The sequence below is a fragment of the Podarcis vaucheri genome, assembly GCF_965113315.1.
Source record: "Podarcis vaucheri genome assembly, chromosome: 12".
Taxonomy (NCBI): Eukaryota; Metazoa; Chordata; class Lepidosauria; order Squamata; family Lacertidae; genus Podarcis; species Podarcis vaucheri.
In genome coordinates, this window is record NC_138750.1 from 56,481,791 (window position 1) to 56,553,611 (window position 71,821).

The following is a 71,821-nucleotide window of genomic DNA, read 5'->3' on the forward strand; positions in this document are numbered from 1 at the left end:
CTAAGCCGCTTATCAGCTGATCCGATCAGCAGAAAAGCCGCTAAAAGCGCTAATCCGCTAATCCGTCAATGGGCTTGCTTCGCAAGACGAAAAAACTGCTAGACGAAGAGAATCACAGAACGGATTCTTTTCGTCTTGCGAGGCACCACTGTACTTCATATTAGAATAGCAGCTCCTAGCACGCTTAGCAAACTACAGTTCCCAGAATCCTTCAGGGGGTGGGGGGTGGGGAAAGCCATGACTGTTTAAAGTGGTATCATAGTGCTTTTAAATGTATGGTGTTAGTGTGATCCCAATGCTATGTGTGCAAAACCACATGAATTCCCCACCCTTCCAAAAACGAAGAAGTGGAAATAGGGGGCGACGAGGCATCCGAAGTACTTTCCAAGAACTGCTGCAATCCATTTTGGATGCATTTGGGGTGTTTTCTGTTGCAAGGCCCACTCCTCCTGTGAGGCACCCTAGCGCGGAAACTTTGGTATGTGCTGTAGATTCTGTGCAAAGTGGGCTGGGGAGCAAAACCAAGCCAGATGAAATTTCAAAACCCAAAGAGGCCTCATTAAAGGGGGAGCGGAGTTTGTGTGTATGGTTTATGTGTGGGGAAAAGGGAGAGCAGGAAGAATACATCTGAAAAAAGAAAGAAGGAAGGAGAAGGTCTGCCATCTAGCGGCCTCGACTAGCCGCTTCACATCAACAGTTACATAACCCCTCTTCGGTAAGGGATTATTTTTAATGCAAATGAAGCGAGGGAGTTGAAACACAAAGGAATTTTCCTACATTGTGCGGAACGACAAGTTCTTTCCATTTTTAATTTCCCCCCCTCCCAGCTGTTTTAACGGTTAGGAAGCTGCACTCGCACAAGCTCTTCAAAGCAGGACAAGCTGTGGTCTCGAAACCCTTAGAACCCTTAGAAAACAAACAAACTTCAGAGTTGCGCAGTACGGGAGAGTTATTTGGGCAGGACGGTGGGGGGCAGGTACTGGTCCACAGGAAATTCAGGACTTCAGCATTGTTTTGGGATTCTCCTGATGGCGACAGTTTGTTGCGGACTGGGGACTCTGCCCATTGTGGAATGTGGCCCTGTTATTGTCTACCATGTGGTTGTTGTTTAGTTGTTTAGTCGTGTCCGACTCTGGACCAGAGCACGCCAGGCACTTCTGTCTTCCGCTGCCTCCCGCAGTTTGGTCAAACTCATGCTGGTAGCTTCAAGAACACTGTCCCACCATCTCATCCTCTGTCGTCCCCTTCTCCTTGTGATCTTTCCCAACATCAGGGTCTTTTCCTGGGAGTCTTCTCTTCTCATGAGGTGGCCAAAGTATTGGAGCCCCAGCTTCAGGATCTGTCCTTCCAGGGAGCACTCAGGGCTGATTTCCTTCACAATGGATAGGTTTGATCTTCTGGCAGTCCATGGGACTCTCAAGAGTCTCCTCCAGCACCAGAATTCAAAAGCATCAATTCTTCGGCAATCAGCCTTCTTTATGGGCCAGCTTTCACTTCCATACATATTGTCTACCATAGCAGTCAGCAACTAGGGGCCATGTGGCCAAATCTGTCCCGCCAGAAGAGTACCAGTTGGCCAACCAGTATCTCATGATCCGGTTCTCATGAACCTGAACATCGGAGAGGGAGATATTGGAGACCTCTGGAGGGTCCCAGTATGGAGAAAGACCCCATAAGTAGACCTCCTGGAGACTACAGTTCCCACCATCCCTGACCATTGGGCCATGCTGGCTGGGGATGATGGGAGATCAATGAGTTCTGGAGGTCTGCAGGTCACCCATTCCTGAGCTAGGATTTGTTGTGTGGGCCCTCGACCAGGCTTCCTCAACCTCGGCCCTCCAGATGTTTTGAGACTACAATAACCCACCATTCCTGACCACTGGTCCTGCTAGCTAGGGATCATGGGAGTTGTAGGCCAAAACATCTGGAGGGCCGAGATTGAGGAAGCCTGCCCTAGACCTTCGCAAACCAGAAACCCTTGAGGAACTAACTGTGCGGTTCAGGCACACTTCATAAAACGGGGGCAACATTCACACCTCTGGGAAGAGCATTGCTGCTTTGCTGTGTAATAGTTGGCATGTCTGATCTAAACAGTGGGCCAGGTAACTCGTGGGGTAGCCCTAAAAGAACATCATTTCACAGGTGAAACACAGATCTTGTTGTATACAGAAACGGGGGGCCATCACAAAAAAGTCCCTGCCATGGCTCAACACCAGCTGGGCAGCCCCCAGTGGCAGCGTTACCATTTATTTATTTATTTAAATTGTAAATCTCAGATTGTAAATTACAATATAAAAAACACAAAATACAAAATTTTTATATTTTTATTTTTTTAAATCCCCTATCCCACAACACGTTTAAAAGGGCAACCCAAAGCCTGGTTGAAGATGAATGTTTTTGTCTGGTGCCTTAAGTTGTATAATGAAGGTTCCAGCAAGCCTCCCTGGGGAGAGCATTCCATAGAGCGGGAGCCACTGCAGAAAAGGCCCCGTTCTCATGTTGCCATCCTCCAGACCTCTCATGGAGGAGTCATGTGAAGAAGGACCTCAGAGGATGATTTCAGGGTCTAGGTAGGTTCATATGTAGAGAGGCAGTCCTTGAGGCTTCACCTACCAATCACAGTTTCCAAGATGGTTGATTTTAGGAAAGGCTCTTTTAGGAGAAAAGAACCTCTTCAAATTACAAAACAGTGATTTATCAGGGCCAGGAGCCAAAAACCAAACAGTGCCAAGTAAAATATAGAATGCAGCAAAAAGCAACAGCAAGTGTGATGGAAATTCTTGCTTTGCAACTAGCCGTGGGACCAAAGGCCACCATTTCCTGGAACAGTCTCCCCCACCCTGGTGCACTCAGTTTTTGGACTTCAAATCCCATCAGCCCCAGCCAGCATAGCCAATGATCGGGGATGATGGGGGGTTTGGATTCCAGCACCATCTAGAATGCAGAAGATTGGAGGTTGCTGTCCTGGAAAGACATGTAACCTTCTTACCAAGATCATAATATCTGCTTGTTTCCTCTGCCACTTCAGGTTTGTAACGTACAGTGGGGATGATTTATGGCTTCACAGCAAGGTGCCCTCAGGTCTTGCTGTGATGGATATGACAGATTGATCCTGCACCAAAAAGTGGCATTTGCAATTGGGGATGCTGGAGAATATGCCAGGATTGCTGCTTGCATTAAGACTGCTGGTTTGTTTAACGCCACATCTCTCTCCTGAACATCCCCCTTACAGCATGTGTCGATCAGCCGTATGTTTCCAGTCTGCAATGAGCAGATGGAGACAACAGTGTTCGCTTACAATGCAACACACCCTCTTCTTGTGTGTTTGTGCAGGATTCAAAAAACACCTGGTGGTGATGATGTATGTTCTTCTTCCTCACAATTCGTAGGGACACTTTCCAGTAGTTGTTGTTTAGTCATGTCCGACTCTTTGTGACCCCATGGACCAGAGCACGCCAGGCACTCCTGTCTTCCACTGCCTCCTGCAGTTTGGTCAAACTCATGCTGGCAGCTTCAAGAACACTGTCCAACCATCTCGTCCTCTGTCGTCTCCTTCTCCTTGTGCCCTCCATCTTTCCCAACATCAGGGTCTTTTGCAGGGCGTCTTCTCTTCTCGTGAGGTGGCCAAAGTATTGGAGCCTCAGCTTCAGGATCCGTCCTTCCAGTGAGCACTCAGGGCTGATTTCCTTCAGAATGGAGAGGTTTGATCTTCTTGCAGTCCATGGGACTCTCAAGAGTCTCCTCCAGCACCATAATTCAAAAGCATCAATTCCTCGACGATCAGCCTTCTTTATGGTCCAGCTCTCACTTCCATACATCACTACTGGGAAAACCATAGCTTTAACTTTATGGACACTTTCCAGTATTTTCCTTCAAATACATCGGCGGTTAAATATTGTACTCTTCAATTTTGCAGAACAAATGTTGCCGCTGCCTTAAATTTTGCATTTCCCAAAGAGCACTTATCTCTACTTTTGTACAAGCCAAGTAATCCATACCCAGTGGTTGCATATCCCAGGAAAACTCTAGCTTTGGCAAATTCCCCCTCCACAATAAATGAGATTTTTCTCTACTGACTTTCTCAAACTGTTCTTACTTTTTATTTTGGTCACTTATCCGTACATTGTCAGGGAATCTTAAACTAAATACTCTGATAAAGTAGGTCCCTGTGTTGAATTGCTTGAGGTACCGTAGCAATATGCCAAAAGAGGAAAGTTACTTTTGAACCTCAGGAAGAGGCAGGATAGAAGCTTATAAAACTCTTTGTGATGAGAGTGAAATTTATCTCCATCACTTATAATTCAAGAACCCATTGGCAGCACAGTCAGGGGAGACAAAAGGCAAGTACTTCTTTGTACAATGCATAATTTACTTATGTAATTTGCTGCAAGGCACAGCAAATTTTGACAGCTTCTTGCTTAGATCCCTTCAAAAGATTAGAGAAATTCAAGGATAGTAAGTCCACCAGCTGGATTTGATTGTCACCAGGAAATCAGCACTGAACTGTATTCGGGTCACATGGAGATACCACATGGATGACTCCCTGGTGGCAAGCAAGGTCCATCTCAGGTTAAGAAGGGCCCATAGCACAAAGGAGAAAGAGAGGCCTCAAATCAACAGTGCCATCAACTCTCAGGCATGTGGGAAAGACCCAGGACAGGCCAAAATCCCAACAGAAGTGCAGAAATTCCTTCAATTCCTCCCTCATGCCACACCTCCATGGCCTCCTCTTACGGCGTTGAGAACAAAGATCTGTGCCACAACGCGATTTTTTGATTGACTTGCCTAAGATCCAGGAGAAAGCACCGCCTTTCAGAAATCCCCCGATGTCAATTCTGCCTTTGAAATCCTGCTAATGTCCGGGAAAATCCAGACATATGACAGCCCTAGTACATCACTTTCATAGACCTGTCAAAGGCCTTTGACCTTGTCAGCCGAAAAGGACTCTTCACACTGCTCAACAAGATAGGATGCCCACCTAAACTTCACAAGATGATTGTGTTCCTCCACAAGAACGTGCTCGGCACTCTCCAGTATGATGGCTCATCTTCAGACACCTTTCCTACAAAGAGCCGTGTGAAACAGGGCTGTTTTCTTGCCCCAACTCTCTTTGGCACATTCTTCTTGATGGTGCTTTCAGATGCCTTCAGCTTGACTGAAGGTGTCAGGAGTGCGTGCAGGAGCCAGGCCCTGTGTCTGGTAGGGATTTGCAGGACTGGGGCTTTCCTAAGTTTGTTCTCAAGAGGCAAGGTGCGATCGCACAGGTAAGGCTGATTGGTAACTCACAGCACCTGGTGGCAAGAGCCCAGAAGGGATATAAGGGCAGCATTTCCCTTTGGCTCTTTGCCACAGCAACATGCTTCCTGCTTTGGGCTTCTTGACACCTTACTTCCTGATCCTTGGACCCTTGGCTTCTTCACTCCTTGCTTCCTGATCCTCAGACCCTTGGCTTCTTCACTCCTTGCTTCCTGATCCTCGGACCCTTGGCTTCCTGACTCCTGGTTTCCGGACTCTCGTTCCTGCTCCCACCCTGCCATCTTGCCCCAGGTCCCGCCATCCTCCGCCAGGACTTTGACCGCCCGCAAACCGGACCATTGCAGAAGGTGGTCCATACTTCCATTCAAGGAGTGATGGGGGTCTGTTCAACCTGGCAAGTCTCCACACCAACACAAAAGTGTGGTGGGTCCTTACCTGAGAGATGTTGTTTGCAGATGACGCTGTCTTGACTGTACACTCTGAGGAAGCTCTCCAGAGACTCATCAGCTGTTTTGCTCAAGCCTGCAGGGAGCTCAGCCATACCATCAGCTTCATGAAGACCAACAAATTGGGTCAGGACGTCGCTGGCACTCCACACATCAGCATTGACGACCATATGCTTGAGGTGGAAGGCCATTCTGTCTACCTGGGTTCCATCATAACCAGAAACCTCTCCATCAACGCTGAGCTGGACAAGCCTCTCCAAAAGGGTGTGAGAGAATGACATGCCTAACAACAAGATGGTCTGCCAGTCTTGTGTGATGAGCACGCTGCTTTATGGAAGTGAGTTGTGGGCAACTTAAAACTGCCAGGATTTGTGCCACCGCATAGAACGGATGGTGGTTAACAATGAGGGGAAACTGAACCATGATTGCACGCACCTGTTGAGTACACACATTTGATCGCCTTTGCCCTGCAACATGGACTTTGTAGTATTTAAGGAGACTAGGGGTGTTGGTAGCAGCCAGTGGGAAGGACTGGTGTCATGTGCCTGTGTGGACTCCAGAAGTGGAGTCTCTGCAGTTTTCAGAGAGGGAGATGGGGAGTGACGAAGCACCAAAGACTTCGGCATTGTGCAGCTGCCAGTTTTGCATGCTCCATTATTGACAAAGAATATTTGAGCGAGGCTGCACTGCAGCATGGGATCTGTAGTCTTCGAAATGTGCTTGATGAATTCTTAAATCTGGGACTCATTCAGACTAGGGTTTCTTGCATTGGGTGAACATATGTGGTACAAGGTCATGTATCTCCTCTGTGGTGTTTACTCCTGTCCTCTTGCAGTGTTTTTTTCACCGGTCATCAGTGTCTCTCAAACTTGGCTTCCCTGCTGTTCTGAAGACTACAACTCCCATCATCCCTAGCTACCAGGGCCCGTGATCACTGATGCTGGGAGTTGTAGTCCAACAAACCTCTGGGCAGCCCAAGTTTGAGAAAGGCTGAACCGAGGCCTGGCTTAAAAAAAAAACACACGCCCCACCCCATAATATTTCCCCCTCCTCCCCAACATTTCCAGGTAGCAAGTGCTCCTGCTTCCCCGCCAACCCTCCGTTTATTTTTATTTTATTTTGTTCGCTCGGCCTCGCAGCGCCCCGACGCGGCCTCTGAGGCGGCGGGAGGCCTGGCCGTTGCCTTAGCAACCGGCGCGGCCTACTCCGTCCCAGGGGAAAGGCGAGGCCTGCGTGGATTAGATCCCGCCCGCTGGCCCGTGTCGAATCTGCGGCTGCCACTCCGCGGCCGGGGCGGGGCAGAGAAGGAGCGAAAGTGCGGCGGCGGAGCGGGCGCCGCGTCCGCCTGCTTCGAGGCGGGGCGAGCGCAGAGGGCGGCCTCGCCGGCCGGGGATTTCATCATGCTGGGGGCCGGGCCTCGCCGCCTCCGCCGCCGCCCTCCTGCGCTCCATGCCGTGGCCCCTTAGCGTCCTCCGCGCCGCCTCGCTCGGCCGCCTCAGAAGCAGCAGCAGCAGCATCCGCAGCCTCCTGCTCAGCCCCCTCGCCTCCCTCGGCCTTCAGCCCAGCCCCGCCGGCCGGACCCTGGTCACCAGGCGCCCCGGGTCCCCCTCCGCCGTCCCTGCCGCCGCCTCCTCTTTCTCGCCCTCCCAGTGGACCAGCAACCCCGGCGCCGGCATGGACGGGCCCGCCGCCGAGGCGCTGCTCGCCCCGCTCAGGCAGGCGGTGCGGCAGCAGGTGAGGCTGGACGGGGGGCTTGTTTGGAGGGGGGGTCCTTTGTCCATCATTGGGGGGGGGCATGGCTGCCTGTGTTAGAAAGAGGAGGGGGGACTCCGCATACTTTGGGTCGGGGGCTTCTCTCCTTTTCATCCTAGGATCTTGCCCCCCACTCCGCCCCCCCAATCTGGATGAGGGTCTCTAGAATCTGCATTTCTCTCTCTCTCTCTCTCTCTCTCTCTCCCTCTCCCTCTCTCCCCGTGTGTGTGTGTGTGTATATATTATATATATATACACACACACCGTGTATATATATATGTGTGTGTGTGTATACACACACACACACACACACACAGTGGTACCTCGGGGTTACAGACACTTCAGGTTACAGACTTGGCTAACCCAGAAATAGAACCTCGGGTTAAGAACTTTGCCCCAGGATGAGAACAGAAATTGTGCGGCGGTGGTGCAGCAGCAGCAGGAGACCCCATTAGCTAAAGTGGTGCTTCAGGTTAAGAACAGTTTCAGGTTAAGAACAGACCTCCGGAACGAATTAAGTACTTAATTTGAGGTACCACTGTACACACACATAATACACAGATATACACACATACTTATATACCCATACATACGCACACACATATATATCTATATATATATATATATATATGCGCATAACACATAGGGATAAATAGATGCACATATATCTGGAGATACACAGAGAGAGAGAGAGAGAGAGACATATATAGTTACAAACACACAGGGATATGTCTATAGAGGACTTCTCTTCCCCCCCTTTCAATAGGCTTCCCCTTGCAGTCTGGAGCTGTGTAGTGGGAAAGAGGTGAATAATCGCACCTGACAGCAATACTGTCAGGCTGCAAAGGCACTTTACACAGGTGTAAGGCCCCGCTGGGTGCAGTGGGGCTCGATTCTGAACAACCACACGTATAGGATTGTCCTGGGAGCCTTCTGATCTGAGGATACCCAGTGACAAGATGCAGCTGCCCCTGGTTGTCCTTTACACTTGGAACTCTGGGTGGGATTTGCTTGGGATTCTGGATCCTGGGTGTTTTCGGGGGATCCTAACCAACCCTTGATTTGCGTGCCGTGATGTGGCGTCCTTTCAAAACTTGATTTAGGACAGGTGCTTCCTCTGGATCCTTCCTTTGTTTGAAGCTTTCTCATCCTAGTCATCTTTCTCTGTTCCGACTTGCATGTCACTCTGCCCCCCATTCACGGTGTAGCTGTAGAATTAAGAGATACATACAAATGCTTAATTCCTGGTTATTCTCCAAGGCTTTCCACTGTAGCTTTGAGGTGTGTAGGAAGTCACCATTGCTTTAGAATAACCCCCCTTTAGTTACTGATCTGTATCTACCTAAAGTTGGATTCATACAGACATTCCTTAATTCTGTTTGAGGAAAGTCCTCGTGTACATTTGAATTAAAGTGCTGTGTCTTTTTGCAGCATTCCTGTTCTCATAGAGAGCCAGTTGTGTGTATGGCAGTGGGTCCTTTCCCCAGGTTCCTGAGATTTGTCTTGTGTTTCAGCTAATTTCTCTGCTGCATTTTCTTTCATATAACTAGGTTCCTATATTCCGTTTGGGTGGGTGAGATTTACCTGAACATAGATCTGGGTCTTCTGTGAGATTCCTGCCTTCCTCTTTATAAACTCATATGCTTCTCTGCAGTTCCTCTCCCACTGTGATAAGCTGAGCTGAGAACAAGATAGATATGAACTCTTTCCCCCTGATGTCCCATATACTGTGGATGGTCTTTCCTCTCATTTTCTTCAGCTGGATTGCTCCAGCTGTTTACTCTCTAGAGGGATGTGTTTAAGGTCCCCTTTCCCCCCTACAGTGTGAAATGATGATTCAAACCCATTTTTAGCAGAGTGGAGTCCACACGAGAGCATCGTTTTCTTCTCCTGCATGCCTTGCACAGCACAATGCTCTATACCTGTCTATTAAGAAGTAAGCTAAGTCTATTAAGAAGGGTTCAGTGGTCCTAGGTTAGTCGGGGATTGCACTTTCTACAGAGTTGTTTCACTTGGGATGCATTATTCCTAATGAACCTTTACCCTGCACCTTATGACACTCCTTTTGTAGACAGATGTGATACCTTGCAGTAAAGAATCGAATCTGCGCTTTCTGATTCTGATCTGTAGCCATTTTTGTTCATTTGAAAAGAACAAATGACCTTTCGGGTAAGATCAAGCATAATATATGTTCTTATTAGTTTAATAGTGGTTAAGAGCGGTAGTCTCGTAATCTGGTGAACCGGGTTCGCGTCTCCGCTCCTCCACATGCAGCTGCTGGGTGACCTTGGGCCAGTCACACTTCTGTGAAGTCTCTCAGCCCCACTCACCTCACAGAGTGTTTGTTGTGGGGGAGGAAGGGAAAGGAGAATGTTAGCCACTTTGAGACTCCTGAAGGGGAGTGAAAGGCGGGATATCAAATCCAAACTCCTCTTCTTCTTCTTCTTCTTCTTCTTCTTCTTCTTCTTAGTTTAATATGCTGCTCACGGCTTTGGGGGCCTTTGGGCTGAAAAGCAGATTATATAAATAAATTGTAGTTGTAATAATACAATGGGTGTAAGGATTTGGGGATATATTTAGACTCCCACTAGGGATGAATGCCTATTGATAGATAGTGCTGCTTTAAAGCATTGTACTGTTAAATTTCCTTAACTTTTTGTGTGGGGGATTTCACATGGTGGAGATGAGCTGTGCTTCCCCACATACCATCTGACTTTCAGATCTGCTTGGTTCTTGCAATACTCTTTTATATCTTTGCATCCTGGATGGTGTATGTCTATATATTCCAGTCTAATGCAAAATTGGATCTGTTTGGTTGTTTCACAACTGAGCAGAAGGCCCTGCATACTCAGATTATTTATATACCTGATCTTTAGATACATGGTTATTTCTGTGTAAATTCCCCATTATGCCACTAAGTTCACAGTCTATTCTTGCTTAGCTAGTCATGTAAAATGGACTCAGATGGGTGTCTTTACATAACTGGATGGGTAGCATCATAATTAGTGTATGCTTCAGCTTTGTTTTTCTTGTGAATCATCATACACCATCCCAAATTACCTGGTTATAAGGAGATCTTGCTGAATCAGGTTCGGGTGGCTTGATACAAGAGTCGGAGGTTATCCTTTTAAAAGGAATCTCAGTAGCTGACACACAAACACAGAACGTTTTCTTAAACAGGAATCTTCCTGCTTTCTCATATTTGCAATAAGGAAATGCTGAAAGTAAATCTTGGTGTGAGAAGGGACTTTTGCGAGGCACAGAGAGTGTGCTGTGTGATGTGAAATTAGCCTGGCAGAGATTAAGATCTGGTGAATGAAGAGGAGGTTGTATGGACTGTTGGCTTGTCCCGGTCATTAGGGAAGGAAGAAACACTTTAATTACACCTCTGGACAGATCTCCTTGAGTGAGAAATCAGTCCTGGGCTGGGTTAATGTTTTCCTCCTGCAGCAGTGCCTGATGCAATAGGCTTCAGTGTTAGAGGGGTGGATCCCTTTCCCTGCCATAAGGGACAAAGCTGCAGTGAAATCTGCCACATCAGTCTAGCTCCGTTGCACTTTCTTTGGGTTGGGCAGGTCTCTCAAATAAATGAATCCTGTCGGCATTTCCTTCCTCCCCTCCCCCCGCCTCCCCCCCGCCTCAATTTCTGCCTTTTTCCTGTGTGCTCCGGACTTTCTCTTTCTTGACATGCGAAACTGCAAATGCTGCTGGCTTTTTAAAAATGCATGCTTCCCCCCCCCCCTTTCATTACTGGTGACTGCAGATTTCAAATGTCTTTTTAATATTGCTTTCCTGAGATTTTATCTCTCAGCCGACCCCCTCTTCCTCCCTTCTTCTCGCTCCCTTCTTTTCTAGCTTAAAAAACAACCTTCAGTTCCCTCCCTTCTGCCACGTTAGCCTGCAACTGCAGTGACTTCGAGTCAAACTTTTACATTCAGAATCAAGCTCGTTGTTAGTCTGGCTGCAGCAATGGACGCTGTCGGGTTTCTCTTTCGCTTCCTCCCTGATGAGTTTGTGGTCTGTCATGCTTGGCGTGCCTGCCTCTTCTTTGATTAATCTCATAAGGATGGAGATTTCTTTCCACATCTGAAGCTCTTTCCCTCCTGCTCATATTTTCCTTTGCCCTCGACTTCTGCTCTTCCTCCCAGCTGCTTGTCGGTGGAGCGAACGGTTTACCAGTGTAGAAAGAACTTACTATAAAAAATGCACTCCCATTTGAGACCTTCAATAAGGGAAATCTATTTAGGGGGAAAATTGATGCTAAACTGTGATGTGTGAAACTAGGAAGGTGATGGAGTTTTTAGTCTTTTTTTAAAAAAAATGAATCTAATCCTTAAGGCATTCTGCTAGTCCGATGCCCTCCAGATGTTTTGGACAACAACTGGCTGGGGCTGATGGGAGATATAGTCCAAAACTTCTGGAGACCACTAGGTTGGCAAAGGCTGTCATGGGATATATCCAGCTAAGCCCTTGCATTGGTTTCTTCAGCTCCATACAATCTTCCCTGCTGGGAGTCTCTCTCCATGGAGTCAAGACAGTGCACTTACTGAGTGTGGACTTTTGTGTATGCCCCTCCCCATATATGCACTTACCCACACCCCAAATCTGGGGAACTGTGATTGTGACTCACCAGGGTTTATACCCTTTGTGTATATATTCACTGCAAGACTCCATATGCATAATTTGTGACAAACTACTTGGGAATTCTGAGTAGGCGTTCCAAGGTTCTACGCAGACTCTGTGGATTGAACCTGGGACTTTTGGAGTTGTATCCACCTAAGTTTCACAGTAATGTTGCCCTGCCCTGTTTTCCATGTAACGAAAAACTAGTATTGAATTTTGTGTGGAAATTGAAGTGTGGGATATAAGACCTATGGTGGTTCTTAGCTATGGGACCCAGTAGATACCATGTGGAAGGGACATTTGTCATAGCCTATCCTCGCAGGACTGTTGTGAATGTGAGATAAGAAATCCCGGTAAAAATGACTTTTCTAACCTACATTCTTATCAACCCACGGTGAACCATCCTTAAGCCTTTATCAAGATGTCTGCAGTCAGTTGCATTGCAGTCTTTCAAAATCGTACGGCTTTTATTGAAATGCCGTAATAACTTGCTTCTGTCAATTTTTTGTTTTAGCTTTACTGTCACATCTTTCAGAAAATCAATGATACCGAAATGCTGGACACACTTCCTAGAAAGTAAATTGCGTTCACACAGTGGGACTTGACTTCTTGGTAAATGTACATAGACTGTGACACACCACACGCTGTGCATTTCTTTGTGAGAGCTCACCTCCCCACCGCCTTCAAAAGGCAGTTGTACTGGTTTAAACATCATTGTGGGTCAGGTATCGCTTGTCCCTCAAATCCATGTGTATGTTGTGAGTTTAAGTGGCAGAAAAGTGCTGTTTCTGCTGGCAATTCCTCCCCCACCCCCGCTGTGTTCATGGGATTTCTTCCAGAACTGAACCCGTATTGACTGTTTGCAATTCTTTTTCTAGGGCGAACTTGTTCGAAAATTGAAGGAAGAGAAGGCTCCCCAGGTGGATGTAGACAAAGCAGTAGCTGAACTCAAGGCTCGCAAGAGAATCCTCGAAGCAAAGGTGAGTGTTGGGAGTCAATTTTTTGGTTGACTTTTGGTTCCCACTCCCCTTTATGCCAGCGTAAATGACCAAGGTTTAGGGTTGCACTGACGAGTTACAATGAACTTCAGACTTTTGTGCTTCCCCTCCCCTTTTCTTTCTCCATTGTGTCTTCAAGGAGGTGGCTGGAAGTTTCAGTGTCTATTTCCAGATTAACCATAGTTCAGCATTTCCTTCAAATGCCAAACTGTGGTTCTTCTTGATTATGGCTAGTGATGGCATGCCAGATTCTAAGTGCTGGTACTCATGGGCAGAGACTGTCATGTCTTGGGGGCCGTATAAACACCATTTGCATTTTTCTTCTTTCTTTTAAACATCATTTTAAGTTTTTGGAATTTGGCATCCCAGCTATGTTAGGCTTATTAAAATTTTGCATCGCTTCCCAATGTGTAAGTCACACAGTGATCTGCAACCACAGTATAGTACGGAAATACAGTGGTGCCCCGCAAGACGAATGCCTCGCAAGACGGAAAACTCACTAGACGAAAGAGTTTTCCGTTTTGGAGGTGCTTCGCAAAACAAATCTATGGGCTTGCTTCGCAAGACGAAAATGTCTTGCGAGTTCCTGCGGGTTTTTTCCACTCCCCCCCCCTTTTCTAAGCCGCTAAGCCGCTTATCAGCTAAGCCGATAAGCCGCTAATAGCCGCTAATAGCGCTAATCTGCTAATCCGTCAATGGGCTTGCTTCGCAAGACGAAAAAACCGCCAGACGAAGAGAATCACAGAACGGATTCTTTTCGTCTTGCGAGGCACCACTGTATAATCAACGGACATTATTAAAAACATATTTAGCAATGTTGTTGGTGCTATATTATCTTTGAGGAGAGCTGGTCAGTTTCCTTCTGGTGCTAAATAAAAGCATGTTAGTAATAGGACTAACACTGAGATCCCTTTTTTTCAGTAGCACCTGTGTTATCAGGGAATTTCTTGAAGGGTGTCTATTGATTGCACCATGCCTATAGGCTGCTTTCTAAGCCATCTGTTTTTGTAAGCTATCCTCCCCCAAGCTGGTGCCCTCCAGATGTTTTGATCTGTAATTCTCATCGGCCCTGGGTGCAAGTGCACCTGTGTTGGGTGGGACTGATGGTCTTGTAGTCCAAAACATCTGGCAAGATGTGAGAAGCTCCCCATAACACTTAACTGAGGACTTCAGCTACTTTTCTGGAGGTTTTTCTGTCACTGGCTCCTTGTCATGTGCGCTTCAGAGTCCTGGCTCCGATGCAGCTGAAAGCAGCATGCCCTATGACAGTGTTTAAAAATAGCTTTTACAGATGTTGGGCAGCTTCAGATACAAGCAGAAGACGTCCAGCACTATTCTGCTTTATGCAGGGCAATGTATCTCTAAAGAGGGAGGTGTGTGTGCTACTGAGAGAAAGAGAGAGAATAATCGGATCAGGGAAGAACTATTTTAGTTGAAATCTATCATTCGTTTTTTTACAGGAGCTGGCTTTGCAGCCAAAGGATGATATCGTGGACAGAGCTAAAATGGAAGATACTCTGAAGCGAAGGTTTTTCTACGACCAGGCTTTTTCTATTTATGGAGGTACACAATTTATAATTGTAATTGTGGGCTCTTTAGAGCATGATTTCCTGTGTTCTTCACCATTTATTTATTTTTGCAGTCTTAAGCCATGATAAAATGCAAAATACAGGATGTAATGGTCAGTTTTAAACATAAGGCAAGCAGTAACATAGAAATCAGATTTAACAGTAAAAATATTGAAAAATGTCAGAGATCTAGCTTACCATCTGCATTAAGCTGAATGGTGCTAAAAATTCTAGGTGGGTACATGATACTGTCAGGGGATGCTGGTGGCGCTGTGGTCTAAACTGCTGAGCCTCTTGGGCTTGCCAATCAGAAGGTCGGCGGTTCAAATCCCCATGACGGGGTGAGCTCCCGTTGCTCGGTCCCAGCACCTGCCAACCTAGCAGTTCGAAAGCACACCAAAAAGTGCAAGTAGGCAAATAGGTACCGCTCCGGCGGGAAGGTAAACGGCGTTTCTCTGCGCTGCTCTGGTTTAGGTGTTCCGTTGAGGCAGAAGCGGCTTAGTCATGCTGGCCACATGACCTGGAAAAACTGTCTGCGGACAAACGCCGGCTCCCTCGGCCTGTAAAGCGAGATGAGCACCGCAAACCCAGCGTCGTCTGCGACTGGACTTAACTGTCAGGGGTCCTTTACCTTTTTCCTTTTATGACACTGTCATTTAGTGCAATTTGTTGCTTGGGTCTAATTCTAACACAGCTCCATAGTACATCATGAGCAAATTCTTTTTATGGGTTTAAACCAGTGTTTTTCAACCTTTTTTGGGCAAAGGCACACTTGTTTCATGAAAAAAATCACGAGGCACACCACCACTGTGTGCGGAGAGGGAGATGTCAGAGCCCCGCTGCTCTCTATGGGGAATCGGATGAGAGCGGACCTCCGATCCCATCTGATCTGATCCCCACCCAGGATGGATGGAAAATAGGGTGGACACAGTCCGGCGCCCGCCTAGTGGGCAAAAATTTGACTTTTTTAAAAATCTTTTTTAATTTTTCAATTTTCCCCACGGCACACCAGACAACATCTCGCGGCACACTAGTGTGCCGCGGAACAGTGGTTGAAAAACACTGGTTTAAACTTTATAGGAATTTTATAGGAATTTGTAAATTCCCTTTGAGGAGAGCCTTTGCTTTACTTAAATCTATACAAATATTATATCTGGTTTTTGTAGGTTATTTTAGACAGGTATTACTGTAACAGACCTTTTAATCTCCACTGGTGGAGCAAAATACTTGCGATGTAATCCTATCTACACTTACCTGGAGTGTGTCTCACTGATCTTGAGCTCAGTGGTGCTTGCATCCTAGTAAAAATTGCCAGGAGATGCTTCTCTCAGTGTCAAAAGGAAGTTTCTCATGGTTATTGGTAGGATGAGTTAATTGCCTTAATCTGCAAAAATTGAACTGTGTAATAGCCAGCAGTAGTAAGGAGATAACAATTAATTATGTTCTATATTATGGCAATGATAAAATGTTGCAAATTTTTTTATAATTCTCATGTTGTAGATTGCAGACCAGAATTCTGTTTTTTTACTTATTTATTTGGAATGGTGTGTGTGTGTGTGTGTGTGTGTGTGTGTGTGTGTTCACAGCTTGTCTCTCTTGCAGGTGTGAGTGGCCTGTATGATTTTGGTCCTGTGGGTTGTGCTTTGAAGAACAATGTAGTTCATGCCTGGAGGCAGCACTTCATCCAGGAAGAGCAAATTCTTGAGATAGACTGCACCATGCTCACACCAGAGCCTGTTCTGAAGTAAGTAGCATGTCACCCTACTGTTTTATTATTAATATTTTATTAGAAGTTTTCTCAGTTCTACAAAAGAAAGTGAAAAAAAAGTGTTATATATGGTATCTCGGTTTACGAACTTAATCCGTTCTGGAAGTCCGTTCTTAAACCAAATCTGTTCTTAAACCAAGGCGCGCTTTCCCTAATGAGGCCTCCCGCCGCCAGTGCTATTCCACCATTCGGTTTCCGTTTGTAGACCGAGGTAAAGTTTGCAAACCGGAACACTACTTCTGGTTTTGTAGGGTTCATCAACTGAATCGTTCGTAAACAGGACTGTTCTTAAACTGAGGTATCTCTTTCTCTGTGTGTGTATATGCATGCGCTTGCTCTTATATAGGTATCGCTGCAGCGAGAAGGTAGATGGCTGCTCAGGATGTTTCCTGAAGTATAACCCTGCCATTTTGCGGAATGTGAATTCTACCACAGTAGTATTGCTTTTGGTTTACTGAAAGCAATCCATTAAGTCTGTGATATATATCTTTTTAATCACACACTGTTTGGGTAGCATTGCATTGTGAATCGGTTTATAAATCCACCAATGAATAAAATAAATCTTGATGCCTTCCGCGTTGACGCTACTCTTGACCATTGCAGGACCTCGGGCCACGTAGACAAATTTGCAGACTTCATGGTGAAGGATGTGAAAAACGGGGAGTGTTTTCGAGCTGATCACCTCCTGAAAGGTATGCTGTGCTTGGAGAGCAGGACTGGTTTCGCATGTTTCCCCCCTTGCCTCAGCATTGGTCTAACAAATGTTTTTAGATTGAAAGTTATAATCTCTCTCCTCTCCCAAGCGAAAGCCAAGTTAGCATAAGCCATGTATTATGCTGGGCTGGCATATCTTCAGCACCATATTTTCAATATCCTCCCTCCTTTCTCTGCAGCTGTCAGGGCTAGAAATTTGCCTGGAAACGGAATGCCGTCTTAAGAGTGACTTAGACAGTTTCTAATCCCTTTTTTAAGCCTTCCAGGTTGGTTGCCATCCCTGCCTCTTGTGGGAGTGAATGCCACAGTTTAACTACGTGCTGTGAAAAGACGGTGCTTCTTTACACAGCACATAAACTCTAGAATTCGCTCCCACAAGAAATAGTGACAGTCACCATCCAGATACAGATACAGGTCACACTCCTACCCAACAAGCCAAGAATATGAATGAGCTGTATGTGGGATGCTGGGAGACTCTTCCTGGCCACTTCATTTATTTTTTTTATAATAATATTTATTGCAAATTTTAAACAAAGGAAAAACAAACCAATAAACATACAAAGTACCATCACCATACACCATAACAAAGACAACAAAAAAAGTTTAAAAGATAAACATAAAATAAGAAGAAAAAATACAACAAAATCAATTTCTCCTCAAATCTTATTTTCATAATCTTTGGACTTCCTCGCATCACCCTTTCCTGCGTTCTCAGCCATATAGTTATAGGGAGCAAGTTGTTACCTTATTTCAATTCTTGTTTTATCATTCTCAGATATTATGTCCCAAATTTTCAATATTATATCAATGTATTTAACTGCTTAACTTAAACATAATATTACTTCAGATTTTATCCTTATCTTAATCATCACTTATTCATACATCATATAACTAAATGTCTGATGCCATGTTGTTTTCTATCATGCATTCTCTTAGCATTCATATAGCTTATAGTGTTTTTGTAAATAGTCCTTAAACTTTTTCCAGTCCTCTTCCACCGTCTCTTCTCCCAGATCCCGGATTCTGCCAGTCATTTCTGCCAATTCCATGTAGTCTATCAGTTGCGTCTGCCATTCTTCCAGCGTGGGCAAATCTTGTGTCTTCCAGTGCTTTGTGATGAGTATTCTTGCTGCTGCTGTTGCGTACATAAAAAAGGTTCTATCCTTCTTTAACACCCCTTGGCCTACAATGCCCAGAAGGAAGGCCTCTGGTTTCTTCAGGAAGGTATACTTAAATACCTTTTTTAGTTCATTATAAATCATTTCCCAGAAAGCCTTAACCCTTGGGCATGTCCACCAGAGGTGAAAGAATGTTCCTTCAGTTCCTTTGCATTTCCAACATTTATTGTCGGGCAGATGATATATTTTTGCAAGCTTGACTGGGGTCATGTACCACCTGTATATCATTTTCATAATATTTTCTTTCAAGGCATTACATGCCGTAAACCTCACTCCGGTGGTCCATAACTTTTCCCAGTCAGCAATCTTCCTGGCCACTTCAATTCCCCCTTTGCATAAGCGGCTGAACCCAGGCATAGGCAAACTCTGGCCCTCCAGGTGTTTGGGACTACAATTCCCATCATTGCTAGCCAACAGGACCCAGTGGTCAAGGATGATGGGAATTGTAGTCCCAAGCATCTGGAGGGCCAGAATTTGCCTATGCCTGGAACAAACCAGGACCCAGCACTTAACCAGCAACTTCCTCTTATGGACAAACCCAGAAACTATGGCTTATAGCTTCAAAACAAGGCATGATGGTCACCAACTTGGGTGGCCTTCAAAGAGGATTAGACAAATTCATGACGAATAAGGCAGTCAGTGGCTACAAGCCACGACAGCTACGCTCTTATGTTCACTGTATGCCTCACAATACCATCTGCTGGGAACTGCAGGTTTGGTGAATTTGTTGCATCTGGTTGGCTCCTGTGAAAACAGGATGCTGGACTACATGGGTCTTTGGCCCAAACCCAGCAGCTTCTACTTTTTGTTCTTATTCTGTGAAAATGATCCTAGAAACATTAAATTGTGCCAGCTCTGGGAGGGCTGAGGATGTTCTCTCCCTGAACATGTTGGGTTGGGAGAAAGGGCAGAGCCAAATTGGTTTCCCTGATTCAGTTGCTTTCAGACATTTATCTTGAAAAACTCTTTCTACATTGACACTTGAGTCGAGGAACCCTCTATGCACTATAGTAGGGACGCGGGTGGCGCTGTGGGTAAAACCTCAGCGCCTAGGACTTGCCGATCATATGGTCGGCGGTTCGAATCCCCGCGGCGGGGTGAGCTCCCGTTGCTAGGTCCCAGCGCCTGCCAACCTAGCAGTTCGAAAGCACCCCTGGGTGCAAGTAGATAAATAGGGACCGCTTACCAGCAGGAAGGTAAACGCGTTTCCATGTGCTGCGCTGGCTCGCCAGATGCAGCTTGTCACGCTGGCCACGTAACCCGGAAGTGTCTGCGGACAGCGCTGGCTCCCGGCCTATAGAGTGAGATGAGCGCACAACCCTAGAGTCTGGCAAGACTGGCCCGAATGGGCAGGGGTACCTTTACCTTTACCTATGCACTATAGAGAAGCCTGGAGGGCTTTTGAGCACAAGTCAGACCGGTTGGGCCTCAGGCTCACCTTGAACTGGGAGCATGGGACTCTCTCCTATAGCTGTGCTATGCAGAAGGAAGTCACTAATGATGGATATGATAGACATGTTTCTCTGAGAAACCTATCATTACTGATCTCCACTTTGGGGATCCTTGGAGACCTATATTTGGAAACTGCCCATCTAGTTCTTAGAATCTGCATTCTGGTGGGCTTTGTGGTAGGCCACGAACGCTTCTTTCTGCCTTCTCTTGCAGCTCACTTACAGAAGCTGATGTCTGACAAGAAATGTACAGCTGAGAAGAAGGCTGAAATGGAGAATGTTCTGACACAGGTCAGTATGTGGCTGTGCAAACGGAAATGGAGGCACAAGCTTTCAATTATTTACTTTGGGTTCCCTGGGAAGAATTAAGACACTGGACGAACTTGGAAGTTGACATCTCACAAATGAGTTTTCTACAGGGCGAATTCATTTGGTGGAGTGGCTGTGTGCTTTGCGTTGCGGTGTGTAGATTGTAAAGGTTTGTTCCGCATACCTGCTGGGAATCTATTACAATTGCACAGTGGTGGGCAATTGGTTCCGTGGTTCCGTTACAGGCAAATTCAGAGCTCCACATGTAGCGTGAAGCCTATCAAGTAAGAAACTTCCCCCTCCTCCCCTGTTTCTGGCCTTTGAATAATTTCTAGTCCTGCTTGTCCAAATCTGTGCAGCTGACATTTGTGAAACTTGCTTTTCCGTAGATTGAGCAAAGCTGAAAGGGAGCTCTTGGCTGATCTGTGCCTATATGTTTTCTTTTGCTTTGGATAAAGCAAGGTGGATGCTGGGATAATAACAACAACCTGGTGGGGGAACTGAGATTTGGCAATCTGTAGCTTGCCTGTGCTGAGGCTGGCCCAAGATGCAGTCGGCTTGTGGCACTTGGCCCTGGCTCACTTGGCGGGAGTTGACCCATTCATTTTTTCATTGACCCAATGTGAGTAAGAAGGGGAAGGAATGGAAATAAGCAGCTGGATCCCCTGCAGCCATGTATGCTTCCCCGAAGAGAACTCCCCATTTGTCAAAGCAGGTGCAAGAGGGGTGTGTGGCGGAAACACACAGCGGGACTTGATAGCTTCAGTGTAGGCAGTCGGCACTTGCACTGCTGTCGCCCATCCTCTCCTGACTGGGTCCTCCTGTCGAAGTAGCTGTTGGCCAGAGAGAGGGAAAGACGGACCACCCCTCCTTCCTAGGAGGCCTTTGCAGCAGTTCATAACCTCGCAAGAGAAGCAAAAGGGGTTGTTCCTCCTCGTATCCATTGTGAACTTATCTCAACGTCCTTCAACTTGCAGATTTGGTTTCCTGATCCTCACAAACAGCTGCCATTGGGTTGGGGCATGAAAATATAGGAGGATTGTGGGCTTTTTAATTTACTTTCTGAAGTAGGGAGAGGGGGAATCTGTGGCCCTCAAGATCTGGTTGGCCTTCACTCCCATTAGGCAACATGGTCAGCAGTGAAGGATGATGGGAGTTGTAGTCTGGCAGCATCCGAAGGGCCACAGCTTCCCCAGCCTGGCTCTTCCCCTGCCAGCCCTCTTCATAGCACGCTTTGGGGAACACGTGACAGTGTTTCTGTTTGTCTGTGTTGCTCTGGCCCCTTATCCCATCACCAAAATGCCCTTGTAAGAGGCTGCGCTGGCAAATCCATGTTTGTTGCTTCCCCCAATAAAATGCCAGGATTAATCCGTTGCAGTTTCTCATAAGGGGCTGGTGTCTTTTAAAGAGGAGACAGGGTGGATAGAGTTAAGTATTTGCTGCAGTTTCCTGTTAAATGGATGTGCCTTTCATGTTTTGCTCCTAGTTGGACAACTATGGCCAGGAAGAGCTTGCGGATCTGTTTGTGAACTACAACGTGAAGTCTCCCATTACTGGAAATGACCTCAGTCCTCCGGTGTCCTTCAATCTTATGTTCAAGACCTCTATCGGGCCTGGAGGAAACATGCCAGGGTATATTAAGCATGGATGTTGACATATTTCTTGTGACCTACTGGGCTTGGCGAGGGTGACTGACTTGTGCTACAGTTGAATACATTCCATTGTGGTGTTCTTATAGTCAACTAACCCTCCCCGGGAGGAGGTCTTGGGGATCTTTGTTTGGGGTGGTGTGTGTGTGTTGCTGAACCTACCAAAGATGGAGGAGGGACTGCTTCCCGCACCCCAAACCTGCAAATGCTCAAGCGTAGTGATGTTTTCCCACATGTGATTTGGGAATTTTGGGGTGGGAAGATTTAGCAAGGGCTAGGAGTCATGGAGCTAGGAATGAGCTAAATTCCAGAAGCGGCTTGGGAATCGATCCTGAGCCTTTGACAGGAAATATTTACACGAGGCTATGGTAGTCAACTCAGCTCCATGTGGGGTGTTTTTGTTCTTATCCTAATATAACATAAAGGTGACCAAATTTACTGCTGTGTGGGTTATTTGCAGCAGATTATCTCTTTGACTAGACCAGCCTTGCAATCTTTAATTTTATAAGCTTAGAAAAGTATCAGAGTTGGAAGGGGTTCTGAGGGTCATCTAGTCCAACCCCTTCAGTGCAGGAATTTCAGCTAAAGCATCCATGAGAGATGACACCCAACCTTTGCTTAAAAACCTCCAGGGAAGGAGAGTCCACCACCTCCCGAGGGAATCCGTTCCACTGTTGAACAGCTGTTGCTGTTAGAAAGGTCTTCCCGGTGTTTAATTATGTGGCCCTAAGACGGATAAGCAGCAGTGATGCCTCAGGCTGTCAGCTACTTGTATCATAGGGTGCAGTAAAGCAATAAAGTGAAAATTGGTTTAAAATCGAACAGTATTTAGTGTTCCTGTTCCTAGAAAAACAAGCACATGAGCAGGAAGACACTGAGAATATGGAACCAGATGCAAGCCTTAATAATAAATTTGGGATTGGGTCAGGGGGAATTATTTTTTTTTTTTTATAATCATATTTATTAAAATTTCCAATAATAACAGAATAGGAAAATAAGAAAGATAAAGGAAAGAAAGAAAAAGAGAAACTAACTTAGACCCTTCTTTTCATAACCTTCTTTCTGGGACTTCCTCCTTCCCCTCCCGATTGTATTCCCCTTTATCTAAGTTGGTTCCACAGGTTCTCATCCCCAATTAAACCTAATATATTATACTCATAAACCAATTTAAATTTACACCATCTTAGCATCACTCCTCGTCTTATAATAGAACAAAATTTTCCCCAAGATCCGCTCTCATTTCTTCCACGAGTTCCCCCTTTCTAAAAAAAAAGAAAAAACAGAAACGTAAAATATCAAAGTTATAAAGAATATAAGATAGAAAGTATAGAGAAATTCAAAAAGTTGGTTACAAAGCCTTTGGATTCTAAGGTTCCCCCTCCCTTCCCCGGTTTTGATTCCCCATGTCCATTTGTCTGTATGTTGTCGGCCTGGAAATCTTAAGTCCACAGCCAAATTTATCTCAGTCCATCATGCTGTTTTCTTCGGATTTGATTGTCTTAATGATGTTTAACGTCGAAAATCCAATCTAATAGAGGCCTTTAATTTTCTTTAATCTTTTGTTGCTCCTCCCATTATTCTTTCCGTGTCGTATTCAGTCATCTACTCTTTTATTTCTTGGTTTCTCAGGTTTCTGTCTTGTTCAGCTGTCAAAACATTCTTGTTCCAAAATTTAACGTCTCTACAGAGGTTTGTTATTCAGGGACACAGACTTACGTCCAGTTCCTTTCTTGCTTCAATAGAAGATTCTATTGTGTTATAGTCACCTCTGTAGACAAAATAATATTTCAGTTCTGCAGCTTTCCCAGGAGATAAGACCTTTACACATCCCAGAGTAGTTTTCCACACACGACACTTGTAATGTCCCGAATCCCCTCTAGAGGGATTACAATAACTTTGTATCCTCTAATCCAAAAGTCAATTTGTTGTTTCTTTTTCCCAACAGTTTATATCCATATTTATATCAAATTGTAACAAAATTAACCAGCAAAGAACTTGTAGCAAAGTCCTCTTTATAATTTCCAGTTTTGACAGCTCCTTTGACAGCTGTCAAAATCTCCATCTCTCTTCGCCAGGCTGTCCGAATCGCCCCGGTTCCCAGGGGGGGGGGGTTGCTTTTTCCTCACCCTCGACTCCTCTCCTCCAGCACAGTTCTTATAATTCACATCGTGGAGTTGGTAATTTTTATCATCAATAAGCTTCTGAATAGATCTTGGTTTCTCAGTCCTTGTTTTAGCATGTTTACAATCAGGGAGGGGACTGACTTCCTTTTTTGGATCCCCTCCCGCTCGTGCCAAATCCGGAAAAAATTTTCTTTTTTCCTCCTTTTAAACCCGGTTGCCCAATTACTCACGGGTTGTTGATCAATTGTCCGAATTTCCTTTGGAAGAAGCCAGCGCTCTCCGCCGAATGGCATGCGGCTGCGCCCGGCAGGGGAAGCGGAGGACTCAAAGCACCACGCTACTCCCCGGCGCCCGATCCGTAGCCTTTAAAAAGGCTCTTTCACAAGCCGGGAGAGCGATAACGGTGCCAGCCGAGTCACCATGTCCACGGGATCCGTTCCCGTGGTTTCTAAGGGTCCCCGCGTCGCCGGCGCGGTAGGACCCAGCCCCTGCCGAGCAGACTCCCTCCGGAGCTCGGAGGGAGTCCGCCATTCGGCGATGGCGCCAACCCGGAAGTCCGGTCAGGGGGAATTATTGAGGCTCAGAACCTTTTCCCCTCACCCCAGCCAAGCAAGACAGCAAAGGGAGTCTGAGCAGTCGGGGGAGAGATGCTGGTTGTACTTTTTGATTGCAAGACAGTTTGCCCCAAATAAAAAGTTGGGGAACTAGGCCCGTCTGCTCTCAGAGTTATTTTCCTGCTTCTCAGTTGCTTTCATTGTTGGATTTCATTTGTGTGTTTTTTTTAAAGTTACCTGAGGCCGGAAACTGCGCAGGGGATCTTCCTGAACTTTAAACGCCTCTTGGAATTTAACCAAGGCAAACTTCCTTTTGCTGCTGCTCAGATTGGGAATTCCTTCAGGAATGAGATCTCTCCTCGCTCAGGCCTCATTAGAGTCAGGTACTGTAAGCATTCTTCTATGACAGAGTTTGTTAAAACTATGGACTTTCTCTCTCTCTCTCAACTTGTAAGGGAATGGAACCATGGGCGTGTCTTCCTAAAATGTTCCCCATGCAGTCACCTCTCTACATGTTGGTTTCTAAGAAGACCCTGTTGCATAATCATTGGAAATATCAACAGCACTGTCTGTGGCATATCATAAATTTGTGAATATTTGTCATTTTTACTTTGCTTTCCCACATTGACTTTAACTGGATCCCCAGAAGTAGAACATTCCACAGTGCAGATATTTGGTGTGGGTTTTTTGAGAGAAAGGGGAAATGGTTTTAGGTAGATGGGTTACTGTTGCAACTGTCTTGAGATTTTCACTGCACTTATTTGTTCTTTGGGTGGCTAAAAAGTGGTGGACCTTTTATATATTCTCTGTTCGTTCTCTTTACAGTTGAATAAATAATTGTATAATTTATAATTGTATAATTTATAATTGAATATATGGTGCCAAATGCTCGCAGCTTTAGCATGAACTTTGCCCTTGGGTTCCCTATCCCAGTGTCCACTGGGTGACTCCAGCTCTCTGAGTCTGGGAGGCCACGAGACATTGAGATGGATTGACCTTTGTACGTGGTGTTGTGCAGAGCTTGTGGGCTATCTCACCTTTATGGGAGATGCTATAGTGGCTCTCAAGCAGAATAGCTACTAAACTGAGGGCATGCCTTTGTCTTTTAGAGAATTCACAATGGCAGAAATTGAGCATTTTGTGGATCCCAGTGAGAAGCATCACCCTAAGTTCCAGAATGTAGCAGACCTTCACATCCTCTTGTACTCTTCCAAAGCCCAGACCAGTGGGCAGTCGGCTCATTCCATGCGTCTGGGGGATGCTGTTGAGCAGGTACTGAAAGTGTGTTTTGCAATAGAAGCGTGTGAAGAAAATGTGGAAGAGAACACCATGAATTCTGCTAGATACTCACCTTTGTGGAGAACTAGATGAGGTCTGCTTATTGCAATTTCTGAATAAGAAGCAACACAGATTAATTCTGTATTCACTCTACAAGTTTAGCCTTAATTATGATGGAAAGCATCTGGTATCTGAAGAAGTGTGCATGCACACAAAAGCTCATACCAATAACAAAGGTAAAGGGACATCTGACCATTATATACAGTTGTGGCTGACTCGGGTTGCGGCGCTCATCTCGCTTTATTGGCTGAGGGAGCCGGCATACAGCTTCCGGGTCATGTGGCCAGCATGACTAAGCCGCTTCTGGCGAACCAGAGCAGCGCACGGAAACGCCGTTTACCTTCCCGCTGGAGCTGTACCTATTTATCTACTTGCACTTTGACGTGCTTTCAAACTGCTAGGTTGGCAGGGGCAGGGACCGAGCAATGGGAGCTCACCCCGTCACGGGGATTCGAACCGCCAACCTTCTGATTGGCAAGTCCTAGGCTCTAGGCTTTTAGAGACAAACCTAGTTGGTCTCTATGGTGCTACTGGAAGGAATTTATTTTATTTTGTTTCGACTATGGCAGACCAACACAGCTACCTACCTGCAACTATGATGGAAAGTCTCAGCACCTTTCCAGAACTAAAATCCTCTGATTTTCCAAGGCAGAGCCATGTTTGGTTTGCCGTTACTACACGTAGGAATCTTCACGTTGACAAAAAAATGTGCTTCTGATAACCATTGTTGAGATTTGGTTGTGGGCCTGCTGCCCAGCTGTGAACAAGCCCTTAAACACCTCAGCATCAAAATCCTGTGGAACTGATAGATTGGTCCTAACTTAACTTTCCTTATTCAATACATGGAGGATGCTGTTGATATTTCATGGAAAAGGGCCCCCTTATTTTGTACCACAACTCAAGCAGTGTTCGAAACTCCCTAGGCACCAGGCACGATTTGCGACTGGCACTGGTCCAGTTGCGACCATGTGGAGATCTCTGGTTGGTGACCGGAGAAAGCAAAATGCCACTCGGGAGGTTCTGAAATATGTCCTTGAAGCTTGAATTTGTTTAATTCTGGATCATTCAATTTGAAGTTTGAATGTGTTATATACCGCTTTGAGATTTATAAATATAAAATATAAAGCGGTATAGAAATGAACAACAGCCACAATAACAACTGCAATAGAAAAAACTGTTGAAAAAAAAGAGGCACCTAGACATTCCATTGTGGCAACCGCAACCTAGGTTTAAGGTGCCATTTGGCGATTAGCTTATACAGTACATCTGAGCTTCTAACACTGAACACAAGGTGTGCAGCACTGTTGTTGTTGTTGTTAGTCATTTAGCCGTGTCTGACTCTTTGTGACCCCCTGGACCAGAGCACCCCAGGCACTTCTGTCCTCCACTGCCTCCCACAGTTTGGTCAAACTCATGCTGGTAGCTTCGAGAACACTGCCCAACCATCTTGTCCTCTGTCGTCCCCTTCTCCTTGTGCCCTCCATCTTTCCCAACATCAGGGTCTTTTCCAGGGAGTCTTCTCTTCTCATGAGGTGGCCAAAGTATTGGAGCCTCAGCTTCAGGATCTGTCCTTCCAGCGAGCACTCAGGGCTGGTTTCCTTCAGAATGGATAGGTTTGATCTTCTTGCAGTCCATGGGACTCTCAAGAGTCTCCTCCAGCACCAGAATTCAAAAACATCAATTCTTCAGTGCACATTTACTTGAGGAAGCAGTTTTTGGCTTTGGGCATCCCATCTCTCTCTCTCCTTTCAGGGTGTAATCAATAACTCGGTGCTCGGTTACTTCATTGGCCGCATCTACCTCTACCTTGTCAAAGTCGGCATCTCTCCAAACAAGCTGCGCTTCCGACAACACATGGAGAACGAAATGGCCCACTACGCCTGCGACTGCTGGGATGCAGAGTCCAAAACATCCTATGTAAGTGATATGATAGCTGCAGAGGCTTCTGTATTAATCGAGGGGAGAGGAGAGAGTTTGGCTAACTCACGCGGTGGTGTGCTGAACGGAGGCGAATCCTTTTTTCTTCTTTCAGGGGTGGATTGAAATTGTTGGCTGTGCTGACCGCTCTTGCTACGACCTCTCTTGCCACGCCAGAGCCACCAAAGTTCCTCTTGTAGCTGAAAAGCCTCTGAAGGAACCCATATCCTTTCAGAAATAAAACAGTTCTAACTGACGGGGAATCGAGCTGGGAGGATGTGTGGGTTCAACTAATGGTTTTCCGTTTGTGAGGCTGCTGGGAGTAAATTCAGGAAGCTCTCTTGAAGCTTCCTGAAAAATCAATGATATTTTACATACACACACACAACACACACAGATATGATTCTTTTTATTTAAAACAGATTTTTAAAATTTAAATCGGATTTTAAAATAAAATGCTTTTGCGGGAAACATCTTTCTAAAGATAGTTTTCTATTTCAGTTACATTAGAGTCCAAGGCCTATTCATCTGGAAATAAGGATTTGTTTTAAGTTTTTCATGTTCCTCCTGTTCCCTTGGGATTCCTTAACGTAACCTGCACAAAACAGCCAACGTCGTCCAGTTCGAAGCAAATAAGGGAGCCATTGGCAAGGCTTACAAAAAGGACGCCAAACTGGTGCTGGAATACCTTTCCATCTGTGATGAGTGCTACATCAATGAGATGGAGAAATTGTTGAACGAAAAAGGGTAAGTGTTTGAGCCTGAGGGAGGTGAATCAGGCACTTTCCACCCACCAATTTGTGCCGCGATGCTCAGATTGGAGCACAAATAACTTGCGACTGAATTGTCACCCAGAGAGTGCTTTGGTTCTGGGGCTTGGCTTTCTGATCTCACACTATCTCGGGTTTTGTTGACGATGCGGCTGGCAAACTGTCATTTGTGTCAACTCTGTGGTATGTCTGCAGAAATCTTTGTTTTTCGTAGATGAAATTTGCTCTTGGATCACAAGAACCAGTTGTACATAGATCCTCTTCCAGCACACTCAAGAGCTTAGAGCTTTGGCAAGGGTGAAAGAGCTTGTGAAAGATCTGAAAAAGCCTGAGCAATTTTTACTTAAAAATTGGGATTAGAAGATGAAAGGAGACTGAATCGGCCGCCAATCAGCAAAGGCTCCCAATTGACACCCCTTTTCCTTCATTAAAAATAAATCCCCAAATCCATAGAAGTATCCATAGGAAATGCTCATTTGCCAAGGGGTCAGCAAACTTTTTCAGCAGGGGGCTGCTCCACTGATCCTCAGACCTTGGGGGGGGGCAGACTATATTTTGAAAAAATAAAAATGATTCAAGAGCAGCAGGAGCCCTGGTGGCTGCTTACCTGTGTCCTGTGAGCGGCAGGGGCTGGCGGTGCTGGTGGAGGGATGATGAGCAGCATGTGAAAGGGCTCTGGAGAGGGGCTGCTTAAGATGGCAGTCACTTGAGCGCTGCTGCTGCTGGCTCCAACAAAGCCCAGCCCCCTTCCTTCTCTGGGCAGGGCAGGGAGAAGCCGGGAGGGAGGGAGGAGGCGCCACCGCCGCCATCATCGTGTGAGGGAGAGGGAAAGAATGTGCGCACTGGTGATCCACGCGGTGATTCCTGGACCATTCACGGGCCGGATCCAGAAGGCAATTGGGTCTGATCCGGCCCGCGGTCCTTAGTTTGCCTACCTATGGCATACATCCAGAATAGAGCAATACCTTTATTAGGCTAATCAGTATGTTGCAAAATTGATTTGACTGAGTCTTTCCCCCTCTATGTTCTCCATCTGCAATACTTTCCTCCAATTTCCATAATCCCCTTCATTTCATGGATTGCATTTCCCTACTAGTGCCTCTTAAAAAAGGAGCAAATTTCTCCCCAAACACTCTCAGAACAAAAGGGAGAAATAATTTGATTTGGCCTTGGCTCTGTATTTTATGAGACGTTAATGATTTTATCGTACACCACCCTAATATTTTGAGTTGGAGGTTTATAGTAATTCCTATAGATAAATACGTAACCACCATTTTTGTTAGCATTTGCAATATTTACTTAATTTCTATAATCCCTAGTCTCAAGATGCAGTATTCTAAACTTCCTGAGCATAGTGATCGTAGAGGTTAGGGGTTTGCACCCAAGCACCAAGCCTGTGGAGATGATGTTGGACGGTCTAAATCCATTGAATGAAGCTTGCAGAGAAGGATTACCTGCTCGTCCTCAGCTGTTTACTTTCAGGAAGTATAAACCTAGTCAGGATGCTGTTAGGAATACTTGAGCTGACCTGGTTGTTCATTCATAACTATTTTTTGGAATTTTGGAATACCTTTGATGACCTTCAACTTCTCCTGGCATCTGCTGGACCTGCTTTTTGGACTGGAAGGTCACTGCTGCTGCTGTTTTCCTTTAACTCCACAGCGTCCTCTGGAAGGAAAAGAGCCTGATACTGATTCTGAGTCTCCTTTTCTTTTCAGGGAATTTACCTTTGAAACGGAAGGGAAAACTTTTCAACTAACAAAGGACATGGTCGGCGTGAAGAGGTTTCAGAAAACCTTGCATGGTAGGTCTCCCCATACCTGCTGCTATAAAATAGTAAAGATCACAACCAGAAGACTGTCCCCTGCCCCAAATTAGTGGGAGACTTCCTTCCCATTCACTGTAGCACATCTAATTGCAGCCCAATGCAGTGTTCCTCAAACTTGGGTCCCCAGCTGTAGTTGGACTACAAATCCCATCTTCCCTAGCTACCAGGACCCCAGAGGTCAGGGATGATGGGAGTTGTAGTCCATTAACAGCTGGGGACCCAAGTTTGAGAAACGCTGGAATGGCTGTTTTTCATTGGCAGTGTGACAAGCACTGAAATTGCTTTTTTTTGGGTCAGGGGGCGCAAACCACCATTATAAATGTGATCAGACGCCATTCACTTGGTTTGACTGGGATGCACAGTTCCCATGGCAGTGCCTTACCTCCGCCGAGGCCACTAGCATTCCTAGTTATCTCCCGCTTGGATTACTGCAACGCACTCTATGTGGGGCTACCTTTGAAGGTGACCCGGAAACTACAACTAATCCAGAATGCAGCAGCTAGACTGCTGACCGGGGGCGGACGCCAAGACCACATAACACCGGTCTTGAAAGACCTACATTGGCTCCCAGTACGTTTCGGAGCACAATTCAAAGTGTTGGTGTTGACGTTTAAAGCCCTAAACGCCCTCGGCCCGGTATACCTGAAGGAGCCTCTCCACCCCCATCATTCTGCCCGGACACTGAGGTCCAGTGCTGAGGGCCTTCTGGCTGTTCCCTTCCTGCGAGAAGCAAAGCTACAGGGAACCAGGCAGAGGGCCTTCTTGGTAGTGGCACCCACCCTGTGGAACGCCCTTCCATCAGATGTCAAAGAGATAAACAACTACCTGACATTTAGAAAACATCTGAAGGCAGCCCTGTTCAGGGAAGTTTTTAATGTGTGACATTTTGATGTATTTTTAATTGTTGGAAGCCGCCCAGAGTAGCTGGGGAAACCCAGCCAGATGGGCGGGGTACAAGTAATAAATTACAATTAGTATTACTATTACTATAATTCAGGCTTCCTCTACCTCAGCCCTCCAGATGTTTTGAGACGACAATGCCCATCATCCCTGGCTACTGGTCTTGCTAGCAAGGGATCATGGGAGTTGTAGGCCAAAAACACCTTGAGGGCCAAGGTTGAGGAAGCCTGATATAATTGCTCCGTACAGTCAAATTGAGAGAGTAACCGGCAACCTTTGAGCCCTGTTGCTTTTGGGCAGAATTGTTATGAATGTGAAAAGCTTCTACGCCTTTCAACCTGAGCTGGCCTAGCAAAACATACCCTTTTTTTTGCCTATCTGTTTTCTAGTGGAAGAGATTGTCCCCAATGTGATTGAGCCTTCGTTTGGTATCGGAAGAATCATGTACACGATATTTGAGCACACGTTCCGCATCCGGGAGGGAGATGAGCAACGGACGGTAGGATTTCCCCCCTGTGACTTTGGTTTGGTTTCAGTTGATGTATGTCGATGGCTTCCTATGGGAGGCTCTGCGGATTTTGTAGCCCCGGCATTGTGGGCCGGATTTGGGCATTGCAGACTTGGTTTAGAGCCCTGCTGAGCCCCCAGCCGCCTTGAGTCATAGCTCTTTCTCTCCGCTCCGTTTCTCCCGTCTGTAAAATGGGAGTAATAGTAACCTCATAGACAAGCAGCAATTGTGTCAGGCTACCTGACACAATTATGACTTCCTGCACGCAACTCATTTCCAGGTATGCAATTCATGTGTGTGGAGTGTGCAAACAAGTGTGACAGCTACAAGCGCAAGACCAGCTGATGTATCCACTGACCACCTGATCAGTTTGCTTGGGGCACGTGAAACACTTGCACCCCCACTCCACACTCCACATGTCATGATAAGCATTTTCCTACTCAGAATATTTCTTTGTAGGAAATCTGAAATGTATGAAATACCGTATTTTTCCAGACCATAAGACGCACCTAGTTTTGGGAGGAGGAAAACAAGAAAAAAAATATTCTGAATCTCAGAAGCCAGAAGAGCAAGAGGGGTCGCTGCGCAGTGAAAGCAGTGATCGCGCTTGCTGTTCTGGCTTTTGGGATAGTGGCGCAGCCTGCATTCGCTCCATAAGACGCACACGCATTTCCCCTTCCTTTTTAGGAGGGAAAAAGTGAGTCTTATAGAGCAAAAAAGATGGTAGCTCTCTAACTCAGGTGTGTGTGTGTTGTAAAAAAAGTTAGGCTTCCAGCCTTATTTTTGAATGGTCATATGTTAAATGGTCCTATGTTTCTATGCACATATTCAATATTTGTATATATGCAAAGCCTTTTCCTGTTAGGCAAAGATCATAAGACGACCCGGATGGCCACCAGATTCTGTGTGCAGATCTGTAGGCGCAGACCATCCCCCGACTCAAATTGTTCGTGAACAAAATCCCCAAACTCTGTTCCATGGGTGACTCTGGGTCATATCTATGCGGTAGCTTATCTTAAAGTTTTAAGTGTCTATATGCTTATTGCACTTATAAATTTTAAATTCATTGTTGTACATTGTTTTAACTGTTTGTTTTCTTTCTGGCAATGTACCCCCAAGTGTGTTTTATAAGCTGCTCTCCAACCGTAATAAATTATCTCTATATATGGAAAGAACAATTTGGTCACCTGGAGTAGATTGTATGAACACAAACCTAGGTTCTAGCTTTCTGTATTTAATTCCCCCCGATCCTCAGTAGCTTCCATTCTGCCTATTTTTCTGTGCCCTTTGCCCCTCTTAAGATTGAGGTTCAGCTTTTCCTTTCCCATTAATTTGGGTGGGTGGAGGAATCTAGACTTGGCAAAAAAAGAAAGATAAGATAAGCATCTGCAGCCGAAGGTCCAAATTGCAAGATCAAAATGAATGTTCTTTTCACTACTTAATCAGAGCACAAAATCAGTCTTCTGGTCACATAATTCATAGCATATGTAGAGCAGAGTTGGTGGTGGTGGGGAACCTTCCAATTTCCCCCCTAATTCCCATCAAATTCAGATGAAGACTCTTCCACTCTGGATCTGTCGGTTTCCCCTGCCTGATCACCTGTCTCGCTTTTCTCTCTCCCCAGTACTTCAGTTTCCCTGCTGTGGTGGCGCCGTTCAAGTGCTCTGTCCTTCCTCTGAGCCAAAACCAGGAATTCATTCCGTTCGTGAAGGAACTATGTGAGTAGCTCCCGATGCTTCTGGGCTGCCCTGTGTTAATAAAGATGCGACTGCATCGATGAATTGGGGGTGTTCAGTAAGAAAGGGGATTGACCAGGTTTTTTTACACTATTTGTTTCACTGATGCGACTTCATTGTGCTAGAGCAGAGGTGGGGAACCTCAGGGGCAGGATCTGAATGCAACCCTTTGGGACTCGTTTATCTCTCAGGACTCTTCATCCCAGACATTGCCCATCACTGGCCTTGCCTTGCCCTATCCTGGAGTGCTTTCAGCCAGCGTAGTGGTGTGGTTAAGAGCGGTGGACTCGTAATCTGGTGAACTGGGTTTGCTTCCCCGCTCCTCCACCTGCAGCTGCTGGGTGACCTTGGGCCAGTCACGCTTCTCTGAAGTTTCTCAGCCTCACTCACCTCACAGAGTGTTTGTTGTGGGGGAGGGAGGGAAAGGAGAATGTTAGCTGCTTTGAGACTCATTAGGGTAGTGATAAGGCGGGGTATCAAATCCAAACTCCTCTTCTTCTTCAGCTAACCAGCATGCATGCTTGAACTGTGATCGTGCCTCTTGCTTGCTGGATGGAGAGATGTGTGGATGCAGAAACCACTGGCACAAGTGTGGAATGTAGCCTGCAGTTGCACCTGTTGCTCTGCTTGCTTTTGCCTCTGGCTACATCCATCTGCAGGGACGCGGGTGGTGCTGTGGGTTAAACCACAGAGCCTAGGACTTGCCGATCAGAAGGTCGGCGGTTCGAATCCCTGCGACGGGGTGAGCTCCCGTTGTTCGGTCCCTGCTCCTGCCAACCTAGCAGTTCGAAAGCACATCAAAGTGCAAGTAGATAAATAGGTACCGCTCTGGCGGGAAGCTAAACGGCGTTTCCGTGCGCTGCTCTGGTTCGCCAGAAGTGGCTTAGTCCTGCTGGCCACATGACCCGGAAGCTGTACGCCGGCTCCCTCGGCCACTAAAGCGAGATGAGTGCTGCAACCCCAGAGTCGGCCACGACTGGACCTAATGGTCAGGGGTCCCTTTACCCTTTACCCTACATCCATCTGCTGGCATGTGGCCCTCAGGAGGTTAACCTAGAGGGAATGTGGCCCTTGGGCTTGAAAGAGTTCCCCACGCCTGTGGTTGAGCATTCCCCGACAGGAAAAAACCACAACTGGCCGTGGAAACTGGTTCATATTTAGGATATACGCTTCCCTTTTGGCTTCAGGTGCCCTTTGCTCAGTTATTAGAGGACGAGGCTCCTAATCTCAGTGGTTGTGGGTTCAAGTCCCACATTGGGCAAACGATTCCTGCATTGCAGGACCAGATGTGCCTTGGAGTCCCTTCCAGCTCTACAATTCTATGATTTTTCCTTTTGGCATTAGGGAAGGCATAATGTATCCAAAGGGCTTCGTGGTCTCATATATTGTACAGTGGTACCTTGGTTTGCAAACAGTCTGGTTTGCATAGGTTTTGGATTACAAACATGTCAAACCCGGAAGTGCGTGTCCCAGTTTGCAAACTTTTTTTGGATTACAACCCATTTTTTTTGGGATTACGGACAATTTTGGGGGGGAGGCCCCATTGGCGAACGCGCCTTGGGTTACAACCTATTTTGGTTTACAAACAGACCTCTGGAACGGATTATGGTTGTAAACCAAGGTACCACTGTATTCTAGTTCATGGCAACGTTGCTGAATTTAGTTTGCAGTTGCAGCTCTCTCTCTGGGTATATGTGGTTTAAATTAGACAATCCACCCAATTATCAAGGGCTGCGCAAATATCCAACCCTTTAAATAAAACAAACTTGGGCTTGCCTTTGATCAGCTGAGGTTTCCAGTCATCCTTCTGGCAATCTTTGGGGGATGCCCATTTCTTCTCTGCGCCCATTTAAATTCTCTATAAAGCCGGCCGACTCAATAAAACAATGCTCACCTTTGTTTCCTCTCGCAGCCGAAGCCCTCACAAGAAACGGGGTCTCCCACAAGGTGGACGACTCCTCCGGATCCATCGGCCGGCGCTACGCCAGGACGGATGAGATCGGCGTGGCTTTTGGGATCACGATTGACTTTGACACGGTTAACCGGTCGCCGCACACGGCCACCTTGCGAGACCGCGACTCCATGCGCCAGATACGAGCTGAGGTAGGCTGTGCCCTTTGCGGTCGAGCACGAGACTCAATCTCAGGGAGGTGGGTTAAAGCCCCACATTGGGCAAAAGATTCTTGCATTGCAGGGGTTGGACTAGATGACCCCTGTGGTTCCTTCCAACTTTACAGTTCTAAGAAGGAGCTCACCTGTTGCTGGGTGCAACTGGCTGCCTACATTCTGCAACAGTGCCGTCTCAAGGGGACTGAGCCCGGTGGTTCTTCGGAGAAAGTTGATTAGCTCTGTGTTGATCCTGGAGTCTGAAAGTGCACTTTCTTCTTCCTGCTTCCAGATCTCTGAGCTTCCCACCATAGTTCGCGACCTTGCAAACGGCCACATAACCTGGGCTGACGTGGAGGCCAAGTATCCACTCTTCGAGGGACAAGAGACTGGCAAAAAGGAGACAATAGAGGAATGAAACAAACTCCCCGAAACTTAACAAGAAGTCGACTTTTTACTGTTCATGTTAATATGAAATTTATCATGTGTATTATTCAAAACAGGGACTGTCTGGTCATCTCCCCCTTCACTTCCAATTGCTGCCTAATTTTAACTCCCAGCTCCAATAAACACAGTTAAAAGACTAAAAACACTGCCGCAATAAGCTTGCTTTCTCTGTCTCCTTTCTCCTTGGTGCTGTCACCATCAGATATTCAGTGGCCTGGTTTCCAGATAATATTAAACCATGGTTTATATTACTTTATAGTGGGACGCGGGTGGCGTTGTGGGTAAAACCTCAGCGCCTAGGACTTGCCGATCGCATGGTCGGTGGTTCGAATCCTCGCGGCGGGGTGCGCTCCCGTCGTTCGGTCCCAGCGCCTGCCAACCTAGCAGTTCGAAAGCACCCCCGGGTGCAAGTAGATAAATAGGAACCGCTTACCAGCGGGAAGGTAAACGGCGTTCCGTGTGCTGCGCTGGCTCGCCAGATGCAGCTTCTCATGCTGGCCACGTGACCCGGAAGTGTCTGCAGACAGCGCTGGCTCCCGGCCTCTAGAGTGAGATGAGCGCACAACCCTAGAGTCTGGCAAGACTGGCCCGTACAGGCAGGGGGACCTTTACCTATATTACTTTATGGTTCATTAAACCGTGGCTTACCATGATGAATGAGCCCTGGTTAGCAGCTCAGCTATGGTTTGTTTACTGCCAACAATCCATGGTCTGAAGCTGTGGTTTGTTACTGGCTCGCAAAACCTTGGTTTGTTGTAACAAAGGCTTGACATGATGTGTGAACCCATGGTTTATTTGGTCACTCCACCCCAGAACTTGACCAAGCTACAAAGGCAGAAGGTAAGAGCAGATGGGGGAAAACCCAAGCTTTGGAGAAGCCATGCTTTGTTCATCTGTGGGAGAATTCCGTGGTTAACTCGTGACTTGTTAAACCAACCATAGCCATGGAAAAAAACCCGGTGGCATAGTGCTATGTGTTAACCAGGCCAGTCTGGTTTTGGGTGGTTTTCTCTGAACTATAAAGAATTGGGAGCAATAATGTGTGCTCCTTTGCTCATCCATCCCTTTACCCAGTCTTATGGAAACATCTATTTAATTATTTTACAGATAGGATACCCAAAATAGAGCTCATCTCATTACCTCACTGGTTGAACTGATGTGTAAATCTAGGGTTTGTTGTGTTGATGCTGTGTACTGGGGTCAGTGCATTCCTCAGTTAAAGGTAAAGGGACCCCTGACCATTAGGTCCATTTGTGACCGACTCTGGGGTTGCGGCACCCATCTCGCTTTACTGGCTGAGGGAGCCGGCATACAGCTTCCGGGTCATGTGGCCAGCATGACTAAGCCGCTTCTGGCGAACCAGAGCAGCGCACGGAAACGCTGTTTACCTTCCCGCCAGAGCGGTCCCTATTTATCTACTTGCACTTTGATGTGCTTTCGAACTGCTAGGTTGGCAGGAGCAGGGACCGAGCAACGGGAGCTCACCCCATCGCGGGGATTCGAACCGCCGACCTTCTGATCAAGTCCTAGGCTCTGGTTTAACCCACAGCGCCACCCGCTGTCCAAACTCTTTTAACACACTTTCTGAAGCCAGTACCATGGTTACTGTGTATTTTATTCATAGTTTCTGATTCCTCTGTCTCCTTTCTAAACACATCACACCCTCCACACTGATTCTTTCTGCTCAGGAAGCCGAAATGACTGTTTCAGATGTGCACATGTAGCAGATAATAGAGGGCTATATTCTTCAGTTTCCAGTGGTTCACTAAAACTGGAATGGATCTTAACACATATGGACTTAAATTGAGTTTTGAGCATGTCAAACTGTAAAAAAAAACCAGTTTCAATGCAAAGATCCTTCAAATTCAAACTCACACTAGAGCTTTGATAGGTCTTGAGTTTGCACCTCGAGATGTTGAGATGGGTTTCAAGCAGGTAAATGCCATAATTTGGGGGAGATTTTCCTTCCGTCTTGGGAGTGACACCAGCTACAGATTAAAACATGGGTCTCAATCCACCTTCAAGGAGATTGACTAGATGGCACAAACCTCGAACCTCTCAATAGCTTAGTCCTCATTCTGGTGATTTCACACTCAGGTTTGTTCTTGTCCTAGTCCAGGGGTCAGCAAACATTTTCAGCTGTGGGCTGGTCCACCGTTCCTCAGACCATGTGGGGGGCCAGACTATATTTAGAAAAAAATACAGTGGTGCCTCGCAAGACGAAAAGAATCTCTTCCGCGAGTCTCTTCGTCTTGCAGTTTTTTCATCTTGCGAAGCAAGCCCATTAGTGGATTAGCGCTATTAGCGGCTTAGCGGGTTTAGCGGATCAGCTGATAAGCAGTTTAGCGGCTTAGCGGATCAGCTGATAAGCGGCTTAGCGGCTTGGGAAAAAGGGGGGGAGGAAAAAACCCCCGCAGGAACTCGCAAGACATTTTCGTCTTACGAAGCAAGCCCATAGGAAATTCGTTTTGCGAAGCACCTCCAAAACGGAAAACCCTTTCGTCTAGCAGGTTTTCCGTCTTGCGAGGCATTCGTCTTGCGGGGCACCACTGTATATGAACAAATTCCCATGCCCCACAAATATCCCAGAGGTGCATTTTAAATAAAAGGACACATTCTACTCATGTAAAAACACGCTGATTCCTGGACCGTCCATGGGCTGGATTGAGAAGGCGATTGGGCTGCAACCAGCCCCTTGGCCTTAGGTTGCCTATCCATCCCAGTCCATTAATGGTTCAAAATACTACATTGTGTGCAGTTCTGAGTTGCAATTGGCTAACAGGCCGCTTTTGGGAAATGTAAGTTCTGGACGTAATCATGCAATTTAACTTGATTACTTACAGTACATTCTTCAGCAACAGTTTCTCATTTATCCCAGCAGTCAGCCCAATGGCTATGTTATTATCTATTTTATTCATTTCATAAAATTTATACACTGCTTGGCTGTAAAAACAGGCAAACATTCAAGTGGCTCATAAAAAACGATAAAATGATCGATAAGAAAAGTATCAATGAGAAAAATTAACAATCTAAGACTTTCAGAAAGTTTGAATAACAATGGACTAAAAGCAGATAAAAACTTTCATTGACTTTCTAAATATCTGGGTAGGCTGGTCTAAACAAAAATGTTTTAGGTGCCTGGTAGCAATAGGTGTTCCCAAATGTAAGTGCTTACACAAACTCCGAAACAGGAATTTGCCAAAACTCAACCTCATCAACCTCTTAGTTCAGCAAAATTGTGAAGCTGAGCCTTTCACTTATGTGCCAACATCAACATCAATTATATGCCAACTTCCCCCCTTTCTGGGGGGAATTCAGTGCTCCTCTGCTCTCTGGTAACATTGCAATACAGTGGTACCTCGGGTTAAGTACTTAATTCGTTCCAGAGGTCCATACTTAACCTGAAACTGTTCTTAACCTGAAGCACCACTTTAGCTAATGGGGCCTCCTGCTGCTGCCGCGCTGCCGGAGCACAATTTCTGTTCTCATCCTGAAGCAAAGTTCTTAACCTGAAGCACTATTTCTGGGTTAGCAGAGAGTGTAACCTGAAGCATATGTAACCTGAAGCGTAAGTAACCCCGGGTACCACCGTACAATTTCCACTGATGAACTGTTTTTCTGAGAAGTGAATTTCAAGTATATGCACAAACACGAAAATCAAAGACAGCCGACCAGACAAACAACAGTTGCACAAAGTGAAGCAGTGCCTAGCATTTATGAAGGAAAATCTCTTTGTTTAGCATGCATAATTATTTTTTTAAGAAGCAGCACACTCTGAAAAAACAAGGCCAAGCTAATAAACACTATCAGTAATAACTAGTAATAGAAACTACTTGATTTTAAAAGGTGACCCTGGATTTTTTTTTTTAAAAAAACCCCTCAAAATGTTCAATTGACAAAGCAAGCAAATTAATTGTCTTCAAAGTTTCCATCCTAATTGACAAAGGATGCCTGAAGTTGAGAAGTGTATTAAATCTATATTTCCAGCAGAGGGGGCAGCAGACCTAAATGTATAACACTAAGCAATAAAAGAACATTACAGGAGTCCTGAATTTTGAATTTGAGAACATATACCTGAAGGCTGGACTTCCTATGGGGATTAAATCCTTAGCTCTTGGGTCCTTTCCCTGCACTGCATAAGCTGGTCAGGGCTCAATATTAAACATGTGCCAGTAACAAATATTTAAGTCTCTGAGCAGAGATGGCACATGCTGACAGGAACCATGCTGTGCCATTTTGCACTAACTGCAGTTTCCGGGAAGCCCCACGTAAAGAGTATATTGCATTAACCCTGTCTTGAAACCACCAATGCCCGAACTACTGTAGTCAAGCTATCTCCGCCGAGCAATCAAAAGATAGACTGGGAGATGCTCTGGAAAACAGATCTGAAATTTACGGCGTGGTCTTTACTGAAAGAAAACTATATGAAAATGATGTACCCCAGTTAAATGAGCAAAAATGTGTAGAACATGTACAAATATATACTGGAAATGCAAAGAAAAATAAGGTACCTTTTATCATATGTGGTGGACCTGTAAAGGAATTAAAAAATTCTGGGAAATGATATGCAATGCAATGAAAAAAATGTTCAAAATAACTTTTGCTAAAAAAAAACCCAGAAGCTTTTTTTATTAGGAATTATAGGTATCAAGATCCCAAAGGACCAGAAAAAACTGAACCATGACTAGAGAAGAATGGCAAACCAAGTTGATGGACTATGCTGAAATTAACTGGGAAACTTAGGAACCAAGAAGACAAGAACTTTAAAAAAGAATGGGGAAAGTTTATAATTTATATACAAGATCATTGCAAGCAGGTTAAAACATTAGCAGGATTTTTAACGCACTTGTAACGGAATGTACGGATATTTTAGAAAGATTAAAAATTGGAGAAGTATTGATATGCAGTGGAAAACAGTATCAATAGGACCCATGGAAGCGATGGGGGGAAGTAAGGAGATTCAGAGTAATCTCAATATTTGGATTCAGAATTGATTTTGTTATATAGATTTCAGTTTCTTGGGATCCATGATCACTGTTTTCTTGGCAGGGATACTGGAGTGGCTTGCCGGTTCCTGCTCCAGGTGGATCATGTTTAGTCAAAACTCTCCACTATGATCTGTCCGTCTTGGGTGGCCCTACATGGCATAGCTCATAGCTTCTCTGAGTTATTCAAGCCCCTTCGCCACGACAAGGCAGTGATCCAGGAAGGGGAATGAAAGAACCTCTTAATGAGGGTGAAAGAGGAGAGTGCAAAATATGGTCTGAAACTCAACATCAAAAAAATGAAGATCATGGCCACTGATCCCACCACCTCCTGGCAAATAGAAGGGGAAGAAATGGAGGCAGTGAGAGATTTTACTTTCTTGGGCTCCATGATCACTGCAGACGGTGACAGCAGTCACGAAATTAAAAAACACCTGCTTTTTGTGAGAAAAGCGATGACAAACCTAGACAGCATCTTAAAAAGCAGAGACATCACCTTGCCAACAAAGGTCCGTATGGTTAAAGCTATGGTTTTCCCAGTAGTGATGTATGGAAGTGAGAGCTGGACCATAAAGAAGGCTGATCACCGAAGAATTGATGCTTTTGAATTATGGTGCTGGAGGAGACTCTTGAGAGTCCCATGGACTGCAAGAAGATCAAACCTCTCCATTCTGAAGGAAATCAGCCCTGAGTGCTCACTGGAAGGACAGATCGTGAAGCTGAGACTCCATTACTTTGGCCACCTCATGAGAAGAGAAGACTCCCTGGAAAAGACCTTGATGTTGGGAAAGATGGAGGGCACAAGGAGAAGGGGACGGCAGAGGATGAGATGGTTGGACAGTGTTCTTGAAGCTACAAACATGAGTCTGACCAAACTGGAGGAGGCAGTGGAAGACAGGAGTGCCTGGCGTGCTCTGGTCCATGGGGTCACGAAGAGTCGGACATGACTAAATGACTAAACAACAACGTATCTGAAGAAGTGTGCATGCACACGAAAGCTCATACCAAGAACTAACTTAGTTGGTCTTTAAGGTGCTACTGGAAGGAATTTTTTTATTTCGACTAAACAACATTCTTGTAAATCAAAAATTTATTTCAAAAGAAGGAAAGCCCCTCCAGAAAGGCAGGGGACCCCCATGAGTGGCATCTGATACTCTCTCGGGCCATTTCAGAAGGAAATGAACACCGACAATGTCCTGATGTGCTTGGCAGCGCATAAGAAGCATGCATTCCCGGGAAAGCGATAAGAGGTGAAGGCGGTGTATTTCTTGGTCCGGAGAGCATCGTTGGAGCCAGGGGTTAAAATGCTACCGATCTCAAAGGGGAACATCACAAAGCAGGCAGCTGTACCTTGGAAATCCGGGTTTGCTCAACCGTAATCCCTTTTCAATTCTTTTATTTGCTCATCCTGCTCCTGTCCCTGCTCAGGGGAGGGATGAACTCTTCCATATGCATAAGAGGCTCAAGACGGTGCAGTGCGCTCCTGCCAATGCGCTCCTTCTTTATTCATGCGCTGGGCGACTGTGTAGCATGTCTGCTGCCTGCTTTAATCCGCAGCTGGCTTCCCCTCGGAGTGCGTGAGACTGCGCCCGTTCAGTCCTCGCCTCCTTCTTTTCGGAGAAAGCCACAGAAGGATTAAATGTATCAACGGCCAAAAAGGACAGGCGCTCCTCTGAAAACAGGAGTGCGCTGCTCAGAAGGAGATGGCGATGGCTGAGTCAGGCAGCAGCCCATCTGTGTTAGGAAGCCTCAGGTGGTCTGTAGCAGCTCTTGGTGTTGGCTGTTGCTGTTTCACCTAGCAATCTTCATTTTTTTTTTTTATAAAATTTTTATTAGTTTTACAAAAGTTTTTATAACAAACAAACATAAAAGAAAAACAGACAAACAAAAAAGAAAATATAATTTCAAAATATCCTTTCATAAACTTCTTTCCTCGGACTTCCCCATACCTCCCCTTTCTGCATCCTCATGTCCAAATTTTATAGCAACTTATAAATGTTTTTTCCCATCCTAATTCATCATAGTCCTTTCTTGGTCTAATCTTATATTACTGCAACCCTTTCTTTCTGTAAAATCTCGACAATCTAAACTTCATCAAGTTTATAATAGTTCTTAAGATAAATCTTGAATTTCTTCCAGTCTTCTTCCACAGCCTCCTTTCCCTGGTCACGAATTCTGCTCGTCATTTCCGCCAATGTCATATAGTCAATCACTTTCATCTGCCATTCTTCCAAGGTGGGTAAATCTTGTGTCTTCCAATACTTTGCGATCAGTATTCTTGCTGCTGTTGTTGCATACATGAAAAAAGTTCTATCCTTTTTTGGCACCAATTGGCCGACAATGCCCAAGAGAAAGGCCTCTGGTTTCTTAAGGAAGGTATATTTGAATACCTTTTTCATTTCATTATATATCATCTCCCAGAAAGCCTTAATCTTCGGGCATGTCCACCAAAGGTGATAAAAAGTACCTTCAGTTTCCTTACATTTCCAGCATTTGTTATCAGGCAAATGGTAAATTTTTGCTAGCTTAACTGGGGTCATGTACCACCTATAGACCATTTTCATCACATTTTCCTTTAAGGCACTACATGCCGTAAATTTAATACCAGTGTTCCACAACCTTTCCCAATCAGCAGACATAATATTATGACCAATGTCCTGTGCCCACTTAATCATAGCTGATTTAACTGTTTCATCTTGTGTATTCCATTTCAACAGCAAGTTATACATTCTTGACAAATTCTTAGTATTGGGTTCTAACAATTCTGTCTCAAGTTTTGATTTTTCCACCTGGAAGCCAATTTTCCTGTCTTGTTTGAAAACCTCCATTATTTGATAATAGTGGAGCCAATCTTGTACTTTGGGTTTTAGTTTTTCATGGCTCTTTAATTTCAGTTTCTCTCCATCCTGTTCTAAGATCTCACAATACTTTGGCCATCCGACCTCCATATTGACTTTCTTGTGGGCCTTAGCCTCTAAGGGTGACAGCCATCTAGGGGTTTTGTTTTCCAACAGATCTTTATATCTCATCCAAACATTAAACAACGCTTTCCTTACAATATGATTTTTAAAGGCACTATGCACTTTGATTTTGTCATACCATAAATATGCATGCCAGCCAAATGCATTATTGAAACCTTCTAAGTCCAAGATATCTGTATTCTCGAGGAGCATCCACTCTTTCAGCCAGCAGAATGCTGCTGCTTCATAGTACAATTTTAAGTCCGGCAGGGCAAATCCCCCTCTTTCTTTTGCATCTGTTAATATTTTATATTTTATTCTGGGCTTTTTGCCCTGCCAGACAAATTTCGAAATGTCTTTCTGCCACCTCTTGAAACAGTCCATCTTGTCAATAATCTGCAAAGTTTGAAATAAAAATAACATTCTAGGCAATACATTCATCTTAATCACTGCAATTCGGCCTAACATTGACAATCTCAAGTTTGACCATATTTCTAGATCTTTTTTAATTTCTGACCAACATTTTTCATAGTTGTCCTTATACAAATTCAAGTTTTTAGATGTTAAATTAACCCCTAGGTATTTCACCTTCTTAACCACCGTCAGACCTGTCTCTTCTTGAAATTTATTCTTTTCCATATCTGTTAGGTTTTTCCCTAAGACTTTAGTTTTTTGTTTATTCAATTTAAATCCAGCTACCTGTCCAAATTGTTGAATTATTTCCAACACTCTTTTTGTACTAGTGTTTGGCTCCTGCAAGGTCAATACAAGGTCATCTGCAAACGCTCTTAACTAGATGGCGATGGCTGAGTCAGGCAGCAGCCCATCTGTGTTAGGAAGCCTCAGGTGGTCTGTAGCAGCTCTTGGTGTTGGCTGTTGCTGTTTCACCTAGCAATCTTCAGCCTCTGTCACCAGCACCAGCATCCACTCACGTTTCCTTCACCACAACGTGGCATTTTATGGAAGCAAAGAGGAATAAAAGAGGCCCAGAGGCAAAAGCTTGGGGGAAGGGCATGTTACTTGCATGACGTGTTGTACCCTTGTTGCGCGCATGACATCAAGATGTTGGGAGGAGCCGAATGCGGTGACCATGTGCAGGGCCAGATTTAAGTTTGATGAGGCCCCAAGCTACTGAAGCTAATGGGGCCCTTTATGTGTCCAGCTGTCCTTCGTCAACAACAAATTGTCGCTGTTTTTTGTGTCGAATATATGCTTTATGGTCATTTATGGACCTCATAGGTATCTAAAGCCATTTGCACATAACAAAATATGCATTTTATCAAAGTAATTGTTGAACTGAAATACAATTAAGAAGAAGTATATTAATACAGTGGTACCTCTGGTTAGGGACGCGGGTGGCGCTGTGGGTAAAAGCCTCAGCGCCTAGGGCTTGCCGATCGAAAGGTCGGCAGTTCGAATCCCTGCGGCGGGGTGCGCTCCCACTGCTCGGTCCCAGCGCCTGCCAACCTAGCAGTTCGAAAGCACCCCCGGGTGCAAGTAGATAAATAGGTACCGCTTACCAGCGGGAAGGTAAACGGCGTTCCGTGTGCTGCGCTGGCTCGCCAGATGCAGCTTTGTCACGCTGGCCACGTGACCCGGAAGTGTCTCCGGACAGCGCTGGCCCCCGGCCTATAGAGTGAGATGGGCGCACAAACCCCAGAGTCTGTCAAGACTGGCCCGTTCGGGCAGGGGTACCTTTACCTTTACCTCTGGTTAAGAACTTAATTCGTTCCGGAGGTCCGTTCTTAACCTGAAACTGTTCTTAACCTGAGGTACCACTTTAGCTAATGGGGCCTCCCGCTGCCGTCACACGATTTCTGTTCTCATCCTGTAGCAAAGTTCTTAACCCAAGGTACTATTTCTGGGTTAGCGGAGTCTGGAACCTGAAGTGTCTGTAACCCGAGGTACCACTGTAGTGAGAGCATCATTAAGCTCTAACCTAGAATGTAGGCACCCTATATAGAGAAATGAGCAGATCAGTGATATTTTAGGGAGCAGGCTAGCAGGAGGGGCCCATGACTTACCTCATAGGAGCCTACACAACACAAAACACTCTTGCTGTATGTAGGTTTTATTTTATTTGTTTTTTATCTTATATTTTGGAAATGTACATCCAGTTTTTCCCCCCCTTTACATTTTTGTGGGGCTCCCAAGAGAGTGGGACCGTAAGCTATAGCTTGTTTAGCTTATACGTAAAACTGGCACTAGCCATGTGTCACTGGCCAGAGGCTCCTCCTCTTCCTGGTGCTGCTACCGGCAGGTGATTTCTTCCACCCTTCTTCCCCTCGGGGGAAGGCAACCCCCTGGAGCTGCCCAGCCTCCTCCACCCCCTCAACATTGGAAGGGCATGGCCCCCTCTCAAAAGATATCAAGGGGGCCCAAAACACCTCAGCTCCCAGAAGCTGGTACCCCTGGGGAGCCATAATTTGCTTGCTCTGCTTGGCTGCAAGAGACCAGGTACTTCCTGAGGGAGTGGAAAGCATCAAGGCATTGTTAAGAGAGACAGAAGATCGATCTGTAGATAGCAGGCAGCAGCAGCTACAGGCACTTGGAGGCTTCTGATTGTGTCCACCAACTTCTGTGTGGCCAGCTCTAAAATGTGGCGCCTATCATAGAAATTTGGTTCACACGCACCTTGTCTTTTATTTTTAAGAGGTCAACCTGGGGACGCGGGTGGCGCTGTGGGTTAAACCACAGAGCCTAGGACTTGCCAATCAGAAGGTCAGCAGTTCGAATCCCCACAATGGGGTGAGCTCCCGTTGTTCGGTCCCAGCTCCTGCCCACCTAGCAGTTCAAAAGCACATCAAAGTGTGATAAATAAAAAATAAATCAAAGTAAAATAAATCAAAGTAGATAAATAGCTACCACTCCCGCGGGAAGGTAAACAGCATTTCCGTGCGCTGCTCTGGTTCTCCAGAAGCGGCTTAGTCATGCTGGCCACATGACCCGGAAGCTGTACGCTGGCTCCCTTGGCCAATAAAGTGGGATGAGCGCTGCAACCCCAGAGTCGGTCATGACCTAATGGTCAGGGCTCCCTTTACCCTTTACGTTTAAGAGGTCAACCCAAGTTGCTTTCTGTTCCCCCCGCCTTATGGATGTGCAATCTCTCCCACTCTGGTGGCCACTAGACACCGTGAACTATAACTCCCAACAGAGTCAATTACAATTATCTACATGCTACTCAAATGCAGGATGTAGATAATTGTAATCAACTCTGTTGGGAGTGATAGTTCACGATAGTTCTACATGCTACTCAAATGCAGTGGTGCTGGAGGAGACTCTTGAGAGTCCATGGACTGCAAGAAGATCAAACCGACCCATTCTGAAGGAAATCAGCCCTGAGTGCTCACTGGAAGGACAGATCCTGAAGCTGAGGCTCCAAGACTTTGTCCACCTCATGAGAAGAGAAGACTCCCTGGAAAAGACCCTGATGGTGGGAAAGATGGAGGGCACAAGGAGAAGGGGATGACAGAGGACGAGATGGTTGGATAGTGTTCTCGAAGCTACCAGCATGAGTTTGACCAAACTGCGGGAGGCAGTGGAAGACAGAAGTGCCTGGCGTGCTCTGGTCCATGGGGTCACGAAGAGTTGGACACGACTAAACAACAGCAACTCAAATGCGGACTGCTAATACGGATTTATTCCACTTCATCTGCACAATGACCTTTCCAGATGTTGTTGGGACTCCCAGCTGCCATCAGCCTCAACGTTCAGGGTCAATAATGATGAAATATGGGAGCTATAGTTGTCCAACCTCTCCATCCTTGATTTCATCAAACACCCTAGTTAATATGTGAAAGTTTGTAATCCTACTCAAACCGCAAAGTGACTGTGGCTCTAGAAAACTTGTGGGGAAAGCCAGCAAGATGTATTTGCTGTAGTAAAATATGACTAAATTCCAAATTGACAAGCGCCAAGGAAATAAGAGTTTTCTCTCTTCCTAGATGATGGATTATGATGTTCCCAATGTTAATCTAATGTTAATCTTGTCCAACGTTTGTGCTCAGAGGACAAAATGTTTCCAAACAGTTTTGTCCTCTGCGTTATCTATAGAACATGATTGAAGTTACATAAAGGCAACCTTTATTTTCAAACATGAGACTGTTTCCGTAAGCAAAGGAGCCAGAATGGGACAGAGCACGTCGCTCATCGAATATTCTCGGTTGGGAGGGATTACACAACTGATCTGCTGGCATTAGCGATCCTGGGTTTTCACCCTCCATATTTATTTGCTTGATATCTGACTGCTCGCACCGCTCACCACAACCGATTTATTTTGCAAATCAGATAGGGAATTAGCAAACGAGATTCTCTCGACCCCCTTTGATTGAACAAGTCATCCATTTACTGTGTCTTGGATGCTAATTAGTTCTCCCTGGGCCTTTTGTTAAACTATGCACAATCTTTACTATTCACAAACTGAATGTGCCCTTGAGGGATGAGTCAAACTTTTGCATAAGAACATATTGGAAAGTGAAAAATGAAGTGCTTTTTTGGGGGGTGGGGGGGGGAGGAATTATATTCACATTTTTTTGCAACCAGGGTGAGATTTGTGCTGGGACTTATTTTGAGTTGGATTTCTTCTTCTTCTTCTTAAGTAACGGAAACGCCGTTTACCTTCCCGCTGGAGTGGTACCTATTTATCTACTTGCACTGGCGTGCTTTCGAACTGCTAGGTTGGCAGGAGCTGAGACAGAGCAACGGAAGCTCACTCCGTTGCGGGGATTCGAACCGCCGACCTTCTGATCGGCAAGCCCAAGAGGCTCAGTGGTTTAGACTGCGCTAGATGCATCAGTGGCCTCAGATGATGTGAGGATTTTTAACGGCAGTTTTCGTTATTGCTTCCATAAACGTAAAATGAAATTTAAAGGTAAAGGTAAAGGGACCCCTGACCATTAGGTCCAGTCGGGATGACTCTGGGGTTGCGGTGCTCATCTCACTTTATTGCCCAAGGGAGCCGGTGTACAGCTTCCGGGTCACGTGGCCAGCATGACTAAGCCGCTTCTGGTGAACCAGAGCAGCACACGGAAACGCTGTTTACCTTCCCGCTGGAGCGGTACCTATTTATCTACCTGCACTTTGATGTGCTTTTGAACTGCTAGGTTGGCAGGAGCAGGGACTGAGCAACGGGAGCTCACCCTGCCGTGGGGATTTGAACCGCCGACCTTCTGATCAGCAAGTCCTAGGCTCTGTGGTTTAACCCACAGCGCCACCTGCATCCCTTAAATGAAATTTACTGCCACACTATAAATGTAAGACACTTTCCAGATTTTTCAACTGGCGCTTGTTCCCAACAAAGAAACCTTGGGAACTATAGTTTTATGAAGGCACTAGGAATCCACGGCAGCCTTGCACAAGGGGTGCTTTGGATACGTTCTTCATCTATATAAACATTTCCTAGAGGCGTTGTCTGTTGAAGCTCAAAAAGCAGCCCTGTGGCCTTAAAGACATACACATGTATTAGGGAGCAAGCTATTGTGGACTAGAGTCCCTTCCAGAGTCTATAATAATAAACCTGTTAAGTCTTGAAGGCACAAAAAGGTTTCTTGCTGCTCAAATACAGTGATACCTTGGTTTTCAAATGCCTTGGTACTCAAACAATTTGGAACCCAAATGCTGCAAACCTGGAAGTGTTCTGGTTTGCAAACTTTTTTCCAAAGCTGAACATGCCCTGTTGTGAGTGTTACAGTTCTGATTTGAGTGCCATGCTTCCATTGTGAGTGTTACACATCCAATTTGACTGTTGCGCTTCCGTTTTGAGTGGCACACTTTTGTTTTGAGTGCCACACTTCCATTTTAAGTGTTACGCTGAGATCTGTCTGTTTTTGCTATTTATTTTGCGTTTTTGTTTTTGCGGCTCTTTCATTTTCATGACCATGTGGAACCCAGTTCAGCTACTGATTGATTGACTGTGTGACTGCAGTACATTGTTTATTGCGTTCATTCTATGGATCCATGGTCTCATTAGATAGCAAAATTCATGTGAAATTTCTGTTTTAGGGGGTGTTTTTAAAAGTCTGGAATGGAGTAATCCATTTTGCATTATTTTCTATGGGAAAGCATGCTTTGGTTTGGGAACGCTTTGGTTTTGGAGTGGACTTCCGGAACAGATTAAGTTTGAAAACCAAGGTACCACTGTATATCGCATTGGTGAGCCTTTAGCTGGCTAAACAGAAGCATAAGGGTTCTCAATATAGAGTCAGAGATGCTTCTCCCATGGTGGAAGCATGCATGACACTGAAAGCCTTTCCCGTTTCAGACTAGGGCCTCCTTTGCACTTTACAGTGGTACCTCGGTTTTCGAACTTAATCCAATCCGGAAGACAATTCAAAAACCAAAAACTCAATAGCCTGAGGATCTTGCACTCAGCAGACGTTGCATGTTCAACTTCTGAGGCATGTTCGAAAACCAAAGCATTTACTTCTGGGTTTACAGCGTTCGAAAACCGAAATGTTCGTCAATGGAGACGTTCAAAAACTGAGGTACCGCTGTACACTTAAAGCACCACGATACCACAGTTATGGTGTTCCCCTGGGAGGTGTAGCTTGTTAAGGGTCCTGAGAGATGTTTAGGAGACCCCTGTTTCCCTCACAAAGACGACGAAGACAAGAATAATAATTTTATTATTTATATGCCGCCCATCTGACTGGGTTGCCCCAGTCCCCTTAGGTGGCTCCCAACAAAATATTAAAAAACACAATAAAACACCAGACATTAAAAACTTCCCTATACAGGGCTGCCTTCAGATGTCTTCTAAAAGTCACTGAGTTATTTATCTGTTTGACATCTGGTCCTTTAGGGGCACAATTACCCCATTCAGGACCAGGGAGTCCCCCCCCCCGCCTACTCCCCCAGAAAAGGTAATTTTGTATTGTTGGGATTCAACCTCACTCCATTAAGCTACAATTCCGAGTTTGCTGGGAAGTGCAATTAACGGTTAAACCACTATGGGAATTGTTGCGCTGGGAGCGGAATGATTATTTTTATTATATTTTTATTTTTAGACTCCTGGCTTTCTTCTTTAGCTCTGAGTGTCTGGCACAGATCCTGGCTCACCCGGACAGCTACCTGCAGCTCACCTTGGCACTGAATATTGCTGTCAATGGTCAAGGACCATTTTGCATTGAGGCAAATGAAATCATCTTTGCCTCTTTAGCAGGACAACGCAGGCAATTAGCTTCCCAAGCGGTTAGCACCATAGATACCACTTGGTAAATGGGCAGCAATGTTTGTGTATGCAGTGGTTCATCTATTTTTTTTAAAAAAAATGTAAATGCTGCATCTGTGCCATCCAAAGTGCGTGCCAAGAAAAATCAAATTCTGGCCAATCCTGTATAAATTATGCAAACAGGGCACATTTGTATAACCATCAACATTTGCATAATCTATTCCATTCTTGCTAGCCATGGGGGGGAAGAGTTAAGGAGTTATGCAAGAGGGTGAAGACACAGGTCCCCTAGCTGATGAAAGTCTAATACAGTTGTTGTTTGTTGTTTAGTCATGTCCGACTCTTCGTAGATTGGAAAACAGGAGAATGAGAGGAGATAGGATGTTGTTGTTGTTTAGTCATTTAGTCGTGTCCGACTCTTCGTGACCCCATGGACCAGAGCACGCCAGGCACTCCTGTCTTCCACTGCCTCCCGCAGTTTGGTCAAACTCATGCTGGTAGCTTCAAGAACACTGTCCAACCACCTCGTCCTCTGTTGTCCCCTTCTCCTTGTGCCCTCCATCTTTCCCAACATCAGGGTCTTTTCCAGGGAGTCTTCTCTTCTCATGAGGTGGCCAAAGTATTGGAGCCTCAGCTTCACGACCTGTCCTTCCAGTGAGCACTCAGGGCTGATTTCCTTCAGAATGGATAGGTTTGATCTTCTTGCAGTCCATGGGACTCTCAAGAGTCTCCTCCAGCACCATCATTCAAAAGCATCCATTCTTCGGCAATCAGCCTTCTTTATGGTCCAGCTCTCACTTCCATACATCACGACTGGGAAAACCATAGCTTTAACTATACGGACCATTGTTGGCAAGGTGATGTCTCTGCTTTTTAAGATGCTAATACAGTAGGACCAGCCAACTGTTTTTGACTCCAACCCCCATCCTCCCTCGCCACTGGCCAAGCTGGCTGAGGCTCATGGGAACTGGAGTCCATCATCTGGAAACCACTGTTTTGGCTACCCCTGTGGTATTGTAATAACCCCCGCTTTGGCGAATTCATGTTTTGAAGGATCTCTTCGCAGTTAGAAAAAGGCAGGAAGTTATAGCTGGAATCTGTGCCCAAGGCAAATTTCTTTTTCTTTTTTTCTTTTAATCATATTTATTAAAATTTCCAATAATAACAGAATAGAAAAGATAGAAAAGATAAAGAAAAGAAAGAAATAAAGAGGCCAACTTTAAACCCTTGTTTTCATAACCTTCTTTCTAGGACTCCCTCCTTCCCCTCCCGACTGTATTCCCCTTTCCCTAAGTTGGTTCCACAAGCTCTCATTCCCAATTTAAACCTAATATGTTGTACCTATTAGCCAATTTAAATTACAATCTTAGCATCACTTAACAAAATAGAAAAAGAAAAAAGATTTTCCCCCCAAGATCTACCCCGTTTCCTTCCACGAATTCCCCCCTTTTTTTCCAAAACATGTTAAATCAAAATACCAAAGTTATATAGAAAGATAAAAGATAAAAGATAGAAGAAAATTCAAAAAGTTGGTTACATAGCCTTTGGATTCTAGAATTCCCCCTCCCTTCCCCGGTTTAGATTCCCCATGTCCATCAGTCTATATGTTATCGGCCTGGAGGTCTCAAGTCCACAGCCAAATTTTTCTCAATCCATCTTGCCGGTTTTCTTTAAATTTGCTAATTTAATGATGTTTAACTTCAAAAATCCAGTCTGATTGAGGCCTTTAATTTTCCTTGGTCCTTGTTGCTCCTCCCATTGTTCTTTCCGTGACGTAGTTGGTCTTTTGCTCTTTTGTTTCTTACTTTCTCAGGTTTCTGTCTTGTTCAGTTGCAAAACCATTCTTATTCCGAAATCTAATATCTCTACAGAGGTTTGTTATTCAGGAACAAAAACTTACGTCCAGTTCCTTCCTTGCTTCAATAGAAAAATTCTATTGTATTATAAACACCTCTGTAGACAAAATAATATTTCAGTTTTGCTGCTTTCCCAGGAGATAAGACCTGTGCACATCCCGGAGTAGTTTTCCACATACGCCACTTGTAATGTCACGAAACCCCTCTGGGGGGTTGCAGTAACTTTGTGTCCTCTAATCCAAAAGTCAAGTTGTTGTTTCTTCCCCCCCCCCGACATTGTGTATCCATATTTATGTCCAATTGTAACAGAATTAACCAGCAAAATACTTGTAACAAAGTCCTCTTTGTATTCTCAAAATTGACAGCTACTTTGACAGCTGTCAAATTCTCCGTCTCTCCCACCAGGTTCTCCGAATCGCTCCGGTTCCCGGGGGGGGGGGGTGCCTTTTCCCTCTCACCCTCGACTTTTCTCCTCCAGCACAATTCTTATAGTATCCCATCGTGGAATTGATCATTTTTGTCAGCAATAAACTTCTGAAACGATCTTGGTTTCCCAGTCCTTGTTTTAACATGTTTACAATCAGGGAGGGGACTGACTTCCTTTTTAGATCCCCCCCCCGCTCGTGCCGAATCCGAAGAAAAAATTTTTTTTTCTTCTCCTTTTATGCCCGGTTACCCAATTACTCACGGGTTGTTGTTAAATGTCCGAATTTCCAATGGAAGAAGCCAGCGCTCTCCGACGAATGGCATGCGGCTGCGCTCGGCAGGGGAAGCGATAGACTCACAGTACCACGCCACTCCCCGGCACCCAATCCGTAGCCTTTAAAAAGGCTCCTTCACGAGTCGGGAGGGCACTAACGGTACCAGCCGAGTCCCCATGTCCACGGGCTCCGTGCCCGTGGTTTTTAAGGGTCCCCGCGTCGCCGGCGCGGTAGGACCCAGCCCCTGCCGAGCAGACTCCCTCCGGAGCTCGGAGGGAGTCCGCCATTCGGCGATGGCGCCAACCCTGCAGCAAACACTCGAAGCTGGGAGAATTTGCCCAACTGCAGCCTTTGGCAACCTGGTTGGGTCTGATGGGAATTGTAGTCTGGAGGTAACCAGGTTTGGGAAGGCTGGCGTACTACCCAGCCCAAACCCACTCTTTCCCAAGTCCCAACACATTTCTCAACAGCAGATCTGAGCAATTTGGGCAGGGAACCTATGTCCCTCTAGTCAAACTTGGGTCTCCATCTATTTTGGGACTGCAAAGCCCATCATCCCTGACCCACTGATCTTGCGAGCAAGGGATGATGGGACTTGTCCTCCAAAAAGAGATGGAGACACTGCTCTAGATGTTGCGGGACTACAACTCCCATCATCCACAGCCCAAAAGGCCAATGGCCAGAGATGATCCACTGTTGTGGGTACTATGCTTCTGAAAGTATGTGCTCCTGGTAACGGCAGGAGGGGAGAGGGCTCTCGTGGGTTTTCCATAGGCTTCTGGTTGGCCACCATGAGTAGAAGATGCTGGGCTAGATAGGCCATTGTCCTGCTCTTAAGTTCTTATGATGGGAGCTAGAGAACCACAGTGTTCTGGTCCCGGGGGGTGGGGTTACCGTGAGGCGTGGTCAAAGTCTGGTCCTGGGCCGAGGGTCTGGAGACTGTCCACCAAGGGGGAAGCGGGGTCCAAAGCAAGAAGCCGGGCGTGGTCGGGAACTTCAGAAAAACAGGTCTGGGTGCTTTACCCCCCCTCCAAGCTACAGGAAGAATATCACTGGATTACTGGTTATAACATATTAAAAGGTAAAGGGACCCCTGACCATTAGGTCCAGTCGTAACCGACTGGGGTTGCGGCGCTCATCTCGCTTTATTGCCCGAGGGAGCTGGCGTACAGCTTCCGGGTCATGTGGCCAGCATGACTAAGCCGCCCTGTGGAACGCTGTCCCATCAGATGTCAAGTAAATAAACAACTTTCTGACTTTTAGAAGACACCTGAAGGCAGCCCTGTTTAGGGAAGTTTTTAATGTCTGACACTGTTGCTTTTTTATTATTGTTATTGGTGTTCTGCTGGGAGCTGCCCAGAGTGGCCGGGGAAATCCAGCCAGATGGGCGAGGTATAAATAATAAAAACAAGAAACTATTATTGTTATTATTACTCTGACGGTGATAAGAGAATAATTGGGTGCACTCTTCCCACCTTGAATCAAATCTATGCTTCCAGGTGCCATAAGAAAGCTGCAGAGATAACGCAGGATAGTGCGCACCCCGGAAATGATCTCTTTCAGCTTCTGCCTTCTGGAAGAAGGTACAGGGTTATAAAGACTAGGACTAGCCGCCTGAGAAACAGTTTCTATCCAAATGCGATTTTGGGTTTAAACACAGTGTAAGGTAGTCTCTATGGGAGTATATCATATTTAATTATGGGGTATCAGAGTTTTTAGGGGGCTAACCAGGTGGGATAGCTGGGATAGCAGGCTTGTTGGTTTTTGAATGTCTGATGTAGATTTTCAGTTTCGTTGTTCTGTATGGGACAATGACAATGAAGATTATCATATCGTAAGAAACATTCAAAAGGACGTATCATTAAATGTTGCTGATTTCGTGAACTGATATTAAATGTCTTCTAATTTCATTAAAATGATGAAGGGTGTAATAATTATTAAAAAAAGAGCTCTACAGTTAGGCCAAAGCCCCACCCCACTGGTCTAGCCCAGCGTACTGTTCCCATAATGGCCAACTCCAACGGGAAGTCCTGGGATAGCTCAGTGGGTTGAGAATGAGGCTCTTAATCTCAGGGTTGTGGGTTCGAATTCCACGTTGGCCAAAAGCGTCAGGGGGGTCAGACTAGATGACCCTGGTCTCCCTTCCAACCGTACATTCTATGAAAGCGGGACTCTCTTCATTGGGGTTACCCAGCCACCGATACACGGAGGTGCAATCGCTAGCAGATGCTGGTATCATGTTGTTGCCAGGAGCCCCTTTGATAAAAACTGGGGAGTTTTGGACTCTCTTTCCAAAGCGCAACGGAGCGATGGCCGAGGAAGAAGCAATTGTGCCCCAGTCCGGATGCGCGCAGAGCAATGGGTGCAATTCTGTGATGCTCTGCACCGTTGGGGTCGTGCTGCAGGATGAATGCGCGACCCGACGGGTGTAGCTTTTTTTGCTTTTTCGCCTTACCTTTCCGGCCCTGGTGACCAGCTGGAAAGAGATCTTGCTTTAGGCTTTTTTTTGGTGTATGTGTGTTGTGACGATGGTCAACTTGCTCTCTGCAAAGGTCCAAAGGAACTCTGCGGCCAAATCAAGGAAAGCTACCGGAGGAAGGAATCTCTCGTCTGCTTAATTTAAGGGATGCGGGTGGGAATCTGTGTTTAGAAGAGCAACGCCTGGGAATGTTTTTTCCCCATCCCTAACCTCCAGCTTGGAAATCCAGGCATGCAAATGCAGGCAGATAAGAGAGGAAGAGCCTCTACCCCGGGAAACAGTTTTTCTTTCTTTCTTAATTTGATAGAGTTGCATGCATTTAGCATTGGAATGGTCTCTGCTCGCAAGGCTTTCTGGGAGTTGTAGTTCACCGGCGCAATGATGCCCTCTCCCCCAAAGTTTTTTTTTTTGTGTGTGTGTGTGTGCGCGCGCTTTGAGATTCGGAGCCCATTTCAGAATTTTGTTTTATTAGGCAACGACAAAAGTGGCGTCTCTCCACGCTCATCAAAAATAAAAAGATTAAGAGTCAAAATCCTTAATCCAATAAGAGTCTGCTAACCTTAAATTGCACATTTGTAAGGGTTGTTTGTAATTTTAAAAAAATGAATTTAATGCCCCCTTTAATCAAATAAGCAACTAACCATGTCTATTGCGGGTTTTATTGGATTTTGAAAATAAACTTAATGCATTTAGAAACAAAACAAAACATGCAAGTCAGTTATTGTTGTCTTTTTAATTTGTTTCTGTTAGGGATTAACGATCCATGTTACAGAAATGTCCCTTTGATCTTGTGTTACCTAATTTTTGATTTAAAAATGGTTCGCAGAGGTGATAGGAAGAGTTTGCGAGAGGAGGAAATTGTATCAATAAGTTTGATATTGAAAGTGTGTAATAAAGGTAAAGGTAAAGGGACCCCTGACCATTAAGTCCAGTCGCGGCCGACTCTGGGGTTGCGGCACTCATCTCACTTTATTGGCCGAAAGAGCCGGCATACAGCTTCCAGGTGATGTGGCCAGCATGACTAAGCCACTTCTGGTGAACCAGAGCAGTGCGCGGAAATGTCGTTTACCTTCCCACCGGAGCGGTACCTATTTATCTACTTGTACTTGATGTGCTTTCGAACTGCTAGGTGGGCAGGAGCTCGGACCGAACAACGGGCGCTCACCCCGTCGTGGGGATTCGAACCGCCGACCTTCTGATCGGCAAGTCCTAGGCACTGAAAGTGTGTAGTAGGATTGACTTATTTACAATAAATCGCTGTTAAAGCGTTTACCAACAATATTGGCAATGGTAACAGCAGAAATCTCTGACGCAGGGAAGGTACACAGAATCCTTTCCCCTCCCAAACTCCTGGACCATGAATATCACTATTTTGTGTACATCTACTCAGACGTAAGTGCCATTTATTTAGTAGAACTTACTCCAAGAAAAGTGCATGTTGGATTGTCACCTAAGAGATGCATGAACATAAAGCAATCCTTGTGCAGTGGGATGCTGTGAAAAGGTGCTAGACTGAAAGGGACTTTATAGGACCAACAAGTGTTTCAAAGACTGGAGGTTGAATCCTGACAAGACAGAAGTACTGTTTTGGGGGGACAGGGGGAGGGCGGTTGTAGGGGACTCCCTGGTCCTGAATGGGGCAACTGTGCCCCCAAAGGACCAGGTGCGCAGCCTGGGAGTCATTTTGGACTCACAGCTGTCCATGGAGGCGCAGGTCAATTCTGTGTCCAGGGCAGCTGTCTACCTGCTCTGTCTGGTACGCAGGATGAGACCCTACCTGCCCGCAGACTGTCTTGCCACAGTGGTGCATGCTTTGGTTATCCCCCGCTCAGCCTACTGCAATGCGTTCTACGTGGGGCTACCTTTGAAGGTGACCCAGAAACTACAACTAATCCAGAAAGCGGCAGCTAGACTGGTGACTGGGAGCGGCCGCCAATACCATATAACACCGGTCCTGAAAGACCTACATTGGCTCCCAGTACATTTCCAAGCACAATTCAAAGTGTTTGTGCTGACCTTGAAAGCCCTAAACAACGTCAGCCCAGTATACCTGAAGGAGTGTCTCCACCCCCATCGTTCAGCCCGGACACTGAGGTCCAGCTCCGAGGGCCTTCTGGCGGTTCCCTCGCTGCGAGAAGTGAGGTTACAGGGAACCAGGCAGAGGGCCTTCTCCGTAGTGGCAACCGTCCTGTGGAACGCCCTCCCATCAGATGTCAAGGAAATAAACAACTATCTGACTTTTAGATGACATCTGAAGGTAGACCTGTTTAGGGACATTTTTAATATTTGATATTTCATTGTGTTCTTAATATTCTGTTGGGAGACGCTGAGAGTGGCTGGGAAACCTAGCCAGATGGGCGGGGTATAAATAAATATTATTATTATTATTATTATTATTATTATTATTATTATTATTATTATTATTCAAAGGAAGCTTTTGAATCACCCTGAATGCTTCATTAGGGCAGGTGCTCCAAAATCACAAAACACATGGAAAAGAAGGGAGATGTTGTATTGCCAGGGACCTGCAGTAGCAAAATTTCTCTGCTACAAAGCAACTGGCAAATCTTATTTTTTAAAAATGAAATATATGATATAATATAAGGTGAGCAGGGCGGTGGTGAAGGGGAGCCATCCAATCTGAACAGGGAATTCATTGGACAAACAACTAGCGAACACTCAAGCCTTCCTGTGAAAGAGAACTGCCTGAGTCAAGCATCTAAAACGCAGGAGCCAGGAAGGACTTCCACAAGCTCGGAGCCACTCCCGAGAAGGCCCCGTCCCACTGTGCACAGCTCACCGGTGGAACTCATTGTCACAGGATGCAACAATGGTCACTAGCTCAGAAGCCATTAATAAAGGATCCAGCCCATTCTGTGGAGAGCAGGCCCAGCAAGTTGTTTTAAATTGTTTTTAATATTCTGTTGCAATGCTGTGGCTCACCCTGGGACCTTAGGGCGGCAGGCGGCTAATAAATAAATAAATCGCCATCATCAACGGCTGTTAGCTGTGACAGCAAAAAGTTTAAAAATGGAAGATCAGAGCCAGCCCTACCATTTGGTAGAGCAGGGATGGGGGACGCTTGGCCATCCAGATGTGGTCTCCAACATCCATCTGCCTCAGCCAACCAGCATGGCCAAGGAGAAGCACAATTGGTGGAGGAGTCTAGTAACATCTGGATGGGGGCATGTTCCCCTTTCTCCTGGTGCCATAGCCAGCTGTTTTTGTGTGCCGTTGAAAGGCAGCAAACTGTTAGCCTCTGAAAATGTATTTTTACTGCCAGGAGATGGAGACACGTTTGTAGGGTTTCCGTACAAAATGACAGGGCCTGCTTTGGGTACTACCTTGGCTTGCCATGCAGACGGGTCCTGTTTGCTGCTTCGTTCCAGGCAACGGAATGTCTGAGGTCCTGCTTTTTAGAGGCAGGGGTCATCGTCATTTGGTGGCCACCATCACCAGAGGGGCTGGGATTTTTGCTCTAATCCCACGAGGCCCATTTCTTCTATTTATATGTCCTTGGCTAAATATGAAAATAATATTTCCCCAGGGCAGCTTTGTGGTCCCTGCATGGATTTGGGAGTACTTACAACTTCAAAGCAGCTTTTGATCTCCCAGAAGATGGGGCACCAAGGAGCTTTCATCATCCTTAGGGGGACATCCTCAAAGCACGGAAAAATGGTGCCCAAATCTGACTAATTTAAGGACATGAAAGGGATGGTTCTTTCCCAACCTCCTGCTGCATAAAAGTAATCTTTTGTCAGTCCCCAAGTGACAGCATCGCTAATATTCTGACATTTGCTCCCAGTATGAACCATATATGCAGACAGACTGCAAAGAGGCTATAATCTACCCCACTGAGCCACCCATTCCAAATTCACTATGTCAAGCTACTTTAAAAAAACAACAACTATATTTTTCCATGTATAAGACGACCCCTATTTTTTGAACCCAAAATTAGAAACCAACATTTTAAACATCAAACAGAACAACTTTGAGCTTTTAGGGGGGAGGTCACCCAAAGTCATTGAGCTTTATTGAGGGAAGTTGACCAAAGTTGAGCCTTTATTTTTTGCAGAGGTCGCCCAGAGTTGGGGTTACCATATCTCAAGAGCATTCACCATCCCTGTATAAGCCAACCACCAATTTTTTGTTGTTGTTGTTTAGTCGTGTCCAACTCTTCGTGACCCCATGGACCAGAGCACGCCAGGCACTCTTGTCTTCCACTGCCTCCCGCAGGTTGGTCAAACTCATGCTGGTAGCTTCGAGAACACTGTCCCACCATCTCGTCCTCTGCCGTCCCCTTCTCCTTGTGCCCTCCATCTTTCCCAACATCAGGGTCTTTTCCAGGGAGTCTTCTCTTCTCATGAGGTGGCCAAAGTACTGGAGCCTCAGCTTCAGGATCTGTCCTTCCAGGGAGCACTCAGGGCTGATTTCCTTCAGAATGGAGAGGTTTGATCTTCTTGCAGTCCATGGGACTCTCGAGAGTCTCCTCCAGCACCATCATTCAAAAGCATAAATTCTCTGGTGATCAGCCTTCTTTATGGTCCAGCTCTCACTTCCATACATCACTACTGGCAAAGCCATAGCTTTTTTTAAACTTTTTTTATATAGCAAAAAGCATTGTCTTATAAACGGAAAAATATGGTCATTTTGGAGGTTGCGTTGGAAGGAGACAATGTGAATTTAATTACACTTGTTCTTGACAGAAAGGACATGCCACATGTGCATGTATGCTTCATATCTGTTTTATTACATGGGGTTTACTCAGCTCTCACCTGTGGCTCCGAGAAGCTGTCAGCATGCGACAGCAGCCACATCCTGGGAAACGGCTTTGACTGGCCGGCTAAACCAGGTGAGGGTATCTGATGGGTCTCAAACCCTCAGTGAATTAGGGTCTTCCCCTGCATGCGAAGACAGGCTCTGGTAGATTGAGTGGATGAGACCGATAGTGGGTCCAACGGCCAAGAAGGAGCAGGTCTGTATGAGGGAATTTAAGAAGAGTCCAGTTGAATCAATGACCCATCTTGTCCAGTGTCCTGTTCTTACTGGGGCAAACCAGATGCCTGCCAGAAACCTGTAATCAGGATTCGAATGCAAGAGCAACTGTCCCCTCCTGTAAAGGTAAAGGGACCCCTGACCATTAGGTCCAGTCGTGGCCAACTCTGGGGTTGTGGCGCTCATCTCGCTTTACTGACCGAGGGAGCCAGTGTACAGCTTCCAGGTCATGTGGCCAGCATGACTAAGCCGCTTCTGGTGAACCAGAGGAGCGCACGGAAACGCCGTTTACCTTCCCACCAGAGTGGTACCTATTTATCTATTTCAAGCTGAGGGAGCTGGCGTTTGTCCACAGTCAGCTTTCCGGGTCATGTGGCCAGCATGACTAAACCGCTTCTGGCGCAATGGAACACCGTGATGGAAACAAGAGCGCACGGAAACACTGTTTACCTTCCTGCCGGAGTGGTACCTATTTATCTACTTGCACATTGACGTGCTTTGGAACTGCTAGGTGGGCAGGAGCAGGGACCGAGCAATGGGGGCTCACCCCGTCATGGGGTTTCAAACCACCGACCTTCTGATTGGCAAGTCCTAGGCTCTGTGGTTTAACCCACAGCATCACCCGCGTCCCACTTCCCCTCCTGTAGTTTCCAGCAACTGGTATTCAGAAGCTTGTGACAGCTGGCATGGCCCTGATCCACTGAGGGGTCTACCTTTCAGAGCCAGGATCCAGGAGTTTGTGGTCCAGCACATGCATGAGTGTCTGGATTTGTGCCTGCGGGTAATGCAGACCTAAGGCTAGACAAATCCCATCACCCAACAATAGAAACCCTCTATAGATGGAGAACAAGTGTCCTGTTTTCTAATTATGACAACTCTCTCTCTCCCCGCCCCTTCCCCGAATCACACAAAAGATATAATGGAGAAGGCCTTTTATATCAGTGATTGCATTTTATAAGGACATGATTGTACTAAGGGAATGAAAAGGATGGGGGAGGGGAAAATGAGGCTGAATACGCAGGAAGAAAGTAATTTATCTAGTTTACTGAAGTGGCGAGGTGTTTTTCTATTTTTTTGGGGTGAGGAATGGTAGTGTTGCATTCAGTTGAACATTTATAACAGATTGAAAAGCTTAAATAATAATAATAAAAAGCCCAGATGGGCCTGTGGGTCTGTTTGTGCACACTTAAAGTAGCTCTGCATTTCAGAGCCGGCCCTAGCATTGGACAGAAAGAAGTTGACATCTCAGGCAGAGGATTCTGGAGATGGTGATTCTCACTTTGGAACCCCAAACACTGCAAACCCGGAATTAAGTGTTCTGGTTTGCGAATTTTTTTCGGAAGCTGAACTTGCTCTGTTTTGAGTGTCACGCTGAGGTCTGTCTGTTTTTGCTTTGTATTTTGCATTTTTGTTTTTGTGGCTCTTTTTGTTTTGTTTTTGTGACTGTGTGGAACCCAGTTCAGCTACTGATTGATTGATTGATTGATTGATTGTGTGACTGCAGTACATTGTTTATTGCTTTCATTTTATGGCTCAATGGTCTTGTTAAATAGTAAAAAATCATGTTAAATTTCTGTTTTAGGGGTTGCTTTTAAAAGTCTGGAATGGATTAATTCATTTTATATTCCTTTCTATGGGAAAGTGTGGGGATGCGGGTGGCGCTGTCGGTTAAACCACAGAGCCTAGGACTTGCCGATCAGAAAGTGCAAGTAGATAAATAGGTACCACTCCAGCGGGAAGGTAAACGGCATTTCCGTACGCTGCTCTGGTTCGCCAGAAGCGGCTTAGTTACTGGCTCCCTCGGCCAGTAAAGCAAGATGAGCACCACAACCCCAGAGTCGGTCACGACTGGACCTAATGGTCAGGGGTCCCCTAAAATAACCCCTGGCTTATGTCACAATGAATGTGTTGGTATTTCAGGCGCCCAACACTATTAGTGGATCTTGCTGGAATTTTCAGGCAATGCGGGTTTTTGAAAAAGATCATTTCCTCCTTGTAGGCCAGCGAATTTATCACCAGCCAACACAATAGGAGAAGTAAGGGAGTGGGAGGAGGCAAGGAACCGAGGGGAAGAATATGTTCTGTACTGCGTAAGGGTTTGTAGAAGGAAACTCAGAACCAAAGAAGAGGGCTTGAAGGAGCTTTCGAAAAGTAGAGGTAAGACTTTCATTAAGAGGCAGAGAGCAGTGTTCGCAGGGAGAGGTCAAAGACATGGAAATTGAAGGCCTAATTGAATATTAGATGGAGCAGAGAGAAGGGAACAAGAGGGCACTTGAGCAAAGAAATGAAGGAGCGTGATGTCGAGCTTTCAACAAGGCCGGCTCTACCATTAGGGAGAGTGAGGATGCTGCCTTAGGCGGCAGATTCAGGGGGTTGGGGAGCAGACAGAGCTGTCTGCCAAGTGCAGTGGAAGCCAACCCATCATCACCAGTACAATTCAGTTGCCAGTCTGGTTGGCTTTTCTATGTAGGTTGGCGAAGCCACCACCTTGACTTTTGCCTCGGGCAGCAAAATGTCTTGGGCAGGCCATGGCTTTAAAAGTAAGAAAGGGGCATTTATAGTAAGTATGGCGAAGAGAAGGAAAGCAGTAGACCGAAAGAAAGAACTGATTTGACCCCAGGATGCCCTCGCTCAGTTTTGAGGATGAGAATTCTCCAGTTTCCCTCTGGGCGTGCAGATATTCACCCTATGTGTCATTTGGTTTTGGAACAGACTTCTGGAACAGATTAAGTTTGAGAACCAAGGTATGATGTATGAACCCTCCGGGTTTCCTTTGCTTCCGGTTTCCCTTTCTCCAGGGCGCTTCGTCACGTTACTGCATCCCAAGCTTTGCGGAGGTCTCTTCTGCTCGAGTCTTAATTGATTCCGAAGTCAAGCAGTGTGTGGAAAACAAGAGACCTGATTAGATTGAACTGGGGCGCTTGAGAGCTCTTGGGGTAGAAGAGGCCGCTCTGGCAATTTGTGAAATGGAAGAGAAAGAATTGGGGCTGGGTTGTTGTTTTTGGAAAAAGGATTGTGTGGGAAATGTTCATTAAAAGTACAATTCCCTCAAGTGTTCCTGAAGGCCTTTCCCCCTGCTCCGCTCGCTCTGCCTGCGGTGCTGTGTAGGCAAAGTCCCTTGATTAGCAGGGAAAAACGCCGTTTCCCTGGAGAAGTGAAAGGTACCCAGAGATCCGTGGATGATTCAGTGACTGCAAGGCTGGTTTTGAGTGGGCAATAAGCAGAGATGCCGTGATCCAAAGTGGCAATTATATTTCTATTAAAGCCAAGGCTCTTACGACGTGTGGCTAAAGGACCCCTTCCCCCTCACGCTTCTGTTCCTCGTTCTCTTAATTGGAAATCAGGGGAAGATATGCAGAACGCTCATTAACGATCAAGAGCATTTGTTCCGCAGGTGCATTTCCATACATTGACATTTGTGCCACCGGAAGCATCGGGTGGTGGTTCAGAACGAGGGGAAACTGAACCGTGATTGCACGTGCCAATTTGCTGAGTACATGCATCTGATCGTCTTTGCCCTGCAACATGGACTTTGTAGTGTTTAAGGAGGAGATCAGCGGTGTTGGTAGCAGCCAGTGGGAAGGGCAGCTGTCATGCGCCTGACCTCCCAGGAGTGGAGTCTCTGCAGTTTTCCGGGAGGGAGATGGGGAGCGATGAAGCACCAAAGACTTTGGCGCTGTGTGGCTGCCGGTTTTGCGTGCTCCTTTATTGACAAAGAATATTTGAGCGAGGCTGCGCTGCAGCATGGGATTTGTAGTCTTTAAAATGTGTTTGATGGATTCTTAAACCTGGGACTCATTCAGACTAGGGTTTCTTGCACTGGGTGAACATACGTGGTACAAGGTCATGTATCTCCTCTGTGGTGTTTACTCCTGTCCTCCTGCAGCGTTTTTCACCGGTCATCAGTGTTTCTCAAACTCGGCTGCCCTGCTGTTCTTAAGACTACAAATCCCATCATCCCTAGCTAGCAGGGGCAGTGGCCAGGGATTCTGGGAGTTGTAGTCCAACAACAGCTGGAGACCTACATTTGAGAAACACTCATAGTACTCTTCCCTCTAAAGTTAGTAGCTCCAGAGAGGGAAATATGTAGGTACCTGATCCCCAGATCCCTCAGGATCAAGGTCTGTTGTTGCCCTGGAAACTTGAGGATTTCTGCATTGACTTTCTGCCTGCACTGTAACTCTTGGAAGAAGCTATCCATCTGATTTTTGTTGTCTGAAGCATCTGCAGCTGTCTTATAGCTTGTCAGATAATCAGTCCATCTGTCTCAGTACACTGTCTACATTGACTTACAGCATCACTTCATGGCTCCAGAAAGGAGTCTCTCTCATCCCTACTAGAAGATGCCAGGATTCGAACCTGTGGTGCTCTACCACTGAGCTATGGTCCTCCCCTGTCAGGGATGTTGTCCTTCTCAGCTCTTTGCATTGAGCAGGATGTGTGGGGGAATGGAAAGGTTCCTTCTGACTCTTACAATGCCCCATACAGTGGTGCCCCGCAAGACGAAATTAATTCGTTCCGCGAGTTTTTTCGTCTAGCGAATTTTTCGTCTTGCGAAGCACGGTGTCGGAAAAGCTTCAAAAATCACCAAAACCTTCAAAAAAGGCTACCACACCGCATTCTATGAGTTGCTCCTCGAAGTCAAGTCACAACTGTATTAACGGTGTTAAGAAAAAGGAAACAAACTTGCAAGACGTTTTCGTCTTGCGAAGCAAGCCCATAGGGAAATTCGTCTTGCGAAGCAGCTCAAAAACCGCAAAACCCTTTCGTCTAGCGAGTTTTTCGTCTTGCGAGGCATTCGTCTTGCGGGGCACCACTGTAGTTGAGTGGAACATTTCCTGTAAGAAGGGATCATTCTTGGTGGCTTTCTGCCTTCCCTGATCATTTCTGTAGATGTAAGTTAACAGATGGTTCATCTCACTGACCTTGAAAATCTGCATAAAAGCTGAGAGAAACAGAAAAGGAGGAGGAGGAGGAGGAGGAGGAGGAGGAAGAAGAAGAAGATTGGGGGGAAGCCAACTGCTATTCAACTGATATTCAGCGATTCAGCTTCAGATAATTAAAGCCAAGCAAACAGAATAATTGCAGGAAACAAAAGATTTTCCTTCCCTTTTACTGCACTTTTATTGAATGGGAAATTAGAGCAATTATATATTTTAGGATCGGGGTTCTTCTATTTCGTTTTCTTTTTTGAAAATGTTGTACAAAAGGCTAAGTGTAATTATGGAAATTCTTTTGAGTGGTCAGAAAAGGCCTGTCATGTGAAATTGCTCCTTGCATTGTGTCATGAAATAAATTAGCTCCGCTCCCAAGTGATACCTCAGTGAAACCAAATGCTGCTTTACTAAGGTGCGCCAAGGATGAAAAGCAGTCACAGAGTAAACATTACTTTTAAATAACACACACACACACACACACAAGAGCTGCTGCTTCATTAAAAGAAAAGAAATGTAATCATATGATAATATAGTCTGCCTGAGATTATCTAACCAGCACCCAAAGGGACTGCTGTTGAAAAGATTGAACCTGAAAGCAATTCACAAGCTATGGTATAAACAGAGCTTCAAATATCTTGTATAAAGTAAGACACATGCCCCTTCCAGAGGCTTTTAATTGCTGTTATGTTGTTGTTGGGTTGGGGGATGAATGTTCAGACCCCTGGGCTCTCACTTCTGGGGTGCCTCAGGGTTCTGTCCTCTCCCCCATGCTTTTTAACATCTATATGAAGCCGCTGGGAGAGATCATCAGGGGGTTTGGGCTGGGTGTTCATCAATATGCAGAGATGATACCCAGCTCTACCTCTCTTTCAGATCGGAACCAGTGAAGGCGGTGAAGGTCCTGTGTGAGTGCCTGGAGGTGACTGGAGGATGGGTGTCGGCTAACAGATTGAGGTTGAATCCTGACAAGACAGAAGTACTGTTTTCAGGGGACAGAAGGCGGGTAGGTGTGGGGGACTCCCTGGTTCTGAATGGGGTAACTGTGTTACCCCTGAAGGACCAGGTCTGCAGCTTGGGAGTCATTTTGGACTCGCAGATGTCCATGGAGGCACAGGTCAATTCTGTATCCAGGGCAGCTGTCTACCAGCTCCACCTGGTACGCAGGATAAGACCCTACCTGCCGGCAGACTGTCTTGCCAGAGTGATGCATACTCTGGTCATCTCCCACTTGGACCACTGCAATGTGCTCTACGTGGGGCTACCTTTGAAGGTGACCTGGAACTACAACAAATCCAGAATGCGGCAGCTAGACTGGTGACTGGGAGTAGCTGCCGAGACCATATAACACTGGTCCTGAAAGACCTACATTGGCTCCCAGGTCATTTCCGAGCACAATTCAAAGTGCTGGTGCTTACCTGAAGGAGCATCTCCACCCCCATCGTTCTGCCTGAACACTGAAGTCCAGCTCCAAGGGCCTTCTGGCAGTTCCCTCCCTGCAAAAATTGAGGTTACAGGGAACCAGGCAAAGGACCTTCTTGGTAGTGGTGCCCGCTCTCCCACCAGATGCCAAGGCAATAAACAACTATCTGACTATTAGAAGACATCTGAAGGCAGCCCTGTTTAGGGAAACTTTTAATCTTTGACATTTTATTATTATTATTTGTATTTTGCTGGAAGCTGTCCAGAGTGGCTGGGGAAACCCAGACAGATGGGTGGGGTATAAACATGATGATGATGATGATGATGATGATGTTTACACAGAGTAGATATTGTGTTGTGAAAAGCTAAACATGGACCAGCAGATTACTGCAGTTCCCCACTGAGTCACTAGGTGGTGCATTGCTAACGTTGAAATTCCATAACCTTATCCCTTCATGCCATTCTGGGATATGTATGGATTAGGAGTGCCAGTACTTGGTGTCTCCGAAAATTTTTACACATCACTTGGGAAGACAGGCAAACCAATATCAGTGTACTGGAAGAAGCAAAGATCACCAGTGTTGAAGCGATGATTCTTCAACATCAAGTTTGTTGGACTGGTCATGTTGTGTGAATGCCTGATTATCATCTTCCAAAGCAACTACTCTATTCCGAACTTGAAAATGGAAAGCGTAATGCTGGTGGTCAACAAAAGAGGTCTAAAGACTGTCTGAAGGCAAATCTTAAAAAATGTAGTATAAACACCGACAACTGGGAAACACTGGCCTGCAAGAGGTCCAGTTGGAGAATAGCCTTTACCAAAGGCTCCACCCACTCCTTCTGATTGGTTCCTTGGTTTGCATCGGAACTTTCAGTACTAGATATTATGGGTTCCATTTCTCCAGAGAGGAGCATCTTCTGCTAATTGTCATTTCCCCCCGTCCCCCGGAGATCTAAGGCAGCTGCTTCGTCACCTCCCCACCCCATCCACAGATTGCTTGAACGAAGATAAATCAGCTGGAACACAATTAGCCATTCTGATGGAGCAGTATTTATTCTTTTAGATTTTTAACGAGACCCTCTTCTTGAAATCTCCGGGCAAGAATCAACGTGTCAGGCATTAAGATTGCATTAAACAACAACAACATCATTTCGCAGCTTTCCCCTACCGCTGAGCAGCCATAGGTTCAGGGCCTCTTTTACAGAGTAGCTTTCATTTGGAAGAAAGAGAACGAAAGGATTACAGTGTTTATTTACAATTGTGCGGAGTGAGTAAGCGCTGGAGGTGCAGGGTTTTCACACTTGAGATATGTATTTTGGGGGCCCACCTTAGTTCTGCAAGATGTTTCCAGTTGTGTTGAATATTGTGATACCGGCGTCCTTGAGCCTGATGATGCTGTATTCTCTTTCAAGGGCTTCAGCTTGGAACGAGTGAGCCCACATCCTCCAAGTGTCCCAGTTTTTCTGAGGAGTGTTGGACGGTATGGTGCATAGCTGTCAACTTACAGATTTGAAAATAAGGGACCAGCAGCCTCGAAAATAAGGGATCAGCAGCCAAAATAAGGGATTTTCCAAGCATGGGTATGTTCAACTTCTGAGCCCCTCCGAGCCAAAGGCAGAAAGCCCAACCAGCAGCCAAACGAAGCCTCAAGCGGTGGTTCCCACAGCACAGCAACCCGGCAAAGGGGATGCAGCAAGGAAAACCACCGTCACTTCTCTGCTGGGAAGCGCTGAGCAAAGGCGAGTCCCCAGGCAACGTGGCCAATTTGATCAGCACAAGGCATGCAAGCTCCACCCCCCAGTCGTTCTTAGACTTCTTATTGGGTGAGCAATGCAGCCAAGCAACACAGTTGGAGCCTCCCTCCTCCCTAGCTGGCAGGGAGGGAGGGAGAGGAGCTGCTCCCTTTGAAACCCGGGAAATTTAAGGGACATCATCAATAAGGGACAGCAGCGGGACACGGCACTGGGATAAGGGACTTTCCCGCCAAATAAGGGACGGTTGACAGCTATGGTATGGTGAATCTTGGTTAAAGAATCATAGGATCAGAGAGTTGGAAGGGATCTCAAGGATCATCTACTACAACACAGTACAGGTAAGCTGAGTACTGTGCTGCTGAAAAATCACCTTTCCTCTTATATCCCCAACCAATCAACTCCCAGCAATCTCCAGGGAGGGCTGAGACAGAACTGGAAAACTGCTGCCAGACATCACCGAGCTAGATGGACCAATGGTTTGACTTGATAAAAGGCAGCTTGATGTAAGGTGGTTCCTATGTATTCTGCAGGAGACTGCCTCATGGAATGATAGAATTGTAGAGTTGGAAGGGACCCCAACGGTCATCTAGTCCCACCCCCTGCAATGCAAGAATCTCAGCTAAAGCATCCATGACAGATGGCCACCCAACCTCTGCTTAACAACATCCAAGGAAGGAGAGTCCGCAACCAGTGGGAGTCTGTTCCACTGTCAAACTGCTCTTCCTGTCAGAAAGTTCTTCCTGATGTTTAGTCAGACTCTCCTTTCTTGTAACTTGAAGCCATTGGTTTGGCTCCTAATTTCCAGAGCAGGAAAAATAAGCTTGTTCACTCTTCCCCGTGACAGCCCCTTGAGATATTTGAAATATACTCGGAGTCGAGAGTGGATTTCATATTCTTTATTCAGCTCATAGTGGTGAGGAGGAATGAAAGTTTCCCCAAAATATCTGCTTTATATACATTATTTACACAATGGGCTGCACGTGATTGGCTAATTCTGGGATTCTCCTGTAGGCCAATCAGGTTGTGGATTCACTTCCATCGGGAGCTGGATTGGGTGGCTCCTGCAGACCAATCATACTGCTGCATTGTTCTAGGAGAAATCAGGCTGCTGCATTTTGGATCCTATTGTTCTAGGACCAATCAGACTGCTGCATTTTGGATCCTATTCAACTCAGTACATAACAACCTTACTTGGGGCAATCACACACAGAGAGATGCTTACATAGGAAGACAATAATGACATAGTTTATTGTAGAAAATACATGACTTGGATAGGAACGTTGAGAACAGGCTTTCATGTTCTTAAGCCAGGCCACTATAAGGAAATTCTGCTCTTGGTATGTTCATTTTCCACCTCTCCGTTTCGATTCTCTCGCCCCATATCTGCACAAACTTATTATCCCAAAATACAGACGTGCTTTTACACTTGCAAGACTGGATGTTTTGCCATCTGCGGGACTTGAGGGTCGATTCCAAAAGATCCCGCCTGAGAAACATATTTGCCCCTGTGGATACGGAAACAGCGGCACACGTCCTCCTGTCTTGTACTCTCTACAAAAACCTGAGGAACGAGATCATCACCCCACTCGTACTAACCATCCCAGGGCACTCAACCACTGCCACAATGTCCTTTCCTCTATCATATCAAAATGAGCAGATAACAGCAAAGGTTGCTAGGTTCATAGAAGGGGCAATCAGAATAAGGGCCACTAACTGAGGGCTGATTCAGAACTTTAAATTGAGCTCTTATATCAAACTTCCTTTTCTGTGTATACTGTACAGTGGTACCTCGGGTTACAGATGCTTCAGGTTACAGACGCTTCAGGTTACAGACTCCGCTAACCCAGAAATAGTACCTTAGGTTAAGAACTTTGCTTCAGTATGAGAACAAAAATCGTGTTGCGGCAGCAGGAGGCCCCATTAGCTAAAGTGGTACCTCAGGTTAAGAACGGTTTCAGGTTAAGAACGGACCTCCAGAATGAATTAAGTTCTTAACCTGAGGTACCACTGTAATGTTTTACTGTTGCTATGGCCATTGGCTAATGCGAATAAAGTTTTAACTTATCGCTTAAGCCACGGATTTAACCGGGAACATTCTGTGTGTGAAAGAGACGCTGCACAACTTAGCTCTGGGCCTCCTGCAACCAGTTAATGAAACCAAGTCTTTATCATTGATGTGCCCATAAATTTTCAGATATCTTTTGAAAGAGGCACTGCCTTTGCTAGCAGGCAAATACCTTCTCTCTCTCTCTCTCTCTCTCTCTCTTGTCCTCACCTTTGGAGAGAAATGTGGAAGACTTTTTCGATTGCATCTTTCCAGTGCTTGGCACCTAAGGCCCGCAGGTACTTTGCTGACATTATTAGTTAATTAGTCTGCCAGCTGTGTTGGTTGTGTGCCTTCATTACCGTCTCCTAGCGATGGATGAGAAGGAACCAACCCCACTGTTTTTTATTAGGCTGATCAGCCAACTCTGAGATTCTGTTTGCATAATAGCAGAGTGGCATGGCACAGAGGCGGGCATCGGCCGCACAAATTCTCACAGTCTGGGAGCATGGGATGTGCTCCGTGTGCAACGGACTCCTATCGACTCCAGAGAAGCGGACACGGAGCAATGGATCCAAACTAC

General features: G+C 45.9%; 1 protein-coding gene across 1 annotated transcript; it reads left to right on the forward strand.

The window, feature by feature from the left end:
- The first annotated feature begins 7,055 nt into the window (after window positions 1-7,055).
- GARS1 (glycyl-tRNA synthetase 1) lies at window positions 7,056-36,082 on the forward strand. Its single transcript, XM_082192689.1, has 17 exons — window positions 7,056-7,436; window positions 12,956-13,057; window positions 14,536-14,638; window positions 16,246-16,387; window positions 17,015-17,103; window positions 19,969-20,045; window positions 21,550-21,695; window positions 24,623-24,772; window positions 25,499-25,661; window positions 27,480-27,644; window positions 27,760-27,867; window positions 28,246-28,391; window positions 30,133-30,218; window positions 31,532-31,641; window positions 33,275-33,368; window positions 35,299-35,489; window positions 35,785-36,082. The coding sequence occupies exons 1-17, from the start codon at window positions 7,152-7,154 to the stop codon at window positions 35,908-35,910; spliced, it is 2,283 nt and encodes a 760-aa protein (XP_082048815.1). The 5' UTR covers window positions 7,056-7,151; the 3' UTR covers window positions 35,911-36,082.
- The last annotated feature ends 35,739 nt before the right edge of the window (window positions 36,083-71,821 follow it).

Bases quoted from the DNA above. Each gene is read 5' to 3' on its own strand.
- GARS1 (XM_082192689.1), top strand. From the start codon at position 7,152: ATGCCGTGGCCCCTTAGCGTCCTCCGCGCCGCCTCGCTCGGCCGCCTC. The intron at 13,058-14,535 runs GTGAGTGTTGGG...GTTTTTTTACAG, and splicing joins AGAGAATCCTCGAAGCAAAG to GAGCTGGCTTTGCAGCCAAA. The intron at 33,369-35,298 runs GTGAGTAGCTCC...TTCCTCTCGCAG, and splicing joins TCCGTTCGTGAAGGAACTAT to CCGAAGCCCTCACAAGAAAC.